At 35.9% G+C, this 72,089-nt stretch overlaps 1 protein-coding gene across 1 annotated transcript; it reads left to right on the top strand.

Annotated features, from left to right (window-relative positions):
• Nucleotides 1–17,255: 17,255 nt before the first annotated feature.
• On the top strand, nt 17,256–58,024 carry LOC145688480 (uncharacterized). The gene is made up of 2 exons (XM_081762770.1): nt 17,256–17,603; nt 57,566–58,024. The coding sequence occupies exons 1-2, from the start codon at nt 17,294–17,296 to the stop codon at nt 58,021–58,023; spliced, it is 768 nt and encodes a 255-aa protein (XP_081618896.1). The 5' UTR covers nt 17,256–17,293; the 3' UTR covers nt 58,024.
• The last annotated feature ends 14,065 nt before the right edge of the window (nt 58,025–72,089 follow it).

Here is a 72,089-nt window from a genome sequence, read left to right on the forward strand (position 1 = left end):
AATGTGTCAGAGGAGATACAATCTTATAGAATAATTTTCATCCCGTCTTCCCTGGTACCTGCGTCGTGCCATCTGTTATTTTGCCGTCAGATCGGTTACATCCAGCTGGTTCACAAGCAGATGAAACTTTTTGCCAGTTCGAGTGCTCTCCAGATAATATAATTCACGTTGTAATGTCTCACATGTCTACCGGAGCTACTTATTCAAGAAAAGATCATGTAGATTAATAAGTTTAACTGTGCACCACATTTTGAGAAATTGTTTGATGACTACCCCAAGGCTAAATGCAACTGCAACACGAAAACTTCAGTTTCAAAGGTACAGTCTTAGGGTGTTTGACGGTAATCCCTATAGTCAAGCATCTGAAATTGGAGATGAAAAGGCGAGAAGTCTAGTCTTGTCCTCTTGACTGTCTGCTTCTTGAAGTAACACTGATTGATGCAACTTGATGATCGAGTTGTCTCTAACTGATTATGAACTTATGTGCATTATTTCATTACGATTTAAACTAACTAAGTTAGACCAGCCAGATGTTTAGTCTCGGACATCAGATTCTATGTGAGGCTCGTCTTCTCTATTGAGAGGTATTTCAATAATATATTGAGATCCATATAATGACATGGCACTAGAAATGTAGGATGCGCCCAATCGATAGCCCGATGAATATCAAAGACCTCCAGAATCCATGCCTTACTATTTAGTTTACAGTTAAGTAATGATTCCAGTCCAGTTTTGAAAACGGAGCTCTTCAAACTTCACTAGCAGATCGACTTCACGCCAAGGAAATAAAAAAAAAACATTAAAAAGTAGATTAGTCTTGTCATAGAGAAGGACACTCGTATGTTATAGAAAGCTGAATGTTTTAGGACTAGGGCCATATATGAGAAGAAAAACATATAAATATATTGTTCCATATGATTAACAAATTAGATGTTACTTCAGGTGAAAGAGCTGCACCAAATGGGAAGGCTGATGAGGTTCAGGTAAGTCGTATTCCAGGTGTTATTTTTTGTTTAATTGTCAAAGCGATACTTCAATTTGATCCTGCGAAACTTCTATGAATCCTACTTTACACTTCATAAAATTTAAGTGCGATCAAATGTCTGATATTTTAGTTCCAATATTGTGTAGCTCACCTATAACTGTGTCAGGATCTCTTGTTGTAGTACGATCATCTAAGCACCAGATGTTTAATTCGGTGTTAGTGTTAGTAATTATGAATTGAATTGTCATGTCGAACAAAGTAGGACATAAAGGATCGCACTTTGTATCCCACGTTACGAAGGTATAATGTTGTTACCTAGAAATAGATTACTTCGTTCCACATAGCATTGATAAACATGTGATAAACCGCTGAAAAAATATTTTTAATTATGCATAGAAAAATCTCTCAGTTCAGCTCATTGAAATCGCTATGAAAGTCCAATTTCAGAAAAGCATTTTGTTGTGAATGAGGATTTTTCTATATATATATATATATATATATATATATATATATATATATATATAGATAGATAGATATATAGATAGATAGATAGATTTAAACTAAGATTAACTGACCTATAGAATGTCCAGAATTAGTACGAACCCATACAATATGATATCGGAATAGTTTTCCAACTAGAAGTAGCATTAGCCATATTAAAAATACACATTATTATTGAAAAGAATCAGTGAAATATGCCATATATCAACTTGCTTCTCACTCAGAATAAATTAGGTAGAACTACCTGAAATTATAATGTACGTCATTATATCGATTTTGATTCTTTTCACATTCGCCATGAAAGGGGAAAAGCAGGAAGAGCGAGGGAGAAGTGAAAGAAGCAAGACCCGTTCAATAAGTCAGAACTCAAATAACACTAACATCGAATATGAAATTTGTTTAATTCACTAGATGGGAGCGTGCCTTTAGCTAAATGGAAGAGTACTATTAATATAGGTAACGTAGTAGTTCTTGAATTTAAGGATCTTTTGATAAATGTCTTTAGGAAAATTATAATAGCATTCCATCAGCTGCACTTTTCATCATTCAACAAAATCCTTGAAGGGGAAGTCAATTAAAGAGATGTTCCATTGTCACATGCGTAAAGCCTTCGCCATAAAGAGACATTCCATTGCTCCATGTTTCTCGCGTTCCACTTTGCGAAGCGGATGAGTCAGCCAGCGACAGTGACAGAGACGGAAGTTCGTTCAATGGGCAGAGAAAGAAGCTTGCGGGAAGCCATTCGTCACGCTGGACTACGCGCTCCCATCAATTAGTCAAATTTGGCTCCAATAGCCAACACTCATCCGTCATGTGAGCTGTCCTCTTACAAGTAATTTGAAATTAAGTCGTAATATACTTATCGCTAAATATCACCAACATACTTTGGTTTCGAAATTGAAAGCTTTCCTATTCGACATGCACATAAGAAATGTCACGTACATATTGATAGCATGTCAAGATCACCTACGTTTTCTGTACCACAATATATACATTTTTTATGCAGTAACCTTTGTTTCAAGTTTTGCAAAATTAACAATAATTAATATGTTGTTCAATATAACTTTCCATTTCACATAAAACAGTTTAGAGCGGGATATTTAAATTGTCTGTACTATTTACTTGCCCGCCCCAAAAAAAGGGGCATCGTTCCTTCCAGGACAATTTTTGGAACATTATAAACCCACTTGTAAATTACGTTTTAACCTTCGAAGTTTGTGATGATGATCAAAACAAGCTAGATTGTAAATCTTACATATAAAATCAAATTTTACCTTACGGTTCGTCATTGAGAAAATGTCTAAAAAATGTTATGTATCATCCATTGGATTAAATTTATTGATATTTCCAACGTTGGAATGATATTTCCAACGTGTACATCAATTCACTTTTTAACAGTATATTCGAAACTTTTTGCGGTATATATTATATCACACAATGCTGAAGTTTTCACTTCGTTTTTCCGTGTCATATTTTAAACGCCTACCTTTATATCACATACCATATTTAGGTAACATAAAATATTGTCATTCTGTGAAGAATACTTAATATTGGGGCGTAAACTGAGAATTGAACCCTTGACTATAAGTTCTCCGTCTATCTAAATCTTAAGTTGATTTCTCACATAATATTGCGAGAGATAGAGACAAACATGGATTAAAGAGAATAAGAGACTGATAATTGAGTGATAAAGATGTTTTAATTTCATTACTCGTTCTTATAACGAGAATGAAGGCTGTGCTTGAGATACGAATCAGAAAATCTGAAACTATCAGATAAGGTAATATGAAAAGACACTTACATTATGATCCTTGATGTAGTTGTACGAAACCTCGAAGACTCCGCCTCTTCTGTAGCTTATGCAACTCCTGAGGCAAATGGCAAGTCTAGAACTGAAGAATAGACTTGAAGTGATTTCAAGTGAACGTTGGTGGTCTTTTTATATAAAATTGCGAAATGCAATTCGCATGCTTTTCATGTTTCCTTGTCTGGGATTTCCACGTGTATGTCTGATAAAATAAAATTTGTTTTGGGCTTATTTCAATAAGAGGACTAAATTCTGGAAACAACTCTGATTTAATTCATTCAATTCAGACAGTTAATATTTTATACTCAAGCCAGCTTTGAATTATTTACATAGATTTTTACAAAAGTTTAAGAATTTACAATAATTTAGGGTTTTAAAAATTTGGTATACGACTTTCCCCCGCTTTAATTTGTCTCCCTGTTGAAACGAAATAAACAAAAAAATTATTAGTTGCAATATTCAGGAGTCCACTGTTCACATAATAGTCCAAAATTAGAAATGAAATCACCAAACATGAAAAATGTACTATATACAAATAATTATTTTGCACTGTTGAAAATATTTGCAGCGTTCACTTAAAAAGAATATACTTCACTGTTTACACTGTATTATTGCAACTGAACACTGCCATTCCAAGCACTGTTTCACTAAGGTTTTTGAAGTTCGTAGCTCATAATATTAATTGGTGGAGTCTTGTAGTATAAGACTTTTAAATTTGGTTGAAATCCACATTTAATATATATATATATATATATATATATATATATATATATATAGCTGACGGTATTTATGCTTATTAGTGTCAAAACAAAAGTTGCACTTATACACTTGAACACTTCCACAGTCTTTTCATTGTTCTGGGTGTTCCATTTTTCCAGTAAATTTCATGTATCCATGTCTTTTCTCAATGAAGGAAAATTTCACAAGGTATGATGTCGATTCGTGCCTTTCCAAACTAGTGAATGGTATAAAGGATTTAATATGGAAGGTGTTTCTCATATTCTCAAAGCACAACTTCATTAAACCATAACATTCTGGTAATCAGAAAGAATTTTGGTTTCTTGAAAATTCGATGGTATAAATAGGTCAATACGTGGTGAATTTTTTTTAAAAATTGAGAGTCAGGAAAGGTAAGATTTTGATTCGAAAATGAATCTGAAAGATACCGTTGAATCTGATAACTAATCTTACTGCATGAAGCGTGAGAGTTGACAAAATTAATTTTAGGAAAAGAGATGACATTCTGCTACGTTCGTATGACTTAATTTACTAGAATAAGTTTTGCAGTTTCCTTTGATATAGGTAATAATAATGATAATGATGGAAATAAATAAAATAATACACAGAACTGATAAGGAAATAACTAGAGCTAAACATCTTTCCATGCCTTCTTGTTCTCTGAAATGAGAAAAAGAAAGACTAATAATTTTAGCTTCAAAAACTCTAGAATAACAAAGCTTAAATGCCTGATAGCATGGCTATGACCGCGATATGTTATTCTAATGTATTACTAATACCCGATATAATTGCTTTAGGCTATAAAATAGGCTTGAATATCAAGTAAATATACTGTTCATTACTTGAAGCACTCTTTTATGTGCATTCCATGTACTTAGGGTACTTGAAACGTAATATGCAATGCATTGCTATCAAAATTTGATTCTTATCTTTCTTTCCTATCATATGAGTAACATCGTACCAAGAGATTTACAGTTTGGCGTATGCTTTTTATTTTAATCTAAGCTTCATTAGATTGTGTTAAATGAATCTGTCGTTTTAAGTTACGAATCTGGAAAAAAAGTGAAATATCATGGCAATAAATGACATTACCAATATAATTGGAATTATAATTAGATATGTCGTATGCAAAGTTTCAAAATGTTTAAAGTATAAATCATTTTGGGGCAATTTTATATTTTGCAATTCCATATTTAAATCAGTTAGGGTCTTAAGTGAAGTTGATAAGTTTAGATGGGGTTGAGAAAAATTTATATGCACATTTTCATTTCAATATTAATAGTTTACGTGTTGATAAAACTGTGTTTTGAATAAGTACAGTTTCGAATTTATCATAAGCTAGAAATTGAGTTAGGTTTCATCCAAACTTTACAGGTATAGCATGTAAAATGTCATGTTACGTTCTCAAGTAATATCTCCTGGAACTAAAGATGTAAAAAGTAAAACTGCTGGTGTGTATTGATGGGCAAAATTAGCATTGGTGGGAATGATTTCAATATCGCAAAATGATAAATTTCGGTTAAAGTATAAATTTATTAAACATTTAGATTTATTATTTGTGTTAAGTGCAAAAATAAAGAAACTTTTTTTATTCACACTATTGACCGTCTATCTCCACAAAGTGGTTATCTGTTAAATAAGCTTCTTTTGGCAAGGAGTATTTAACACATTTATTTCTCATTAAAATGCATATGTTACTAATTTCAAATTGTTTAGAAATTTTATCTGGTGTCACTAATGGTGTTTTCAGCATTAAGTCAAGGTTTTTGGAATCAAAATTAAAATTTATTAGGAAAACAGAAGAAACTATATAAAACAATCCTACATCATGAAGAAAGAGTGTGTTTTTATGATGGGTGATTTTCAATTAGAGAGAGTACCTGAATTGCATTTAATATTGTATAAGTTACTTGATTTTGTGAAACGTCCGTTAACATATCTGCAACTTTTTTCCGTGATTCATGATAATTATCCATAGTTAAAAATCGTTTCTCATTTGTTATTATTCCACAAAGAAGTTCAGAAGTTTCAGTTTGCACCTGTAACAGAGCATGTTTAACAGCAAGAACTACTCCATGAACAATTTTGACTTTGTGATTAAAAGCTTTCCTAATATTATTTAGTTCGGGGCTCAGATAATCGTTGTGTCCTTGAATAATGTTCAAATAAATCTTTATCTTTTGAGTTTCGAAAAAGTTGATCGCAGAATGTTATTAGTCATAGCAGCCGAGTATTAGGATTGCATTTTAAATGCTCTGTACGGTTATCATATTATTATTTCTTTAAGCAGTATGGTATTCATTCACTCATTAGTCACTCAATTAATCCTCAAATAATAATAATAATAATAAATAAATAAATAGAACTGAGAGAAAACAATATGACCTATCTATAAAATTAGTGTTACTGAAGAATAATAAATTCTTTATTGCCTACGACTTAAATATATATATATATATATATATACAAATACTTTGCTCAGAAAAAGCAATACTGTTAGCATTCCTTACTTATGTACAATGTACATGTCAAATGTATAAATTGACTCAAATATCCAAATATAGAAAGAAAATTTACTCTTTTCTTTCCCATACCTTATTTTAGCCTAGGAACATTATAAAGGCGTAAGCCTAACGCATCTTCCACTATGTGGTTATGTTTTCGGTTCATCCTTGACATCTTTTTTAAGGTGCATTGCAAGAAGTGTATAGTGGCATAAACATAACCAAACTCTCTTCCATACTCCTGATAGTAGAGTTTTATGACATGAACTAAACCTGATAATTCCAGGTGCTAGTAAAATATACAAGCCTCAATGTGTAATTAATTTAATGATTCTAATTGTTTGTTGTTAATATTGCGTCTGTGAATTGTTTATGTGATGTGACATGCACAGCAGTAGAAAGAATTTTACTCAAGTGCATACCTACTTTTTTTCTGATTGAAGTGATTGTCCCACAACTTAATCGCTTTAAAACACAATCTCAGCACAAGTACTTGATCTAGTAGAAATGCACAGAAAGGGCTGCTGTTTAAAAGTAACTGTCACTCTTCCGAACTTTAGCAGATACTGACGAATATGTTCAGACTTCGAAGTTAATATGTAATTCTAGTTTCAGAGCGACATTAAGACAACAAATGATATAAAATCTGGCTACACGTCATACCATCTCGGAAGTATCTTCAGGTTTTATACTATTACTTTCGCTGAGGTTATTACTCGTAATGCCCGTGGTTATGGCGTAGAACCGCGCACTTGAAAGACTGACCCATATATCAGAGTTCATATACAAATCAGAATTTGATTCAGACGACGGAATCTGTCAATAGAATATTTACATTATGAGGAAATTCATTATGTAAGTTAAGCTGTCTTCTGCACATAAAGAGAATTCACAGACTAAATTGCACAATTCTTAATATTTTACGATGAATTTTCTAACATGAAATTATGTGTAGCATTTTTCCTGTTTGTTCATCTTCCTCTTGACAATTAATATTAAATTTGAAATCAAAATAAAATACAAATAAAAGTTTATAATTACCCGGTTAAAATATTATGTAACTAACTTTTAAAAATTTGGTACGTTTGATTATTATTTTTTCATTGATTTAAGGCAGTGTGTGCTTATTTAGGATGTATATGACATATCTATTACTCCAAGAATCATTATCGGAAGGAGCAATGGAAACCAGTAGAAACTTCGTTAATCCAACTGCGGAAATTACATATACACATATATTCGTACTTTTGGTTAAAATTTGGGATTTTTTATTACATATATAGTATAGAAATGAAGAGACGAAGTGGATAAACTAGGAACTGAAGAAACAAAAAAAAATGTTTTTTTTTGTTTTTTGTTTATTTTTTCAACTAGTACCCACTACGTATGTGCATGCATTGTATAGTCTATATAGTTTTGTGTGAGTGTTCTGAACTTGGACCACATAAATTTGCATGCTAATAGCCATTTTTACGTTTCTACGTAGAACCTTGTATTTATGAAAAATAAGACCTAAAAAAACCTAAAAACTAACCTAAAAACTTACTGTTAGTATAAAACACATTAATTATTGAAATAATTATACTTCAATGATGCTTTCATGAAATTAAAGTTAGTTTAATGCGAGCACAGATAAATGATGTTAGTTTAAATCTACTTAGTATGAACATTTATATTGTAAATTCAACATACAAAGAAGTTAATACAGAACGATACTTCTATTCAGGGTAGACTTTTCGATTTTCTCTTTTCCGCTTCTGTGTCCAGTAACTACGTTTGTTGCGATGTACACTCGTTGAGAACAAGCCACTTTTCTGTGGTCCACCACTTGAAGCTGTTTACCTAACTGACAAACTTCCTCGTATACAGAAAGGGATGAACGCAACAGTGGAGTTGTCAGAAATCTCGGAGCAGAAATTAAAATTAAAGAACAGTGGGAGCGTCTACTGAGGAAGTAAACTGCACACTTGAAGAGATATATGTTCACAAAACGGTTGTCCACTTACGACCACACTTTGTAGTTTGATGTTATTTATTGTCTTAAACTCAAACAGTATGCTAACTAGACTGATACAACCAGACAAGTTCATATTATGGATATGCCTCCTACTAAAGCAGTTGTTTTACACATTTCATTAAATGGATGTATATAAAAGCAGTGTGTTTAATGTCATAAAATGTTTCATTTCACAGGAAGGCGACAAACAAATAATGTTACTAAATTGTTAAAATATCTGTGTAAGTTATAGTAGGAAACAGTAATAAAGTATGAAGCAAGATAAAGTTACATTTGGTTTAGATGAAAAACAATAAATGGAGAAACATGTTTATGAGGAAAAACTTACCTGTAGGAGGAGCTCCAAATTTATTTTTAGTTAAATATCCTACAACTAAGCATTGATGCTAAGGGAGACGATGATAATTATATATATGATAAATTTAATCCCATTTTCCTTAATCCCATCTCGCCTAAGGACTTGCCTGTCACTGATTTATCCAAGATAGACAATAATAGCCGTTTTAGGTGATATTGTAATTCTCTTCTTCCCTAATCCTGCCTCGCTTAAGGCTGTGACGAGGAAGTTCATGTACTTATCAAAACATTTTATACTACATTAATAATCATCAGTACTACGAAATTGTGAAATAATAAGCATGTTCCAAAGTTGTTTATATGAAAACCTAAACCTAATCGCGACGCATCAGTTGAAAATCACTGAGCTGTCCCATAAATATGAAGGATTTATATTACAATTATAACATAAATATAATTAAAATTATTAGGGCTGTTTCTGAGTAAATCAAATTTTGTTTTCATTTTACAGTATATTACCATTATTAATGAATAAATATCTTGCAGTTTAAAAAAAAGGGCGGTGTATAGAATCTCAAGAAAGTCTTAAAATGTGGCATGTAGACATGTTTATATATCAATGGTCGGACAAAAAATAAATGACAGACGAAAAAAAAAATATTCTAAGCTTGTATGAGCATGAAACATGTAAATTGGTTGAAATTTCAAGTTTGACTTTTTTTCTTTCGATACCATTATCTCCTATTCTCGTTTAGAAGGAGTATGTGAGAAATTTGCAATATGCTGGTTGAGATGTAACAAATCATGTTTGTATGCTATGACGCAGATGATGAACAAACCGTCACAGTTTATAAAGGAAGTTTGCTTATGTATCATTACATTGAATTGCATGGGAATATTTTATCATCGTTTCCAGTTTACTCGAAAATTTGTAAAGTATGACATACAGGGTCTGGCAAAAAAAGTATTTGGATAGAGCACTAGGTGGGTTGCGTTGGAGATATGGCGGCGGAGAGGATATCGATTGATAGCGGTATAATTGAAATTTTCAGTGATCCCAATCAGGTGGCGCAGTGATGATCATGCATTTGTTGTGGATGAGTATATTGATAATGTTGGTGCTGTGATTACTACTCAGCGGGCACTTCGCACTCGACTAGGACTTGACCGGCATAATTCTGTTCCAGATAGGAAAAAAAAACTTCAAATTCGGCTATCAAGTTTTAGAACAACATTTTCTACACTGAGAAAAAATATCGACATCGGACCTTAACAACGTCGCAAATGTGGTACGTCTGAGAGTGTTCATCCAGCAATCTCCAAGGCAATTGCCCTTAAACCGGTCGATGAAGCGACTTTTTCTTTCAGCGCAGAATCTGTTACTCTAAAGTTTGATAATCAAACTTGAATAGCTATTTTTTCTTTTTATTTTCTTATCTGGAATAGAATCACGTCTGCCAAGTCCGAACAGAATGAAAGCTTAGAAGTAATCACAGAACCACCATTAGAAATATAATTCTCCACAACAAACACAGGATGCTCACCGTGCCACGCCATTGGAAGTACTGAAAATGTCACGTATACCGCTATTAATCGATACTCCCTCCCCCGCCGTATTCCCACCACAACTTACACAGCATCCTCTTCAAATACAGAAGGTATTTTTGCAAGGCCCTATGATACTATAACATATCCATGTACACATGCGTACGTGCTATTTACTATTTTTTTTCAGTTGCTTTCAAATAATAATAATAATAATAATAATAATAATAATAATAATAATAATAATAATAATAATAATAATAATAATAATCTGCAAAAAGTAATGTCAATTCGCAATGTGTGTAATAAAAAAAACGTGTTAAAGCAGCATTTGCATCTTTCAAAACAGCTTTATGCAAGACACTCTTGTATACAGGGTGGATCATTTATATTGATATGAACTTGTAACTTTTAAACAAATATAAAAAAAAGTATAATTTTGCACTATGAAAGCATTCGCAAAGGAACATTATTCGGCACACTTTGCTATACCATATATTTAACAGTGTTGTAAACTCACAAAGTTCACACACACACACACACACACACACACACACACACACACACATATATATATATATATATATATATATATATATATATATATATATATATATATATATATATATATATATATATATATATATATATAACATCACCATGTCAGATTATTACATATTTCAAATTTGCATGCTAAACAAAAAAAAAAAAAAACTTGCAATGCAACGATACAGTATTATTCACTGTTGCACATCAAGGACGTCATAGTATCACAAACATATATTGCTTTGTGCTCTGTACAGCACTAATAACGCAAATGAGGCAGACGAAGCAGTGCACTTCTACATTGCTTTACTCACTGTTTAATACTATGATCATTATACGACGAATTTCAAATGAACACGAATCAAGTTACAAGAGATTAAAATTTTGATTTTTCTTTCAAAAGTATTTACTTTGAAAAAAAAAATGTTTAGGCAAGTCTATCATCGAATCACATAGTTGGTTTTCAATATTGCAATGTAGTTTACAGTAAGTTGGTATAAACAAACTGTTCCGGAAAAGTTGTAAAAATCGTTAAAAACCCTTGCAACATTGCTTAAAATTGTGTAATTAAGAAAACTTATTGTAATTACACCTACTGAAATATATTGTTAGTATATCATAAAAGCAAACTAAATCAAACATTGTGTTTCTTAGAAATTTCCCGTAAATACGCCAATTTAAGCAATATATAAAATTTTACATTTTTTCATACCTTCGGAATGTTTTAATATAATGTGTCAAATTGCTTTAAACGGCATAATGATATTTATGTATATTGAAAAAAAATACGTAATTGAATGTGATACTTTTTCCAGTTTATTTCGAAATAGTCATTTGCAAAAGAAGTCCCACTTTCAATTCCTTTGTAACTTGGTTTGTAAACGTTCGAATTACGGATTACGATGACCGTAGTATCTGACATAAAGGTACTTTGGTTGTGCTTTACTCCGTATATCTCGCTGGTGTATTGTTGTTGCAGAACACTTTAAAACTTGGCCATGTTTATGATGTTTGCGATACTATAGCTTCCTTAGTTTGCAACATAGTATCGACAATATGTTATTGAATGTTTTTTCCTTTTCCTTGCAAATTTGATATATGTAACAACGTAAAAATCTAGAAGTCTTGGTTGGGTTGATAACAATATTAACCTGTTGGTGTCAAAGAGCATGCCAAACAATGTTCCCTGCTGATATTTCAACGTTCCTTGTTCTTTAGCTGAAACGTCTCGAGATAAAAAGTATATCCTGTATATGCAAATAATAAGTATTATTTTGAGAATCTTAATTGATATCAAATTTTAAACTAACTAGTACTGACGAATAATAAGAAGGATAATCAATTAAAGAGTATTAATCAAATCAATTTTGGTAAACGTATTTGATTGATTGCTAAATCATGCTGTAAACATATTCCAATTTTAACCAACTTGTTCGAAAGGATAACTACTAAAAATGACAGTACAGAGCCAGTGGAAATAGTATTCTTGATAGCCCGGAAATAAATTAGTTTCGTGAATGCAAATAATGTGTGGTTTTGTATCAAATGTCCATGAACATCGTAGATAGAGGACAACAAAATATACCCAACGGCCACACATATAAACGTTGATAGATTTGTAATGGCGATTACGGAAGCACTAGTAAAAGTGGATTAAAAAACTGAGACAAATAACTCCGTGACAACTGTAGATATTGTATAAAATTTAATCCAAATAATTCTTCAAGTGATGCTATATTGATCTAAAGTATGAAGAGATGACTTGTAAAATTTAATAACACGTCAATTTAGGCTAAATTCAAATACGTATAAAGATTCATTACCAGGGTTATTTGATATATATTGCATCATGCACTACAATTTCAAACTTTATCATTGTCAATCCAATGTTGGATGAAGGTCCATCCAAAACTTCTCCACAACCTTCTACCTTTGACTGTAATGTTCACGTTACTTCAGAATGTCTCTCAATTTAGTCACTCTCTCTTGTGAAATAATATTTCCTAGGTCTTTTCTCTTTTCTAGGTATTCAGTTATGACTAAATTTTGTCCATCGATCACAATTTCTTCTTGGAGTGTCTCTAGTTTGCTGCAACTTCATTGCTTTTATTTTCATAATAACATGTATGCCACTTCCAGTGATGTAATGATAGATTTTTTAGTAGGCATATGTTCAACTGTTTAAAAAAATACATAATGTGTACTCATCCCCCATATACTTTGTGTTCTTTCGTAAATTTAAGGTGTATATATGCTGGATTATGAAAAAAATACTTGATGAATGTACAATATATATTCCCATAGACACTCTATTACATCCTTGGCCACTTCTGTCGTATTTTTTTTCAATGTATTGTAACGGACCATTTTAGCACATGGTCCTTACAGTATATTAATACTTTAATGTAAATTCAGTTTCTCAACTCTTGCATTAGCTGCTTATCTGAAAGTTTGAAAGAGTTCGTTTATTTAGTAGATTGTATCATTTTGTCAAAGATTATTTATATCTAGATGTTCAGTTTGTTAGTATATATGCAGATTTGGAATAATGAATTGCATAATAAAATTCAACTTTCCATTTAAACATCTAACGAAATTATGTAACAAAATAACTTGATACATTTTTCTTCCTAATCTATTGCAAATTTAACCTAGAACTCTTTCTCATACATGGAATCTTAAATTTGTTTATAAAAATATGTTAAAACAGATCTGTAAAAAGAATAAGAAAATTATAATGACAGAACGGACTAACATGAAGGAAAATGATTAATGTATAAAGTTCCTGTCACAAAAATATTACTTATGCTTTGCGATGAAAAATATTGAATTATTTATTTACCAAATACACCATATTGTTTACAAGGATAGTGTTTAGTTAATTTGTTGCATAGAATAATAATTAAGCAATCAATTATTTATTTATTGTGGATTTATATTCCCTAGTATTCAAGTTGTTCGTTTGCTTGAAGTCCTATAAATATGATAAACATGTAGGAGTAAACGGTTAAGATCCCTGACAATATCTCATCACCTGAATACATCGTACTTCTCTGCCGTTTACTTAAATGCATTTCCAGATGAGTAATAAGCAGGTAAAAATAGGTAGTTGTTCTTGGCAGATGATCTATAGTCTTGAAGCGTATTGATGGTGGATGCGGCCGTATAGCATAGTACAAAGATAATCGCTAATGCATGTTCGTCAGGACACTATAATAGTCACGGTGAAACTAAATATTTGAGGCAACGCTGCAATATTTAAAAACATGGTGCAAATAGAGCCCTACTTCACGTCTGTGGTATATAATAAATTGTAAAATCTGATTGAGACATATAATATGAGGCGTTATAGTCATACGTATTTCCTTCTCGTCCATCATCCTGATTTTTTTATGTGATACTGATCAACTGTTAACTACCATTCCAGCTATACTCAATATTCATCAATATTCCCCGAAGAACATCAGGATATTACCAATCACTTCCACATTGCTACAAACCACGATCAGGGGACTTGGCAGCGTACCTATCGATATGCAGGCCAACATAATTTTTTAAATCTATTTGGAACCGTCTCGTGTTCCCTTGGTGATGTTCATAGGTGTGACCTAGCAATGTGAATGGGCGGCTACAATATTTCCTTTCCTTTCATATTATTTGTGTGTGATTCGTTCCAAATATTCTTCTATAATTATAATCAGTTTTTTGAACTTGTAAACGTGAAAATTCTTGTAATGTACTAACATTGCAATGACCCAAAATAATTATTCCGGAGCGTTCATTTGAGGCACACTTTATCGTGTCTTAGTCTTTAGTATCTTAATTTAGAAATATGGAATTTCATGGATACTTTGTTTCTCCTGTTGTGCCAGGTTGTCATCTATAACGATATGTCAAAGAAGTTATTTTATTTAAGTGCATGTGTATTGAACTTGTGATGTATACCCTTTAATATGATAAAAGGATTACAGTCGATTTTCTATTTTTCCTTTTTAAGTTGCGATGTACGACAAAGTTTTTAGCTGAAGTAAATTCCATGTCACCGTTAGCTCATGCCGTTTTTGTTCCACGTCAAGCTGTAGGTTCACATCTCAGAGCACGGACGCCATAATGAAAATCAAATCAAACTATGTCAGAGTCGCAAATAGCTAACGCCTAAAATGTGCATTATTGTTGAATGTTACTCTTTACGCTTATATATATATATATATATATATATATATATATATATATATATATATATATATATATATATATATATAATTGGAGGGAGAGTCAAAAATTATCTACACTTTTGTCATAACTTTTCTTGCATTGTGCACTTTGTCTTCTGTCCTCTCATATTTTATTGTTATACTGTTGTGGTAACGCTGAGAAAGTGTGAACGTAATTCCTCCATTTTTTTTCCTTCTGTTGCAGATATATCATGGCTGCTCCATTAGAAGTTTGTACCAAAGAGGAACAATGAGCAGTGATCCGGTTCAAAGGGTCAGATATTCATCGCAGACTACCATCACAATATGGGAGAAGTGCGCTACCACGTAAAACTGTTTTTGTGGCTCGAGAAGTTTTGAAAGTGGTCGAATAAGTGTAACGTATGAAGAGGGAGCAGGATGGCCATCAACGTCCACTACAGATGACAACATTCAGCAAGCTCAAGAGATGGTTCTGGCGAATAGGCGAATCACTATCGATGAGGTAGAAGCTGCTTTGAACATCAGTTATAGCTCTGTCCATCAATTCATCCACGACAAGCTTAGTTTTCATAAAGTCTGTGCACGGTGGATACCAAGAAAGCTTACTGATGAACACAAGCTCACTTGTGTTAGGGTCTGTCCACACTTACTCACTCGCTTCAACAACGAAGGTGATGCATTTTTTTTAGCAGAATCGTCTCCGGCGATGATACATGGGTTCATCACTATGAGCCAGAATCAAAGCGCCAGAGTATGCAGTGGGGATACCCTAGATCTCCGACGAAGAAAAAAAGTTGAAGACTGAGCCAACCGCAGGAAAGGTTATGTTAACTGTGTTTTGGGACTCACAGGGCTCATAATGGTAGAGTTCATGGAAAAGGTAAAGACGGTCAACAGTGCGAGTTATAGTGGAGTGTTGGAAAATAACCTGAAGCCGGTAATACGCAACAAACGCCGAGGTTTGATGTCGAAGAAAGTTTTGTTGTTGCATGACAACGGCCACACACGGCTAATCACACTATTTAAACATCAACAAGCTGAAATTTGTGTTATTGGAACACCCTCCCTACATCTCAGACCTAGCTTCATCCGACTTTCACTGGTTTAGACCATTCAAGGATGATTTGCCTTAGATTTAGACGTGCAAAATGCGGTGCAAAAATTGCTTCACGATCAACCGAAAACCTTTTACTTGGAAGGAATACGTAAGCTCGTTGATCGTTGGGCTAAGTGTATTGATAAGGAGGAAGATTACGTAGAAAAAAAAAATATGTGCATATTATAATCCTAGCTTCATGTAAATAATCTGTAGATTGAAAAGTGTAGATAATTTTTTGACTTGCCCTCGTATTTCGCACTAGAATGTATCTATCAGGGTCTACCTGCCAGCTTATGGCGGTATGATACTAACTTCGCAGATCTCACGAGAAATGTAGTCATTTTTTTTCTTTTCTTTCTTTCTTTTTTAATGTGGAGCTAACGAATGATGCAAATTTTAACATTTAATATCCGTCATAGATATATTTAGTTAACGCACAACGTTTTCCATTTATCCAACGTTACTATCTTTATGTTGTTTTATTTATGTACTTGCATACGATAACTTTAGTGCTATTATCTTTTAGATGTGTTTCATATTCAATTCACTATGCACTACTATCTTGATACTACCCTTCATTTTATGCTAATAAAGCTTTTGTTTTAAGCATAGACTGTAAGAAGTTGCAAACAACTTTAGAACGTTATTCTTGTCAATTTTACTTTCCACTCATATATACATACAGAATGAAAATAGTAAAGATAAATTCTTACGAATGTACAGTATATGAATGTGCACATAATGAAGCAGAAAATAATAACGGCCTTGTCCAATCTACGTTAAATAAGTTGATTTGCAACTACGTGTGTAGGCCTGTTCATGCAAATGCTACAAATAGAAATAATGTCACTTTTATTGTTGTTGCCAGATGACTTGCTTTTACGAAGTGGCTGTATGCATACTGTAATATCCCTTCATTTTCAGTATAATATTTTCCTTGTAGTATGTTTATGAATAGACAATATCATTGCAACAATATGCCACTTTGTATGTTTTTTATATGCACTTGTCGGTAGGCTTCTTCAATTCTAATTCTTTTTTTTTCAGGGTTGGCATACATGACAGAAGTTCGCGGGCCTCGTTTTACAATTGAGCCTCCATCAGTTGTCACATTCTCTAATTCAACGGGTGCGAGAATAGATTGTACTGCCCAGGGATCACCAACACCAAGGGTCGAGTGGTGGCTTGGTGACGGTTCTTCCGTGCTTCCAGTCGTCGGATCGCGTCACGTTTTAAAAAATGGGAGCCTTTATTTTCCGCCTTTCCGTGGGGAAGCCTTCCGGCCTGACGTCCATGCTGCCACTTACCGATGCACAGCGGCGAATACTGCAGGACGCATTTTATCTCTGGACGTTCATGTACGAGCAGGTAAGTTGAATTAACAACTCACGTACTTAGTTTGTTCTTTTCTGCCAATCAATGTGGAGGTTAAATATATATTTATATACACAATATATCCATTACTATTCGTTTTTATACGATGCATAAATTTAAAGAAATGAATCTGATAGACTTATGTGTTAAAATAGCGTGAATATGGAGCGTACATATGAATATTTCGAGTATTACCCCAATTTATCCTAGTTAGCTGCTGAGAGTTAAATTATTATACTCAATATACCGAAATATAATATTTTAACACAAAATGCACCTCTTAGATGACTTCTTTTCGTAACAAAAGTCAATTGTTTTAAACGATTAGATGAAAATCTAAGAGATCACAATCGAGTCCTTGTTGATTCTGTTATTTTATCACTGATGCAATCTTTATGCTTTTTCGCATTGATTGATATTTGCAATATTGAATTATTCATAATTTATATGGAACTATGCAGTACTCCTTACGTTCTCTATGAACTGTTGTAATGTGCATTTCCCATAAACAGCAAAAATGTCTTCATGGGCCTGTGCAACATGTGCATCTTTATGGGAAAGAAATTGTAAAATGTAGCTCAGTTTTGTGGAAGCTTCTAACTAACTAACTAACTAACTCTATGGCCTATGGAACCCGGAGGTTCAATGCCGCGTTCACAAAAGCTCTATACTGACTTCTATCCTCAGCTAACTGCATCCAGTTTCTACTTTGTATTCCAAACTCTGCGAGATCCATCTTAATATTGTCCTCCCATCTGCGCTTAGGTCTTCCTAATAGTCGTTTTCCGATTGGTCTTCCAGTCAAGATTTTGAAAGCGTTTCTACTTTCTTCCATTCTAGCTTCCATTCTAACAATGTTGGGTGAACCATATAAATTATGTAGTTCCTCGTTATGAAGTTTCCGCCATTCCCCATTCCCGTTCTTCTTGGGTCCGAATATTCGTCTCAGGATTTTGTTCTCAAATACTTTCAGTCTATGCTCTTCCGTCAGAGTAAGGGACCATGTTTCGCAGCCATACAAAACAACAGGCATGATTACCGTTTTGCATATTTTAAGCTTCAAATTCCTCGACAGAATTCGCGACGACAAGAGATTTTGAAGCGAATAGTAACACGAATTCCCTGCTTTTAGTCGACATTTAATTTCTTCGGGAATATGATTTTCCTCTGTTAATATTCATCCTATATATTTGAAACTATCCACTTTATAAAAAGTATTATTTAATATTTTAACGCATCCATAATTTGCTATATTCCGGTCCCGACGCACTTTCATGTATTTAGTTTTATCTGCATTTACTTCTAAACCCATGTCCAGGCAAGCGTTTAATAAGATCTCTGCATTTCTTTCTATTGTTCTCCTATCATCCCCTATTAAATTTACATCATCAGCATATGCCATAACTTGGTGAATACCGTTCAACTCTAGGCCCTGGTTGCTATCTTTGATTTTCCTTATAGCGTATTCCACAGCAAAGTTAAATAATAATGGCGACAACGCATCTCCTTGTTTCAGGCTATTTTCGACGTGAAAGCTCGTGGACAAAAATTTTCCTACCCAGACTTTACTTTGGGATTCATTGAAACATATCTTAATTAATCTAATTAGCTTTCTCGGTATTCCAAGTTCTGTAAGAACGTTGTATAATGTTTCTCTCCTAACCGAGTCGTACGCCTTTCTAATATCAATAAATATTTGATGTACCGGGGTATTGTATTCCCACTTTTTTTCGAGTATTTCGCGAATGGTAAATATTTGGTCGATAGTTGATCGATTCCGTCTAAATCCGCATTGATATTCTCCAATAATTTCATCTGCATATGGGGTCAGTCTTGCTAATAGAATATTTGAAAGGATTTTATAGGATGTTGACAGAAGAGAAATGCCTCGATAATTATTACAGTCAGTTTTGTCGCCTTTCTTGTGAATTGAAACAATGATTGATTCTTTCCACTCTTGTGGCAATTCTTCCTTTTTCCAGATAAGGAGAATGAGTTTGTGTATCTTGCTCCACAATTTTTTTGCCTCCAGCTAGAATTAACTCATCCGGAATTTCATTTACACCCGGAGATTTGTGTTTCTTTAATTTCTTTATAACAGTTTCTACTTCTATTCGGTAGGGTTCTGGAATATACGGTTCTGCGGTGTGTATCTCCTTTTCTCCACGCACACTAGTTTTCGGTTGCGTGTTAAGCAAATCGTCAAAGAAATTTTTCCATCTATTTAAGATGCTATTCTTGTCAGTGAGAACTGTACCGTCAGATTTCTTTAATATATAAGCCCGAGGTTGATAGCCTTGCATAAATTCGTTGATTCCCTTATACATGACCCGGATGTTTTTTATTTTTACTATTATCTTCAAGTTCCTTAATTTTAGCTTTCAGAAAATCGCGTTTCTTTGTTCCAAAAGTTTTGGAAGTTTCCCGCCTGATATCTGCGAAATTTTGTGTAGTTATTTCATTCGGATTTTGTAGCCAACGTAATTTTGCCTGTTTTCTCTTCTCTGCTAGTTTTATACAATTCTGGTCGAACCATGGTTTGTTCCTACGTATTTCCGCATGTCCCAATTTTTCTTTTGCTGAAATTTTAATGCTATCTCTAATTTCAATCCAGGTATCCTCAACACTAGTGCACTCCGAATCTTCTAAAGCCGAGAATCTATTCGAGACTTCAATCTGGTATTTCTCTCTTACTTGGCTCTCTTCTAATTTCTTTAAATTGAATCTCTCCGTTTTCGGACAATGAATATTACCTTTATTCAATGATAACCTCTCTCGTATTATCGCTGCTACCAGGTAGTGGTCAGTGTCACAATCAGCCCCTCTAAACGACCGGACATCAATTATGCTAGATTGCCTTCTTCTATCTACGAAAACGTGATCAATTTGATTATGTGTTTTCCCGTCTGGTGATGTCCAAGTGTATTTATGAATGTCGCGATGTGGGAATTTTGTACTCTTCACGATTAGGTTTTTGGATGTTGCAAAATTCACGAGTCTAACACCGTTGTCATTACTTTCCTTATGCAGACTTTCGTTCCCTATAATCGGTTTGAAAATATCCTCTCGACCTGCCTTCGCATTAAAATCCCCTAATAGAATTTTCATATGATATCGCGGGAGTTGGTCAAATATCCGTTCCACTTCTTCGTAAAAATGGTCTTTTATATCGTCATCCTTATCTTTGGTTGGGGCATGTACATTTAAAACAATAATATCACACCACCGTCCCTTAAGAGTAATAAAAGAAAGTCTGTCAGTGACAAATTCAACCCGTTTAATTGCTGGTAATATACGTTTATGAACGAAAAACCCTGTTCCTAACTGGTGATTTTTATTTCCTTCTCCGTAAAAGAACGTAAACTTTCCGGAATTCTCAGATCCATTTCCTTCCCACCTAACTTCCTGAACTCCTTTGTCCATCCTGTATTTCTCTAACTCACTCGTTACGGATTTTAACGCGCCTGCCCTATAAAGACTCCTAATATTCCATGTTCCAAATCTCATGTCCATTTTCTTTTGCTGAAGTCGTGCCAAGTTATCAGTCCTTGTCCGAGGCTTTTGGGAATATTTCTCAACAAGTGCTTTTTTTTTTTACAGGATGAGGTTGTTAGCCCTACCCAAACCCCCAAGCTGGAGGACCACTCCTAGTCGGCTGTCCGCGACTGCTTATTCAGTATATTCACAGCTAACCTCAATATCTAGAGGCCTTCTCCTCGATCCGCAACCTGAGGACGCGCCATGTCGTGGTGACAGGAACCCACGTTTGTGGAAGCTTCACATAATTTAATAATGGTATCGCTGTTACTCATACTGTGGTAGTTTATTCACTAATGTCGTCTCGCGTAAAATGTTCAGTACGTTTTTCTTAATTATCTGGAATTTTTGCTATTCAATGTTGTAGACACTTGCGTTCCAAAATTAAAATATTGCAAATGGCCGAACATATTCTCATTTACATTATGTAGTGTACTTCAATGGACGTGTTCTACTAGAAATGTTCATACTTAACAAGAAAATATAAATTTAGATTCAGTGGTGTTGTACAAATGACTTCAGTTATATTTTAGGGTGTTCTGGCATAAGCTGCTTCATTGCGAATTTCGCATAAAACAGGTGCATTACTCTTCCGGTACTGTCAAATATACTTCTGTGAGCTTTTATTGTTGAATTTGTGTTGAAACGTACCCAAGTTTGTTATCAAAATTGGCACATTTAATGATAAACGAAATAACATTACCTTCATTTTACAATGTTATTATTATCACAGTTTTTATTATCTTTAAAGTGTTACGCGTATTCTCTATTTTATAGAAAGGTAAGAAATTGTAATGGTGCTCGACCAGAGGTAAATGCCTGATTTAGAATTTGGCTTATAGCTGTATTGGTTGCATCATACTAACTACTCAAAATTAACTTTTTACCTTTTTACTACGTGTTCATGTTACTCAGCCTGTAACGAACCTAGAGTGTGTAGTTGCTTGTCATCTGTCTTGATTAAGAACAAATAACATAAAGACACATCAAGACCAGATAAAGTAACTATTTGATTTGGTTCTAGTTCTGGAACAATCAAGTTTAATGTCCCCAATAGTAAGGCTTCAAATCTCCAGACAGAAGAAAACTGAATGCTAATACACAAAATTAAATAAAAAAAATTACCAGTCCTATTCCACAAATTTAAATCAATATTTAAATATAATGGGCATATATATTCAGTCGAATTGAAATGCAAAGAAATTTCGGTTGTTTAATTTATTACAAAAAAAAACGTAAATAGCGTTGAAGACGAGAATAATGTAACAAACAAGCTTCAATATTTACTTAATAGCAAGATAAATTCCATACCAATTATTACTAGAAATTTGAAGAAACAAGTATAACCAATTTACTTGTTAACAAAATTTATATAAATATAATAAGTGAAGTTTCTAATTTTTCAGGCTTTAATTAACATCAAGACAAATATTTCTGGCAATTTCAACGGTTGCTCGATAAAGGCATAATAAAAAGATCAAAATTGTCCAAGTCAATTCAACAGTATATAACCACGACTGTAAATCGATATCCAATCTGTATCCTAAAGCTAATTAAACAAATACGCAAATAGTGAAAGCAAGAACAAATCTTAATTTAAATGAAAATAACAAAATCTAGAAACAGTTAAGCATTAAACTTCAAAATCTAAGACTATATTCGATTTTATCTGAATAAATTGCAAAACCGGGATCACGTTTATTTTTTTTTCTTTTTTTTTAAATAAATTTATACAGTTTACTTTCCAAACAAATTAAATAACTAGCATCAAAATCTAATTTTATCCACTACTTTTGTTAATCGGTAAGACCATTAGTTGCGTTAACTAAACCAGGTAAAATAAGGGATCGGGTGCTATTAACCCTTTCCGGTACCCGGCTTTTTGGGCTATTTTTCTAGACTTTCAGTCAAGCAGCTACTGCATCGTCACTATTTATCCTAGGATCATGGTTCATACCTCATTCTCTTCAGAATCGAGCTGGCTTTTAAATAGTACCACTTGCATGCTCATACCGTATACCAGGAGCGGGAAAAATGATGTCAAATGGAAACTTCCGGAGGAAAATTTTTTCTCGCACTTTGGGCCCCTCTGGAGCGGCCCTGTGCGAACGTAGCCATCTAAAACAATCTGATAAATAGTACTTGGTATACTAAATGTGTGTGCTGAATTTCAAGTTTCTATCTTGAATACTAAGGGCGGGAGAAATTTTATCAGGAATTTCCATCATGCCCCAAATTACCGTAAAACACCATGATCTCAGGTAAAAATTTTCCTGAGACATCCCTAATTACCCTAGGGTCATTTTTCGCCCATCATTCTCTTCAGCTTAGAACTGCCTTTCAGGCGGTATGACTCACGTGTCTCCGTCATGTATCTAAGGCGAGAAAATCCCGTGAAAGGGATTTTTTGTTAAAATTTCCCTTTTTAAAAGTTTAGCCCCTCTGTACCCCCTGTTTTAACACAGAAGTACGAAAAAATCTGGTAAATACTCTCCGGTAAACTGAATGTTTTTGCACAGTTTAAATCTTCTAGGTGCAAAAATAAGCCCGCAAAAAATAATACCGGAAATGTCCAAAATTCCCCTATACAGAAGTATATTTTGATAAAAATTCCCTGACACTTCCCTAATTACCCTAGGGTCATGTGTCGCACATCATTCTCTTTAAAATAGAATTGCCTTTCAGGCGGTACCATTCACTTGTCTCTATCGTGTATCTAAGGCGGGAAAATCGCGAAGAAAGGGATTTTTTGGTAAAAATTTTCAACTTTTTGCCCCTCTGGATCCCCCTGTTTTAACGCAGAAATCTGAAAAAAAATCTGGCAAATACTACTCGGTGGACTGAATGTTTGTGCAAAATTTCAATCTTCTACGTGCAAAAATAAGCCCGCAAAAAATAATGAACATAGACCGGCTCCGCAATATTAAAAGAAAATATATATTTTAGAATTATGACGTCATCACCTCCTATGTCTCGACTCAGGAAGGTGTGAAACCATACGTAAGGTCTTCTACAATGCCTCTGGACTTGAACAAAAAAAAAACGGACGAAAAAGCTCAAATAGGAGAGTTATAACGCAATGTACCATGAAACACCCCGTATGGTACAAATTATACCATGGGATCCCCAAAGGGTTAAACACTACAACTATTTCCGTACTTACAAATTAAATGCAGTCACCAGTCGTGCTTGGTTCGGCCTTACTTTCCTCTATAATACACAAACAATTCAATCCCAAATTAGTAGGTTACTTCTACAACGGTTGGAAAGAAAACTTCGATACTTGTTATTCAAGCAAAAGACAGCGAAGGAAAAATAATATGTTAAACACTTGGAAAGACGTTCCTATTCCTTCTTCCAACGAAACCCGCATTCAAAAGGAAGACTTTCCCCGTTACGTAAGGCTACAAACATAGCTACTCTTCTTTCCTTTGCATTCCAAGTCTCCAGAAGGGATTCGACGCGGCAACTACCCGAGTACCTAACGCCAGAAGCCACGTAAGCTAAGCAATCGCGCGCAAAATAACAACACCATTACGTCACACGTCACAACCTTGAAACTGCTATTAACGGACAGCTCTTCTTTTTAACATCTTTCTTTCTTTCTTTTTTTTAAAAAAAAGAAGTAAATCTAATAAAATATTAAATCAATATTTTAAGGTATTCAATGAGATTTTCACACAGTAATAATGTAGTTATTATTTTTTTGTCCATTTTTAAATTATAATATTTTCATTCTATCTCTCTCAGTGCAACACATATAGGGTGATCCAAAAATAATGATGAAAATCTTCACAGTTCCAAACTTAACGTAGCATTTTTTTTTAGATTACTGCAAGCCATAGCATGCCTTATTGCACATTGAGAGAAGGGTTTGTTTTGTCTGTTTCTGTATTTTCCTACTAAATCTTATATACATAAAAATATATATTTGGTAGAAATGCAGACATTAGGTTTAAACCAATTAATGCCGAAACAGCTTACAAGATATTAAATAATTTACAAGAAAAGAGTATTTCTATTAGTATTTTCTTGCTGATAAGTTTTCTTAATGTTAATGTGATATAATTTCTCAACGTCAAATTATTGCCGTAATGTACAAAAAATGTTTATGGTTATAGAAGAGTAGGGATAGACCGTGTGACTTAGATGTTCATGTAGAAAATGCACACGAGGATCATAAAGGGTGTAGTATTCTTCGAAATGAGTTTGAAAAAGCTACCCGAATAAGGAATGGAAAACCAACATAGATAGATAATATATCAATTGACTTTATTATGAATATGGGACACAAGGGCTTGAAAGAATTGTTCCGACTGTGCAATGAAATGTATTAAAGAAAAGAGTGGCAAAAACGCTTCCTGAAAGTGCTCATAATACCGATGGTTATGAAATCAAACACAAATGGATGTGTAGATCATAGAACTCGCCTCATATCGCATGCAGCAAAAATTTTCTTCGAGTACTGAACAAAAGGGTGTATGGGAGAACAAATTAAAAAGTTGAGGAAGACTATTTCGAATTCAGGAGAGGTAATGACACAAGAGAAACAATTGAATTAATAAGGGTAATCAGTGGAATATTTATTAAAAAAAAAAAAAAAACATGGGAAGAGGTGCATGATGTATTCATTGATCTAGAAAAGGCTTTTGACCGTGAGAATTGGGACTTGTTGTTGGAAGTTTTTTTTTAAAAAAAAAGCTGGGTTAGAATGGGAATATTGAAGATTTGCAAGATATGAACCAAAAAGTAAGTGTCAGAATAGGGGAGGAAATGGCAGAGGGGGGTGCAATTCAAAGGAGAGTTCGACAAGGATGCTGTCTCTCTCCCACATTACTTAATATCTATCTAGAAAGTAAAGTGAAAACGAGCCTGCTTAATGAAGATGTCATTTTGGTAGGAGGTGGAATGTTTAGACGTATACTAGTTGCAGATAATATGACGCCTATGCTGAATGTGAAAATAAAATCAATATCATGTTGGAAAACTTGAAGAGCTGTTGAGAGTATGCCATGAAAATAAGTGTTAGAAAGACAAAAACTTTGGTGATTGGAACTAAGCAATCGTTATCAAATATGGAAATAGAAGGGGAGAAAATATTTTTCGATATCTGGTTGTATTAGTGGTGCCGATATGAAGTGCGAACGTGAAGTAAAGACAAGGATAAGTGGTGAAATAAGCCTTTAGGAGGAAGGAAACTCTATTTTGTGGGACCTTGAATAAAGAGTTGAGAATAATAATAATAAAAAAAAATCTTAAAATGCATATGTGGCAGAAATATGGGCATTACGTAAAAGTGATGATAAGCGACTGGAAGCTTTCGAATTCTGGGTGTGCAAAAGAAACATAAAATTATCTGGGTTGACCCGAAAACGAATGTGAAGGTGAAGAGATGATGCGCTAGAAAAAAAAATAGCTATTATTGAAAAGAGGAAGATAATTTCGTTGGAGCATTGTTAAGAAAGAATTTCATCATGAGGAGCATGCTAGAATATATGGTGGCAGGAAACAGAGGGGGAGAAGGAGGCTATAATAAGTTAGCTAAAGACCGTGGAACATGTAAGCTTCTCCGTTGCGACAAGTGACCTTACAATAATGGCAGAATAGCTATGGCGGTGATGCTGATTAAATAAATTGTATACGCAAATATCGATGCTTACACAATAGACTGGGTCGAGAAAAATGAAAATGCAAGAATCGAATAACAATAGCAAACAACAGTTTGAACTTATTTTACGTAAAGAATTGGGAAAATTTCAGCGAAATCGTTAGTATATTTTTTCAAACAAATGGGGCCAAAGAGAGGGAAAACTTGAAGAAATAGACATAATGTAATATTTTAATAATATATTGAATATGTAGAATCATTCCCCCATAGAGTGCAAATAGAATCACAGATTGCATATAGAATTTTTCACTTCAGCCAGTTTAAAACTTCTATTGCTGCAGTGTGTTCGAATATTCGTTAATAATTGCATTATGTAGGTAAGGGATGCAAAATCGATAGCTCAAATTAGAATTGAAAGGTAAAAGGGGAGATTAAGTGAGAATAGCTCTGTTGAAGGATGTGAAACACAATATATATCTACATTATTTGACCCCTTGAAAAACGTTTTGTGGTTCTTGGTACTATTTGAGGAACTATACACGTGAGTGAGTCTGCACAGAGATACGACTCGTGCAGTTGGTAACAGTTAAAACTTATATTGAGCTCATAGTGTTGATTTGAGTCCTCCGAACAGCATTTGGGAACAATCCACAGCATCATGTGGGATCCGAGCCACATAAGCTCCCACCGGGAACATAAGCGGCGCCAGGATTTCGGTAATGTGGGTGCAGGCTGGGAAGAGACAACACATCCCAACATTGTTGCCAGAACTCTGTAAGCTGCCAGCCCCACCAACGTGATTTGCGTATCAAAATGTAAATATAGTAATTTATATATACATATTAATATAATTTAAAGCCAAATTAAATAATAATTTATATTGTGTTAGGATTAATTCAGATATATAAATATGTATTCATGAAACTATTCATAATCAGAAAAGGTATCATATTAGAATCTAAACGTTAACCAAAACATTTCTATCTAAGAAATACTCCTCTTTACAAAATTTCAACTTTCGCATCACAAACCGGGAAAATACTAGAACCCAAGAGTTCAATAAGCTTTCAGCTAACATAGTTGCTAACCTAAATTAGGGGACAAGCCCAAAAGGAAGCAGGTTTATAGCGTATTTTCTATACGGAACATAAATAAGGGAAATTAAATGAAGTTAGAACCATTGACCAGCAACTATTGTTACTTCCAAACTCAACTATATTGTTTGCGGGTACACACTTTGATGCTACATTTTTGTTACAATAGGTGTTAGATTTTCAATCTGACCTCCATTTTCACCTTTCTGAGAAGAACCGTTAAGTAAAGCTTGGCTGGTAGGCGAGCCTGACAGAAAAAAAGAAAACATAGCGTTTATGTCAGGAGTACCAGATTTAAAGTGTATATTATTAAGGAGTAATATTTAATATTAAAATGTTCTTGGAAAATCCGACACCAGTTAAGAAAAATGTTTTACGCGACCCCGCATCGATATTTCGTTTCCAACATGCTTCCCATTCTGCCAAAATAAGATTTTTCTCAGCCTCTTCTGAATGACGGCATGTGGTGTCTCTGGAGGGTGGAACGAGCAGACGACTCACTACCAAGACGGATTTCTTTGTTTATCTAGCATTTGAAAGCACGACAGCTCCATTTTTTTTTAAAATAAAACAATTATGTATCATGTTGTATTTAGGGTTATTGTTTGACCTATATAAAGGTTTAATCTCAATTTATTCAATTTTTGATGATGTTAATAACAGTGCAGACAAATTCTTTCTCAACCCGCCGTAGTTTAGAATTCGGCCACCAGAGGCGGTACTCATCAGGGGCAAAAAAGTTTCTGCTTCTGCTTTTCCTAACTGTATCTAAGCTATCTACTACAAATAAACAAACTGTCAAGACTATGATTTGAAATAATGAAAATAAAATTTGGGAAAAAAGGAACATACTGGTGGGTGAGAATAAATTCCAAGTTTATGGGTGAATAATGAAAATGGAATGACAATACGTAAATTTTAAATTATTTACAAAATTTGTACATATGACGCCGTCTCAAATCACAAAGGGAAAATGTCAACAACCTCCATAAAAATGAACATAGGGAGAGTCAACAACTCTTGAGAGACAACCTGCGGAAGCAAAATAAAGAAACATAGGGAGAGTTGGTTGGCATGTAGCCACCGCGAACCGTGCCTTTTTTTTTTTTTTACTCAGTTGTCATGCTCAGTTTGTGTTCGCTCTAGCAGTTTAAGCAAGGTGCGGTCATTATTTCAATAAAATTGCAAGTGTATTAGTTTTCAGTGAGTTATGATATTAGTGAAAAATGAAGTAATCATTACTTTTTATTGATTATAGCCAAAGTAAAAAAAAAAACAAAAAAACAAAAACGGTTGTTTGATACTCGTTAATGAAATATCCAGTAAAAGCGACAACATTTACGAATTATGTTGTGAGTGTATAGTTGACATCATAATAGTCAGTTACCGGAATCTAAGTTGTGATTGTTCAACGTTGTTAATCCATGTAGGACAGGGCGACAACTGAACCAAACTTAACGGACAACATTCTAAACCAGTTAATACTCTATCGAGGCAAGAAGGACTTTGTTTAAGAAAACCTTGATAGAGGAAAGAAGCTAAAGCATTAATTCAACTGAATGAAAGGTCAACAAACTCTCAGTCTAGACGGAAGAAAATGACATCTCTTAGAGTACAAATTCAAGGAAAGAGGCCCAAAAGACAGTAGGAGAGCACCACAGTAAAGGGGATTGTCCCGAAGTGAACAAGACTACAAATAGTGATAACTGTCAAGTATCAGTGACTGTGAAACTTAAAAAAAAAAGTGCTCACATATGACAATCGATCGATCTGGGTGATTTGTTTTTATAAATATTAGTTTTGTCTGTGTACATAAAAGATGTATAATACTGGTGTTAGTGATGTTAGTGTTAAATAAAGCCGATATTCGTAATCCGATCTTGGAGCTGTGATCTTTTAGATGTCCATGCACCTGGAGGCAGAGGTGAGTACTTTTTTATCTTTGCGTATTTCTTTTTCAGATGTGCCGCTTGGCCGGGTCCAGGGGAGGCTGTGAACACTCTCTCTCAGTCGTCATTTAAGTTTTTGTCTGATGATAGAAGACCCTTTGCCAAGGAGATGGCAGAGGAAATTGAGTTCTAAAGGCCATAACCAGAGGAAGTCGTCAAAAAGGCAAGACGACTATAACTATGAACTCCCGTGGGAGGGCTGTGAAAGAAGATTAAAATGAACTATATAAAGAATATCATTTCGATTTAACTGTTTCAAATTTCTTACGAAATCCAATTATATTTTTTATATATTGTTTAAGCAGATTATCCTCTATCTGTTAAGGGAATTACAAGTGTCAATATTTCCTCCACCCAGCTCTCATGTGCTGGAAATTTGAGAGTATATTTTTTGGGGTGACTTTGAGTGACTACGCGACCATAGCCATCCAGCTTTGAACATGAGAGAGCCCTTTAAATGCGGCTTATCCGGAGTGATGCGTGGCAATTTGTTCCGCATCTTGAGGCAAAATATGGTCAAACAGTATTAAAATTTTCGACAAATATTATCGTTGAATTTAAGAAAAAGATACTCATTAATATATCATATTTCACATCAAGATGCGAATAACATTTGGAATCAATTGAAAAGCAAATGCTTTTTAATTAATCAACTTTTGCTTTGCGGTCAATAAACAAAACACAATAAACAACAGACGAGTTTCTTCTACGCAATATCCTACAGTTGCCAGCCTTGCCTTCTTGCACAAGCGGCCTACTGCGGTAGTCAGCGTTTTGTTAGGTTTCTGAATTAACAAATATTTGTCGCCAGCGTTGGTTGGGGTCACGGAGATCAAGAAATACAGTTTTGGAAAGTACAACAACATATCAAGACGCCAGAGTAGTCCCAAGAAGAGTTGCTACCTGATTCATTGCATTAAAAGTAGATTCTGAAATGTGGCAATGGAAAGATCCCGAACTGATAGGTGACACATCCATAAAACACATTTTTGATTAAACAGATCAGCCTACCGTTCCCGAACATAACTTCGAGAGAGAGAGAGAGAGAGAGAGAGAGAGAGAGAGAGAGAGAGAGAGAGAGTTATAGATTGGACTAAAACTACGAACTCAATACAGGCTTGAGTAGTAAGCAATAGTATCTCTAAGAAAACACATATTTTGCTTTACGAAAAGAGATGCAATACTGTAGAGACTAAGGCGTCTGCCTACCAACTGGTCGACCCAGGTTCGAATCATGTTACAAGAGAAAACTTTATGTAATTCTATATTCGTTCCAATGCGTTCCGGAGTTTTACCCAACTACTTTAATATGAAAACATTCGACAACTTAGGGAAGTAAAAGTAAAAGAGTTATGTGTTGACTACATAAGCTTCGAAATGTGAAATAGTCGTGTTCGTCTTGCCGATGTATGACACAACAGTGGGCTTCAGTGACCAGGTCAGAGAAAACAAGTTACTCAAAGAAGTGAAAGTAATGAGAGAATTAGCTGGAATTGAACAAAACTGATGTTGTCAAAGTACTACGGTTACTCATGAACTGGTGATAAGTAATTACAAAATAAAATTGATACCAGAATATTAACCAACTCAAACTAATCTTGAACAGAGAATTCAACGCTTTGCATGAAACATAGTTGAGTTGATTTTGAGTTTACCTCCCTTTCAGCAGCGAGGCTAAATGAGACAGATTCTACTGATTAACGTGTAATTTGAACCATACGAGCTCCTGCAGGGAATCGGACGCGGACCCCCACACCAAAGGCGTATAAGCTAACCGTTTACTCACAAAGGAGCTCTGCATGAAATATAAAACGAACATCAAGAACTCATTAAATACGTTTGGAAAAATTCTCAGATTAACCCATTGCTCGTTCGGACTGTTAAATCTTTCTTTGTTGGATCTTCACATGAAGCATTCTTGCTATTCTCACAATGATTTGCTTTGTTTTTTGGTATGATTCAACACAGTTTCAACAACTAAAGCTCGCCAGAATTATGTTTGACCTTACCTGAAAAAATATTTTTCCACATTTATATGCAATTTACTAATATGAAGTCACATATGTCAGAATCCTCTAAAAGTGTAAGTTAGATCACTTTTTTTTTACGACAACCTTCAATTTATATTTGTTTTAGATCACTTTTTTTTTTACGACAACCTTCAATTTATATTTGTATTTAGAAAACTTTGAAAACTGTTAGTAAAACCAGTCCATTGGGGTAGACTAAGTAAATTATGTACGAAACTGTTCATTTGGAAAATTTTAATTTTAAAAGTTAATTTTCTACAACAGCTTTTCTCAACCTTTTCCTTACTGTCGCCTATTTTATTGTCTACAATACATGTGAATATCTCCTTGCAATATATATGGTCCTGGATTTGAAACCTGAGCCGGACGCCTGATTTAAGATTTTGCAAAGGGGAAGGGTGCAGAGGGAAGGAAGAAGAATGTATGTACCACGGCAAATGAAAGAAATACCGAGCAACAATTTCTCATTTTATCTTTCCTTTTCGAGTCACCCTTCTGTCAAATATTTTCGTTTGAATATATTTTATAAACACACACGTCAGTCTCCAGAAGTTTTTGGGCTCTGTCAAAAAAAAAAAAGTGTCCTTGGAGTTTAGGCAACTTCTTGTAAGTCGAATGTCACTTCCCAGGTATGGAGTGGCTGGTCTACAGCATCGAATAGTAAAATAACGTTATGTGATTTGGAAAATATTCCTTTTCCATTTTGGCACGATATGATATTAGCGAATTAAATTTTAGAGTAATGAGTTGTATTGACTGAAATTAGCGCCATTTGACATCTGAAGCTAGTAGATATGCAATATTTGTAGGATTTTTTAATAATCAGAGGTCAGGCATTGCACCGTGGAAATGTGTGAACCGTCTGGATAGCTGCAAAAAAAAAAAAAAAAATCATTTCAGTACAGGCCCAAACGCATGAAAAAAGTTATTTATATAAAAAAATAGACTTCAGAAAGAGCAGTAGCTATGATATAGTTTAGTATATTACATTCTAGAACTTCCAGTGTCTAAAGACGAAACATTTTCCCTAAGCCGATATGTGCGAAACATTTAAAAATGCATATATGTTTCAGAAAATTTCAAACATTTCAGAGCCTGAAATCATATTGATATTTAGATTATATTATAGCGATTTTTTTTTTGCGAAATTCGGCAATACTCGCGATAAAGCGAATAAAAGAGAAACAGTGGAATTCTTACTAATTATTACTAATAACAACTATAAAACACATTTCCGAAATTGTTTAACATAAAAATCGTTGCAATTTGTCGAAAACGTGTACAACACTAAATTAAGATCATAAAATCCGTAAGCTTGCATGATTTAATGCCACTTTCTTGGATTTTCAACGCCTCAAGAAAGGCCATCCGGGACCCTTATGCTCACTTTATTGTCGTAAAAACGAAAAAAAATGAAAAAGAAATTAGAGTTAGCTCAAACAGGAAAATTTGGGTCTACTACTGCAGAGTTAATTAAAAAGGGTAGTGCTTCACACCATGCTGAAGTTGAAATGAAGTTGAAAACCTGCTTGTCAAAAGTATTGATGAAGCTGAAAATTGCACGCAAGCAAGTGACAACAATTCTGCAGACAGTACGAAAAGCTCTTTGAGTTATTTGATCCAGAAACTGTTTAAGCCATAAAGATGTATAACATAGATGAACAAAGCTGAACTGTTGTTTAAATCGTTGACTGTGCTTTGTGGTGAAAATACTCATGATCTGTTGGTTGCTTACGGTGAATTAAAAGTAAGGTTATTGAATTTCTCAAGAGTGAGGATAAAGAAGTTGACATTGTATCATTGTTAAACAGTTTAAAAGTTAACCGCAGGTCTCTTGCTGTCAGCTCGTTACGTTCAATATAAATGCGCCAGTCTCAAGTGTTGATGCCGAGAGTTTCTTTTCCAAGTATAATATCATGGTTACAGACATAAGAACAAACTTAAAAGAAAAAAAAATTGGTAATGTCTTGCTGCATATTATCCTTTAACTAGGAATCAGGTTAGAGGAAGTGCTTAATATTTTGCATTAATTTCTATATTTCAGTGAATTCATTAGCTAGAATGTGTACGTAATCAAGGCGTATCATCATTTTTGTATTAGATAACCGTACTACCAAAAATGTACTGTTTACAAGTAACATATATTTTTAAAAAATGTTGCTATATTTTTTTTTTTAATAAATGCCATATAAATGCAAAAATTGCGATGCTACAAAATATAAAAATTGTTGTAAAAAAGTTTTGTCTCTAACAATGTCTAAAATGCCACTCAGGGAAAGCCACATAAAAAAGATGATATTCTGGCAAAAGTCGAGAAAGACTAGCGTCTAGGAAATGACATCGCCAGTGATCAAAACATTTATCATGAGACAGTTTTAAATATATGTCTGCGTGGATATAAAAAGTCATATCCACAACGGTACCGCATCCATAATTAATATATACATCCACATCTCCGTATCATCTCTATCCGCATCCTTACCTACATACAATGAAATAAAAAAATATAAAATGTATATTCTATAATATTCACTATTTCAAAATAGTTCCTACTATAGCAGTTATAAACATATTTTATATAACATCGTGAATCTTATATTCACAGCATTCAGTACTATAAAGCTAACCAAGAAGGTTTTGTCGCTTTTTTACCTACCACCTTCAACGTCGATATCACATCTAAGACGTACCTGGAAGATCAAAAATAGTCCACATCAGCATCGACTATCATCTGCCCACGTTCTGGAAGGCCACGGATTCCATCCTGGTAGAACTTGCCGGGCCGTGAAGCGAAGAAGGAATCAAGTATATTTTTCACCTCTACTAGGGATTTGAACGCCGTCGTCGAAGGTGATTGTACAAGGAATGCAACAAGTGATAATCAGACGGTTCAGTGTCCGAGGACTATGGCGGATGCAATAGTGTTTCACATCCAAGGCGGAGAATAGTGTCCCGGGTCATCCTAGCGACATGGGGCTTAGCGTTGTCCTGTAACAGGAGGACCCCTTGCGATTCAGAAGTGCTGGCTCCAGATTTTTTTTTTTTTTTAACAAGGCTCAACTGCTGACAGTACACAGTTGCATTGATGCTCTGACCAGCTGACACGTGGTGCGTCTTCGAGTGTTTCGTCACCGTTCTTAAACTTGATAACCACCACTGCATTGTCCACGCTGTCGAAATATCCTCACTAAAGACCTGGCGTACCTTCCACCCCGCTGCAGCGGCGTTTGACCCCAAATTGAACTCGTACAGAATACACACACTTATAGCACATTGTTGTGGTCTCATGTTTACTCTGTCCTTACGCTAGTTCATGGTGGTAACTGAACTGTCGCAACCAAGTAGCATGTCGGATATATCCACACCAACACTGACCTTCGCCTTATCTCCATTCGCGTTCAACTCACGGTGTGAGGGCCAATTGAACACATACCTCCACAAAAAGCGACAGAACTTTCTTGGTTACCTCTATAAACATATCTATTTTAATCAGTTACCCTAAATAAAAAATAATAAAATTAATGGAAACAAACAAACAAACAAAAACAAGGAAATATATTCCCATTTGCATAAGAACTTCTCTAATTCAAATTTATGACAAGAAAATTGTCAGGCTGGTAATGCAACATACGTCAATTAATTTTAGATGAAATCATTTTTATTTGACTTTCTCAAGACCCAAGTGCTCTTGCTGGAACGCACAGCGGAATAAAGGTAATGTTTAAAAGAGAGAAAAAAAAACTCTAGAAGGAAAAAACAAGCCACCTCACTATACCTCCATAAAACCAGATTAGGATGTCATATATATCATTGCTTTTAAAAGCAGGGGAAAAAAGAAAATAACTCATTTTTGTTCTAGTGGTTACTTGTTCCGAAAGAATAACTGCACTTTATTGCAAAATGTAAATAATTAATAACGTTTAGAAGAATGATCACTAAAATTCTCGTCTTTTCAGGAATATACATATTTTTTTCAGCATCCGTATAGAAACTAAAATATATTTATACAATCTATAATGATGTGAATACCAGCAAATAAGTGGACACCCATATCCGTCCATATCTCTAGTGATAAAACATTTGGAGAAAACTAGCTACAAAAATAAGCTCGACGTTAGAGTATCACATGATCTTACTCAGAAATATTTACTCGATAAAATTTATATCTTCAAATCTCTACTGAAACATTACGAACTCGAGACATTTTTAAAGCTACTACTCATGGATGTTGAAAAGTGAATAAACTACAATAATATGCACAAAGTGTGACATAGTTGCTAACGCTCTCGCCTTCGGTGCGAGATGTCCCGGGTTCGATTCCCGGTGTGGGCACTCAGTCGAAAAATTGTAAGACGCCATCGTGAATGAGGTTTTCCTGGGATTTCCTCATTCACATCAGGTAAATGCTGGGATGGTACCTAATTTATAGGCCCCAGACTGCTTTCTTCCTTCCCCAATCTTATTTTCCTTCTCTTTCCTCGGATAATGTGCTCGCTGTGGGTCGTCATCAATCATACCTGACGGGCTAAATGACCTTAGATGCCGAAAGTCCAGAAATCTTAATCCTAGATCCTGCAATGATATGCAAAAATTATCGCGGTCGAAGTAGGGAGAAGTTCCACAGTCTGTAGTGAATCCCAGATTGACGTACATGAAGGTTATGCTGTGAGTTCGGTGTATTTCAAATTCCTGTCACCGGGTAGAACCATACACTTGAACCATTATTGTCGACCACGACTCAAGAAAAATGACAAGAAAGGGTCAACAGAAAGGGAGCTGTATACCACACTATAAACACCAAACCGTATATCTTTCTGGAGCAGTCAAAATTTGCTAGAACTTAGCTGGGATATATTAATATATCCACGATATATACCCGTACCTGCCGACACCGTCAGACTATAAAATGCTTCGGTCTGTGCGAAATTCTCTGAATTGTTATAAGTTAGTTTCAAAGAAATCCGAAAAAAAATGTGTCACATCTTTATGTTTACTAGAAACAAAAGAAGTTCTTTATCAACACAATCATGGTGTTAGCAGAACAATGGCAGAAGATCATTGAATAAAATGACGCACATATGATTTGATATTGTTATTAGTTAAACATAAATAAATGCCTTCTCAGCTTTGACCTTCAAATACTCAATAGGTTTTAGAAAACATATTACAAAAATTTAACTTGCGCATACTTGATAATACTCTTATATTTTTCTACAACACATACGGCCATATTTGCAACTACGCTAAGTTAATTAATTGATTGAGACTTAATACAACTTCCCAGCACTGTCTTATATAAGAAGTAACTTTAAAATGTAATACGAAGCAGTATGCGCATTTTAATTAGAGTTAGGAACCTTTCTACTGCGAAAGTAGATATTATTCTCGGTAATTATAATAAGAGCAACGCAAGCATTTGTTTTTATTTTTTTTAATTTTTTTTTACTCATTTCTACTAAAGTTATGATTTTGTCATTTTAAAATGCGCGACAAGAAACAAATGAACTATCATATTTGTTAAGACAATATTGTGAAATGATTTCATGTTACGACTCAGAGGATTATAGTTCGCTAATTAGAGTTTAGCGTCCATTTCAGCAGCGGACCTATTTGAAACATGGACACACAGCTGACGTGAGGTATAAGCCATATGAGCTCCTAAGGAACCCTGATCTCTCGCGCTCGAGTGTAGAATAATAGAATACTGAGGATACTTAATACCCTATTCTTAGCTATTATATTTTACATTTACAATTCCGTAACATTGTTTCCTAATCGATATAAAAAAAGAGAGTTGGCAAAAGGCCATTCAAAAAAAAAAAATGTCCCGAGTAGGTTTGGGAGCAAAACATAATCTACTCCACGATTTGAAACCATGAACACATGATTAACCAACTATTCACCCAAACCGGTCGACCATTTTTTTTTTCGTACGCCACTTCAGATTTGCTTCGCGCAAAGTGGCGTTTTATTCCAAAATAGGTTTTGTTTATAGTAAGATACGACTGAGTTGCGGTAAATAATTAGAAATTCCATCTCTTCCAATGCATGAATGTATTTCTCGCACAAGTCACATTTCCTTTTACGTCAAAATAACTGATATAGAAATAGTTGAATCTCTGAAATTATAAGATTTGTAATTAATAATAATAATAATAATAATAATAATAATAATAATAATATAATTGCGATAAGAATTACCTAAACAATAAAATTAATAAGCGCAACTAGTGATTATATCCTCATAAAGCCTTAGTGGCTTGTCTAGACTTTATATAAAATGATTGTATCTAGATAGCAGTTCCTCTGTAAACTAAATCAACTGATTATGTGGATAAGTGGTTAGCGCATTGCATTTTGCAAGCAGTGGGCCTAGGTTCGAATCCCAGCAGGCTAAAACTTCTTAATAGGTTGTAATTCCAATTTAATTCACATTTTGTTGTGATAAGCAAGATTATCTACTGTGGATAAAGATAGAATTGTTCGAATTGCGACGAATGATAAGAATGAGACAGACCCGTTGGAAGACCATGGGTGGAAACAAAGCATTACACAATTACTTACTTCAATTGTTTCACATTTTACATTTTCAGTTTGTTTCAACCATTTTCTAACTCATGTATGATAAGTGTCATTTTTTCTTCTCATATGCAGTATGAAGTGAAGTAATGCATTATAGCCACGATAAGTTATAGTGTCTTTGATATTTGATATTCATTGGACAACACATTCCAAACAATAGAGCTTAATCCTAAAGTTGATACTATTTTTTCTTGCATGTATTGCACATCCAAAGCCTAATTCTGTAACCCACAGGATTGCCAACTGCTCGGAAAGTTACGTGTCCGTTGGGTTGCATCTGTCTAGGCGTTTGTGATACCAGCAAAAGTGCTGGACCCAAACTAATGGAACTATAGCGGTAAAATATTCAACTACTTGTTGTGGCTCATTGCACAAATAATTTACTGAAGATCGAGTGTCTAAAATCAAAATTATCTTTAAAACAAATTTCAACAACCCTATGCATGTTTTGTGCATTATTAGGAGTGTATATTTTTCAGAAATGCAAGTTAAGGAATATATGCAGCATATATATGTATATATATATATATATATATATATATATATATATATATATATATATATATATATATATATATATATATATATATATATATATATATATATATATATATATATATATTTGTAGAGGTTCAAAATTATATTTGTTTAGCAATAGAGGATAAGGATGTATTTACTGATTAAAAAAAAACACTAAGGACAGTCAAAAATTTCCCAAAATGCTGTTATAGTTTCTGCATTTGTGACGTAATCACAATAAAACTTGTACAGTACAGTCCTTAGGTTGCCTAACTATGCAATTGACAAGTGTTAACATGTCTTAACAGGTAGTGTACGTGTAGTGTACATGAACGGAGGAGTGTGTAGTAATCAGTCAACGCAATTTCACAGATTGAGCAACGAGCAAACATCAAGTTCATGTGGAACTTCGCGAAAATCTGATCCAAAGACTTTGATAAACTTAAAAACAGTTTAGCACTATTGGATGTATGGCTCTTTGCAAAGCTAAAGATGGGTCTTTTCCGTTTCGCAACATAGAATAGATCAAAAGTAACGCAAAAAAAAAGAAAGAAAAAACTAGGCCTTTTGTCGGTGTTTCCGCAAATTGCAGGAGCACTGGAACAAGCATTTGTGTGTTCCGAAAGTGCGAACTTTGAAGGCAATTAAGTAAATGTGAACTTATATTGTAGTAATAAAGAGCTACAACAGAATTCTGGAAACTTATATATAGAGAGTCCCTCGTATATATATAGAGTTTATTTTCAGGTCTCATAGTAATATAGACTTTATATTGTATATGTTCCAAAAAATAAATACTTATTGTAGCAGTTCAGCTTCCGATAACAAACCCCAGCTTAGAGAGAGACGATCCATATTCTGTCCGTGGTTTTATCGGCGTGTTTATTTATATTATTTTATCAGGAACCATTGTTTCACTGGCTGTACAACCAACACCAACGTAATACTAGCTTACACTCATCTTCTATATTATACAATTGAAAGTGACTATGTTTGTGACTCTTAATCTCTCGAACCACTCGACCGATCTCCATTAAATTTCCAACGTAGATGAGGTTCTAGTCTGGGAGTGCTTTTAGCTATTTACTTTGACCGTACAACTTATTGGGGAGGGAGAAGGGGGACATAAAAATAAATAAAACTTAATAACTCTTGAACTACCCGACCGATCTTCATCAAATTTTCAATGTAGATGAGATTCGAGACTGAGATGATTTTTGTCATTTCACTTTGACAAAGCAACGTATGGGATATACAAAACTCAATAAATAAAAAAATAAATAAAAGCGAATATATTCGTGAATTAATTACGTTTGAACCACACGATCGATCTCAATCAAATTTTCAAAATACATGAAGTTCAAAAGTTTCGTTTTGACAGTAGATCTTAGGGAGAAGGAGGGGGGAAGGGAAATATATGAAAACGAATAAAACTTAATAACTCTTGAACCATCCGACCGATCTTGATCAAACTTTCAACATGTGTCTATTTCTTCGCATTGACATCTTGGATGCTCTATTTGTCCCGTTTTGCGTAACGCGTGACTTACAAGTAACACCGCCAAAGTGTAACACTTTGATTTTGATTAAATTTGACAGGTAGATACTACACGTGAAATAAACGAATAAGGGTATTTTTATTTTCTACAGAAAAATGGTTTTAGGGGGCAAAAGCACCCACCACAATTTTGAAAGTAGACACCCGGAAAGCGAAAACAAGTGGACCGAAGTGAACGAAATTGTGCACAGATATTGTAGATGTAAAATGAGGGAATACGGGTTTCGTATTTTCCTGGAAGAAACGGTTGAGTGGGGCATGAACCTCTCCAAACCTTTGATCATGAAATATCAAAAGTGGTAATAACAACATATCAGAAGTGCCGAAAGAACATGAAGAATAACAACGAATCTTGGTGTAGTGACAATACGGAAAAAATAAACAAATAGTTTGTTTTTTTTTTTTTTTAATTTTCTGCGGAAAAAATGTTTTAGGTGTAAAAGTCCCCACCCAAAATTTTGAAATTTGACGCCCGAAAGGCAAGAAGAAGTGGACCGAAGTAAATGAAATTGTGCACAGATATTGTAGAGGTAAGATGAGGGAATACGTGTTTCGTATTTTCTGAAAATAAACAAGAAAGACTGTTCCGTGGACCGAGGCGTTGGGTGATGGAAGGAGTGCACCGAAGCGAACGAAATTGTCTGTAGATATTGTATATTCAGAAAAGGGCTTACGTGTTTCACAAGTGTTCCCGTCCGATTTCTTCAAATTTGGCGGATCAACATTAAGCACAAACAGTATAGCGTATTTTATAGTATTTTAGGAGGTGCCTTTAACCCTTACAATGTTTTCACACATAAACAAAAACACGTGTCGATTTATTTCATCCTTGCTGTTAATGTTCCAAATATGAAGCAAATCGGATAGGGACATTTGAGAAACACGAAAGACCTTATTTTACATATAATTTCTACACACAATTTCATTTGCTGCGGTCCATTCCTTGATGCAATATTACGGTAATATATTTTTTTTTTCGGAGTGGCTCTTGGCCCCAACACTGTTTATCCGCACAAATTAAAACACGTTTCGTTTACTGTCTTGCAAATTGTCCCTACACTAAATTTCGTTGCAATTCTCCATATCCTCTAGGAACTTCTGACGTATATTTATTTGCACTTTTGATATTTTGTAAACAACGGTTTAGAAGGTCTGTGGCCCACTCAAGCTTTTTTAAAGGGAAATACGATATATATATATATTCCCTCGTTTTACGTCTACAATACATGTACACACATTCATTCACTTTGGTTAACTTCTCTCCTTTCGGTCGTCACATTTCAATTTTTTTGGGTGGGGGCTTTTGCCCCTTAAAATCGCTTTTCCTCAGAAAGTACAAAAAAAAAAAAAGAATTCGTTTATATTTTGCGCATTGTCACTACACAAAATTTCCTTGATATTCTTCATGTCTTTTAGGCGCTTCTGATATATTGTTATGATCACTTTTGATATTTCATGGTCAAAGGTTTGCAGGGGTCCGTGGCCCATTCAACCGTTTCTCCCAGGAAAATACGAACCCCGTATTCCCTCATTTTCCGTCTACAATATGTCTGCACAATTTGATTCACTTTGGTGCGCTTCATATTAAATTTCTGTCGTCAACTTTCAAAATTTTGGGTGGGGGCTTTGGCTCCTAAAACAGTTTCTATCCGCAGAAAAAAACACACTTGTCCGTTTGTTTTATTTCTAGTATCTACCTGCGAAATTTTATCAAAATCAGAATGTTATACTTGGGAAGTATCATTTGTTAATATAGTCCTGACTGGTAGGAATCAGCAGTAAGATAAAGTCTAGTAGAGTTTGAAATACTGCCAGTCAGCGCGATCCAGCTAAGAGTCGGGATCAGCGCAAGAGCTAGTGTGCATTGCTAGATTAATCTCACAACTATTGCCTTAATGTTTGCTTTGGGAAAGGATGTGCATTGCGGGCCAAGCATGCGCAGCTTTTGCCATTGGTGTCCAAACTAGCGAGCCGGACTTCATGAGCTCGGCACTCTCGCTCAGCCGGGCTCTGGTTGAATAATTTAGCACGAGCCTGAGTGAGCCCGAACCTCAATGAAATAAGCAAGAGCGAGTACGACTGAGCGTGAACCCAGTCGAGAGAAATTAATGTGAGACCGAGTGAGGACGAGACCAGTTATGAGAAGTGATCCCCAGCCACAGTGAGCGGAAGCTCAGTTGAAAGAAGTGAGCGTGAGTCCGAGTAAACGTGAGCCTACTTAGAATTAGTGAGCGCGAGCCCATTCGAGAGAATTGGGTGAGAGCCCGTGTGAGCGCGAGCCCAGTTTGGGGAAGTGATGGCGAGTCCAGTTGTGAGAAGTGATCGCGAGCTCGAGCCATGTTGATGGAAATGAGTGCGAGCCTGATTGAGTGCGAGCTCAGTTGAAAGAGGTAAGCGTGAGACCAAGTGAGCGTGAGCCCAGTTAAGAATAGTGAGTGCAAGCTCGTGTGAGTACAAGCCCGAGTGAGTGCAAGCCCGAGTGATTACGAGCTCAGTCGAGAGAGCTGAGTGCGAGCCCAAGTGATTGTGAGCGCGAGTGATTGCGACAACAGTCGAGGCAAATGGTTGGAAGCGCGCGCCCAATTGAGGTAAAAGACCACGGGCTAAAGTGAGAGCGAGCCCATTTGAAAGAAATGAGCTCGAGCGCGAGCAAGCTTAGTGCAAAATGTTCATCTATGGTTTTGTCCATGGGCTGTTTTCGCTTACGCCGTAATTGCACGCGCTGTTTTGGTTCTTTAGTGGTTTTTGTTCATTCGCTGTTTCGTCCACGCGGTATTTTAATGCGCTGTTTTGTCCTTGCGCAGTTTTGTCCATGCGGTGTTTTTCTTCACGCCGTATTTGCATGCGCTCTATTTGTCCTTGCTTGTTTTTGTTCATGCGCTGTTTTTGTCCGGTCGGTATTTGCATGCACTGTTTTTCTCCTTGCGTGTTTTTTGCCCATGTGCTGTTTTTGTCCACGCGGTATTAGCATGCTCTGCTTTCGTCTTTGCGCGGTTTTTGCCCATGCGCTGTTTCGACCATATACCGTATCTCCGGTGTCCTCCAAGATCACTGGATCTCACCCCATGGATTTATTTCTTCGTTTGGAGTTTTATAAAGGACTGAGTCTGGGTGTCTCTACTGTCTCCTGACCTGCATAGAGTAGAGAGACAGGATTCGAGGAACTGTTACTGCCATCACTCTATACACGGTTATTGAGTCAAAGGTGAAACTAGTCTGCAGATTAGATGTGTGTCGTGTGGACACTGACTCTTATCACATAACTAGAGACGTTACCCTTTCATTTATCATGAAATGCGTTATTGCTAGTTAAATTAAAGTGTAATTAGTCTATATGCCTTTTAAGACTGTTATACTAATTTTACTCGTTTGAAATGAACCCTGGAACACAGTTTCTGTCTCAAAGATTTTATCATGTTACATTAAAAAAAACGGGCGTATCCTAAGGGCGTATTGGAGATCAAAATTTACGTCTTTAATAGAGTATCTGATAAGTATTCAAAATTACACTTTCATTCAAATGTGAAGTATAAGTGGGAACAAAAGTTTTCCATAAACCTCTTCCTCCCGTGCAAAGAACATGCATTATGTATATAAGAAAATTACTCTTTTCCGAAGAAACCAATCGTATCAGGGAATGGGAATTTATAAAGGCTTAACAAACGATAGGCATTTATTGGATCCCCTTTAAGCCATCACAGGAGAGTTAGGTGACATAATGAAACGGGCACAAGATAAATTGATCGGGGCTGTGGGGATTGACTAAAATTTTTACATGATTCCCACTCCTTCGGGATGCGAGAAAGCGGGCCGACTTAGTCCTAGTTTTATAAAAGAATATATCTAGAACCAATTTGTAGAGCATTGTGAGCGTAATATACTGTATGTAGGGTCTATGTATGCATGTATCTTTAAAATATTTGATTTTTTTTTTTTTTTTTTGTACGAAGAACGAGCGTTCTGTTAGTAAGTTTATAAATGAAGAAACTACCATATAGCATATTATCCTCATATATATATATATATATATATATACAGGGGTGTAGCCAAGGGGGGCCCATCGGGGCCTGGCCTCCCCCAAATGGTTTCCTGCCCCCCCCCCAAATGACCAGCTTTTAAAACATCATAGTAAAATTATATCGCTTCATTCATTTAAAAGTAACAAAGTTTATTGACAATTAATAATTTATGGTAAAATAGTATGGAGAAATATTATTTTTCCATACCGATCGAAAAATAGTATAGTATCTCTTCATTATACCGATCGACAAATAGGATGTTTTTTTGTGACAGCAGATTACACAATTTACTGCGATTTATATTTGACAGTTTGAAGACAAACATTTTAACAAGGTACTAAAAATACAGCCATAAAACAAAGGTACTAAACTGATTTGTAAGTACAGTATATTTTTATATGCTTTAACAAGTGTTTTAAAAGACATAGAGGATGAAAAATTTGGTGAGAAACAATGTTTTTATTCAATTTGGATTTCATTCGCTCTCTCTTTTATTTCTACTCAGTGTAATAAAATAATTATGTTTTTTTAGTCACGAATAATAAATAAATATTTGTCAGGAAACCGTAAAGAAATTAAGTGAAATTTCAAAGAAAATCAATCTTGTGTAGATAGGTTCTGTATACAAGGTCTTAAATTTAAATATAAAGGTAACCAAGAAAAATTTTGTTGCTTTTTCACCCACCACCTTCGAGCATCGATATGTCACCTAACCTGGAAGATCAAAAATAGTCCCCATTACGATCGACTACCTTATGAAAACGTTCTGGAAGGCCATGGAATCCATCGCGGTAGAATTTGGTGGGCCGTGATACGAAGAAAGTATCAGGTGCATTTTGAACTTTTACTAGGGATTTGAACTAGCGTCTTCTAAGGTGATTGTCCAAAGAATGGAACAGGTGATGATCGGACGGTGCAATACCCGGAGAATATAGTGGTTGCAATGTTGTTTCCCATACTAGGCGAAAAATGGTGTCCTGAGTCATCCTAGCCACGTGGGACTTAGCGTTGTCCCGTAAACGAGGACCCATTTGCAATTCAGAAGTGATGGCTCCAGGGTTTTCAGTTTTGGTTCAGCACAGCTCAACTGCTGACACTTCATAGTTGCACTGACACTCTGACCAGCTGGTAGTGGTTCCCGATACACGATGCACCAAACACACAGAAGGACTTTCTTCTGGTATAGTGCTGGTTTCAGCTGTTTGGAAATCGGTTCATGGGATGCTAACCAATGATGACGGCGCCGTGGAGCTTCGTATAGGACACACTTTTTACCACATGTCAACGCCCTGTCCAGAAATAGCTCCGAAACAGTAAATAAACACAGGCAACTGCCGCGTTGCTTTCTGACCCGGAGTCAAAATATGAGAGACCCATCGACCCAACTTGTAGTGCTTCACAAGTTGATGGATGTGCTGCCGAATGGTTTCTCCACACACTGAGTTGTAGTCCCGGTTCCTCTTCGTACATGTGTTGGTATTCTGGCACGTGGTGTTTTCGGGTGTTTCGTCATCGTCCTTAAACTTGTTAAACCATCGCTGCAATGTCCGCGTCGTCACGACACCCTCACCAAAGGTCTGGGATATCTTCTGTCCCGCTACAGCGGCGTTTGACCTCCATTTGAACTCGTTCAGCATACATGCTCGTATGACGCTCTGTGGATGTCCCATGTTCCCTCTGTCTTACGCAAGTTCACGGCGTGTCTGAATTGCCACAACCAGGTAGTGTGTTGGATATACCCACACCAACAACTGACGTTCGCCTTATCTCCACTCGCATTCAACTCACGGTGTGAGGTCCAATTGAACACAGACCTCCACGAAAAGGGACAGAACTTTCTTGGTTACCTTGAAAGTTATGCACAAAAGTATAGCGTTTGGTCCCGGGCAGTAACTCTTGATTAAGCATAATAAAAATTATCTTGAATATAATTTATGGATAATAATAATAATAATAATAATAATAATAATAATAATAATAATAATAATAATAATAATAATAATAATAATAATCTAAAATAGTGTTTTTAGTTTTCCAGAAGGAAACCAAAATTTTCCTTTCTTTCAGGCCTCAAAAACACTAGCAGCAATACATTTTTTTTTGGCTTTGTAAATTGTAATTGCCCCCCCCGTAAAAACGACGGGCCCCCCTATACAAACCTGCTGGCTACACCCCTGTATATATATATATATATATATAAGTAAATTAACATGCAGTCCACAACACATCTACCACATGTATTCCTACATAGTATAGAAGATAATTATGGCGAGAAAGAGAAAATAACATATTATGTATACATATAGATATTGGTTTCTGTAGCTCAAAAAGTTTGATGAATCTGTCACTTTTAATGGATGATGTTTGTACCGGAGATATAAAATGTGAGGATGTCATGTATATTCTGCATATGGTTAACATTAGTTAATAACTTCCACTGAACGCTTCCACTGGATGTTCTGTCCACGAATACAAGCTTTTCAGTTCAAAATGTTCAGCAGAGCACGTTACGTGAAAAACACAAAGGACGCAATTAACGTCACAGCAGCCTATATGTTTTAAGTGCATTTTAACACGAGTAAATGAGTCGACCATATGCTAATGTTTCTGTCTGCTTTCTTGCGTTGTGCACTTTATCTCTGAATTAAAAATATACATTTGTTGCAACAAATGTCCTGGATTTGCTGGCTGTTTTGATAAGCCGGTAGAATAATGTTTGCACGGGAGAAATGATAATGATATAGGTCTCGTCACCTGGAAAAAGTTATTTGACAGATACTTTATTTTAACAGCATTTTTGCACTAATCATCGACTTATTTAATTTGTTATTGCAATTTACCTCGTTGTGTTATAAAATAAATTTTGCTGAATAATTTTGTTCTGTGAAAAGTACATAGCTTGCAGTTTAACCTTTCCAAACACTTCCAACTTTCCCTACGTATTTACACTTTGGGGGCTAATTTGACCCCCTTTTATCTTTATAGAATAAAATCAAAAGATGGAGGGCCTACTTAGATATGATACTTTAGATTGCTTTTCTAACTCTGTTAACTAGTTTTCATTTTTGTACAAGGGATTACATCTTCACTTTACTGTAATAATTATTTAAGACCGAAACGATAACTTTTATTAAGGCAATCTGTTTATCTTAGAACATTTTACGTTTCTTATTTTCGACAAAGTGTGCATATCAGTTATGAATTTTGTGACTACAAAACATAACAAATAACTCCAAAATTGTTTTTAAAGACTCAGAATAAAATACAGTTTTGTACAAGTTTATATTTTTAAAACTACGAAATCTCTTAAATATTATACATCAGTTTGTTCAGGAATCCAGAAATTTGAATGCTACTTGGACATTTGTTTCAGGTTACACAGTTTTCATACAATGAGCAAGCGTGAATTAAACAAACGTACTCCGAATTATTTCTTAAAAACATACTATAAATAATAATTTTGTACACGGGCATATTTTTCAAATAACGAAATCTTTTAAATATTATACATAAGTTTGCTCAGAAAACAAACAATATGAATGTTTGCTTGGAAATGTGTTTGAAGTTACACACATTTTTCACACAATGAGCGAGTGCAAATTGGGCAAACGTACTTTTGGTATTTGAAGCACACCGTCAAGGTTTTCTTATCTTTTGAATGTGGATACATCGAACACTTTTTCCTTTTTCTTTTTTCCTGATTGGTCACTTTGCTGCGAAGACACTGTCACATCGCATCTTTCTAAGGCATCACAAACGCCCTTCCTGAAACTACTGGCGCGCATTTGCATGAAAGGTTTCACCATTTCGGCTACAAGATCTTTCAAGAAAAGTCTTCGACGATGAGTAACGTTTACATTGTAACCAGGGTTGATGTTTGTATATGGAATAAATGCATTCAATGGTTCAACGTCTAACATATTGAAAAACAATACCATCGGCTATCGCTTAGTCTAACGCTTTGTTGTATACGTTATTACAAATTTATCCATTGGATCAACACCTCCTTTCGTTTTATTGTAGAATGTAATGATTTCGGGCTTTTGTTTCTCACTTTCTGAATCAATCGTAGGACTATGATGCATTGATGACAAAATAACCACATTTCTATTTTATTTATTTATTTATTTATTTATTTATTTATTTATTTTTGAACATAACTAACCATTGTCACATCATGAATAAACGCAAATTGAGAGGAATGTTTTGCACGTGATTTACTTGGTAACATGATGGGAGGCACCTCCTTTCTGTGTTTCCTCGAGAAATGTTACTGACTAGCAACTGCTGAGCCAGAACCAAACTTGTAAAGTAATTATCAGTTGTTACATTTTGATCTGGATGAAATTTCAGAATGCTACTAGTCACTTCCATGGCAATACTATTGGACAAATTAGTTTGTGGCGCTAAGCCTGGTTTTCTGCCTGTGTACACAATTTCCTTGTAAGCGTATCCTGATTTAGAAGTACATACCCAAAATATTTTAATGCCGTACTTCTTAGGCTTTTGTGGCATGTATTGAATGAATTGACATCTACCTACACAGTACACTAGAAGTTGAGCTCTATTCAAATATATGACTCTTAGTGTTGTAACTTGAAAAATAGACGGTCTACTAATTTGACAAGGTTCTAACTGCTTCTTACTCTAATATAGTATTCAGTTTGACAAGGTTCTAGCTGCAACTTGAGAAGTTGCAAGCTACAGAAGCAGTGGTAGAAGTGAGACGGTATGCGGTGGTATGTCATACCGCCTATGGTTGTTAAGTGATGAAGGCATACCGTCTCTGTTTTTTCAATTATTAAAACATACTGTCACTGGAAAGTAAATGCTAAATACCTTTAATAAATCCATTTTTATACACAGTAATTGACGAATAGCTTTGCATGTAAAAATAATTTATTTCTTATCTAGAAATAATTTCTAACTTGACAACACAAACATTTTTGTTATCCTCTTCCTACCTTTTGTTTTTAAAATGAAGTGCATTTAAAGAAGTTCACCAAGTTTATATTTTAATTTGCGATATTGAATAGTTTCTATTTTATGTATGTATGTGTGTCTTTTTGCCTTAATGTATATAAATGCAATGTTTTGAGCATGGGCAGATTTAGAGGTTGTCTGCTGTGGGGAGGACCTTTCGTCGTCCCCATAGATAACTATCTAAACGTGTTAAGTCTGGTGACCTAGGAGGCCAGGGCAGAGGTCCACCTCTACCTACCCAGCGACCACGAAACATTGCATTCACATGATTCCTCGCTGTCAGTTCAAAATGTGCTGGGCAAACATCTTGTTGTGGCCAAATGTGTGTCCTGATGTGTAACGGGACGTCTTCGAGAAGAATGGGCAATAGTTCTTGCAGCAATGTACGGTAAACACCCGTAAGCCGCGCTTCAAAAAATGAGGTCCAGTTATCTTCCGCCGATGATTCCACGCCACACATTCACAGACCATCTCAGTTGATGATCAATCTCTTGCATCCACTGTGGGTTTACGGCTGCCCAATAATACATGTTATGACGATTTACCTGACCATCACTTTTAAATGTAGCCTCATCAGACCATAATAACATTTTCTCAAAGAATCGAGCATTGTCATGCACTTAAGCTTGAGACCACATGTAAAAGTCGAGCCTGCTTTGAAAATCAGTGCCATGTATAGCTCTTGATGCAAGGAAATGTAGTATGGATGAAATGTGCTAGTCTTCAAAATCCTTGACACCGTAGTTTCGCTGACACCAGAATCACGAGCAACTTGCCTGATACTCGTGTGAGGACTAACATGGAAGGCTGCAAGTACATCAGCAGACTTATTATCTCGAACAGTCCGAGCTATGCGTTCATTCTTGTGACTGCTAGAAGGATGAACATTTCCGCTTCTGTGTAGACGTTCGGCAAGGTTGTAAAACACATTGTGGTAGTCAGCGCCACCACATCGTCCCAGGCTTCTGAAACGTCTCTGGATGGTTCCCAGATTTCTCGCCAGGTGGCAGCGCAGGATCCGGCCAAGGAAGCTGTATACATCAGAGTGAGAAGAGCCTTTCTTCTTCACGTGGGACCCGAGCAGAGAACATCAACAGTGGTAGCAGCGGAAGGGTCGGAACCAGTACAAGGGGGCACCGGAGACCAGGATCTGGGAATATCAAGTGCATGGAGTGAAACCAAGTGCGACGAGAATTATAGACTCAGTTATTTTTTTGTGAAGTGCAATGGACAGCTGGACGTCATGATAAGTATCCTATCTACCTCATTATACCTGCACAGTCTGTATCCGATACTCATAAATATTTTTATAAAATATATATCAAATATTTAAACCTTGATTCTCATTTAAAAATAATATTGGATACCACCTCACCACTCCACGCGCCATCTGCGCAACTAAGGAATATGCACCCTCACATTTGCTCGAGCGTAAATGCGACGGTGACATACAGATTATGAGACTCATGGAGTGTTTCCAGTTTCATTAGGAATGGTGGTTATTTTTTTTAGACAAGTGTATACTTACGCCTGGTTTCGCGCGGAGTTTGCAGTACCTTGTTTGCGGGCCACGTTCTTTATTTTTTTGTTATGGTGAAAGATAAATTGTTCATTTTAATACCTGTAAGCCCACATCAATTTCCTAGTGGTACATGTATGGTCCACGTGGTTTGGGATCCGTAGTTTACATAGGCTCTGTCCCACTTTGTTAAAAAAAAGCATAGCTGTTGGGAAGACTGATCATTTCCGTGCCCAAGTGATATATTTATTTTATTGTAAATCAGTACTGTACAGGTATGTCTTGTAATTTCAAATATTCTCTCTTTGTGTTATTTTGTACGTATGTTATAGTTAAATCTCATGCATGCAATGTTTAGATGTGGTTGCATTGTCTTATCACTAGTGTCAATGGGTGTTTAATTTCATGTACTTGCGCAGTGGACATATAAAAGGCAAAATGGAACCGGTAGACATTGAAGCTATTTTAAGGAGTATTAGGGAAGAAATTAATAGTTGTCGTAAAGATTTCAAGGACACTCTTAGTAAAGAATTAAGTAACATCAGAACGGAATTATCTGAGCGTGTGGGTGAAATCAATGAATCCGTGTCGAAAGTGCAAGGCGAATTAAAGCAAGAGGTAGCACAATTAAGTACTAAGGTAGTAGATTTAAGTTCAGAACAGGAACGAATTACTCGTGAAGTATCTAGTATTAAAGTTACGGGAAGCAAACAGGCGCGTATTAATGCAGAACTGCAAAGTAAGATAGAAGATTTAAGCAAACGTTCTAGCAGTGAAATGATAGACGTAGTTAGTAGGATAGATAACCTTTGTACTGAGCATGACCAACATCGTACCGCGATGAGAAAGGAAGTAGCTGAAGTCTCCAAGAAACTAGAGAGTCAGAAAAGTGAAGTTATACAATACGTTAGTGCTAGCGTTCAGGACGTTGAGTCTCAGCTGGATAGCCTTTTGTTAGAGGTTAGAGACGTACGAAGAGATTTTATGACTAAAGTTGATGAATCCGTGGTAGAGATTGAATCTAGAACGAGCGAACGCGTTTCAGCTTTAGAGAACCAACTTTCACAATTATTAGCTAAAACAGATCAAGTTGCTAGAGAGAACGCAGCCGCTCACAATGATTACCCGCATGTTCTTTCGCGCCAACAGTTACCACAGAACCGAGTATTTGAACGTACTTTACATTCTTCGATTGGTGATGCTGTTGTTACGTTAAGTTCGAACACCGCTTCACAACCACAATCTCATTGTACAGTAAATTTTGGAAATGCGCCGAGTTGTGAAGTTAGGGAACGCGCTCATGAAGTTTATAATAATTCATCAGACAATGAAGGTGATAACAATAGGCCGGCACACACACCACGTTTGAAATTAGCTGATATTAAGTTGTTGTCTAAATTTAACGGATCACCTTCAGACGTGCTTCCTTCCTTGTTTTTACAGCGTTTTGAGCGGGAAATGAAATTGTTAGGTGTTCATCACTCGGATTATCTTGATGTTGTAGAATTTGTACTCGAAGAAGACGCCTTAAAATGGTTCACTCTTAATAGGAACAAGTTCCGTGATTTTTGTGACTTTAGTGACACACTCGTTAATCACTATCAGAACTCGTATGTAGTAGCTAATAAACTTACGATGTTACGCACGGAGAAATTCTCACCATCTAAGCACGGTTCAGTGGAGTCATTTATTGTTAATCGTTTCCAGCAAATGAAGGCCCTTTCACCTAATATATCTGAAGTCGAAATAATCACGTCTTTAATTCCACTGTTACCTTCGCGTTTCCAGAATTACCTTGCGGCCACCCACCACTCAAAATTCTCTGACTTTCTTGCTTGTGTTCAGCGACTGGAATCGATTCCGAATTTGTTTAGTGACGGGAATCAGGCAAATCAAAGGAACAATTATTCACGTGGAAACATCAATCAGTCATACAGGCCTGGCCCCCAGGAACGTAGATCCGCTAATATTAGGTATTCTGACCGTGCCCAACCACGCGACAATGTTAGGTACCCAGAGTCTGATAGCTTGTGCGACCGTTCTAGGAACCGGTTCGATCGTAACAGTCATTCCCGTGATCATGACTACAACCGTTCAGGTAATGCTCGAGGAAGGCCTCGTGGTTCACGGCAATTTAATGTACGTCGGGACGATAGGTCTGGTTATAGTTCTTCGAATGCGCAAACTACACAAGTGAATCGAATCGAAGCTGACTCTAACGAATCTAACGATTCTTTAAACTGATTTCACACTCTAGTAAGAGGGGTACTAGAGTTGAAGCTTGCAATAATAGTGTCAATCCCTCAGAAACTGAATCTTTCTCTGTACAAGACACAGCATATCAAGTTAGATCTGTCCATCTGCCATCTAACAATTGTTCATTAGCTAATGATTCCGTAGGGCTAGACAGTGCTCATGATTCAATTATCAGTGACAGTGACGGGCACGTTCTAGAATTTATGAAACGTAACTGTTCGGCACGCATTAGAATTCAGTTGCTTGACAATGAATACGTGGCTCTATTAGATAGTGGTTCTGATGTAAGCATTATTGATGAAACAGTGTGGAAGAAAGTAAGTAGATTAGTGTCGTCACCACATTTAGAACCTACTAATAACGTCACTTTGATAGATTTTACCGGTAGGCGACGAACATTAGTAAAAGGGAAAGCTTTGTTGCCACTAAAATTAGGCCAAGTTGAATTGTACGCGTATTTTCTAGTCGTAGCTAACTTGTCTGAGAAAGTAATTATGGGTTTGGATATTATGACGCAGTTAAAGTCTGTTCTTAATTTTGCGGATGAAACAGTGCAATTTTCTGTAGATGACTTCAAGGAAATCTGTCGTTTCTTACCGGTGATCGACACGAGACAAGATAAGAGTATCCCTCCCGCTTCACTCAGCAATGGTGATGCTGCATCATCTCCTGACGAAAATAGTTCCTTCGAGCCTAGAGAAACAATTATTGACGATTTTGAATGTTTCGAGGAAGTCTTGAATGATGAGAATGAACTCTTGTGTAGGGACATAAATATAGATAACGGAAACAATTATGGCATGACTTTTAGTACTAGTAACGAACATGTTTATAATGGTAGGGGAATCGATTTTAGCAAGTTTCCTCAGTACTTCGCGACAGATGAAGAAATTTTTAACGCTGCAGCGAAAGCTACAGCTCTCAGTGACGAACAGAGGAAGCATCTTTTGTCAATTTTGATGTCACATCGTCAAGTATTTGCTAACTTTCCTGGTTTATGCAGAGATTTTGAGTATGATTTGCAAGTGAATGCAAATTCCCCTGTTGTTAGGTCACCGTATCCCATTGCTATCAAATACCGAGAAGCCGTGAGAAAGGAAATAAGTAAACTTAAGTCTTTGGGTATTGTCGAGTCAAGTACTTCTTGCCACCTTAATCCGCTTCATGTAGTCCCTAAGAAAGTTAATAAAGAATCAAATGAAGTTTCTGTGAGAATCGTGGTTGATCTCAGATCTATTAATGCTCTTACACCACTACAACATGTGCGTTCTGAGAAGACCGAAGAATTACTAGCGCGTTTCCATGGTAACGATTGCTTTAGTTCCGTCGATTTTTCGAATTCGTATCTGCAAATTCCCTTAGTAGAATCTTCACGCCCATTCACCGCATTTTTGTTCGAGGGGGAACTACTCCAATATACATCTTTACCTTTCGGTCAGCGTAACGGGTCCAGTGCCCTCAACAGTTGCTTGCAAAAAGTATTAAAATCTGATCTACTGCCCCATATAGTGAGATACATCGACGATTTATGCCTTGTGAGTAAAGACGCGGAAGAGCATTTACGTAAATTGGACGTGTTGCTAGAAAGAATAAAGTTGTCAGGCATGACACTGAACTTGTCAAAATGTAGCTTTTTTGTGACAGAAACAAAATTTTTAGGATTTATAATTTCAACAAAGGGTTTCAGTAAAGATCCCGAGAGTGTGCAGGCCATTGTCAATTTGCCCTCTCCCGTAAGCATAAAGGATCTCAGACATATTTTAGGTATCTTTTCATGGCATCGGAAGTTTATTAACAACTTTTCCACTATTGCCGCACCGCTATTCGATTTATTGAAAGCCGGACGTAAGTGGCAATGGACACAGGAGCACGATAGTGCGCTTTCGACTCTAAAGAAAGAAGTCATCAAAGACGTGATGCTATCTTTCCCTGACTTTTCGAAAGTCTTCTATTTGCAGAGTGATGCAAATCCACGGGCAATTGGAGCCGTACTTTACCAATATGAGGGGGAAGAAAAGCGCGTGATTGAATATTTAAGCCGTACTCTGTCTGATTGTGAAACTCGTTACACTATAACGGAACTCGAATGCCTTAGTATAGTATACGCTGTGAAGAAATGGGAATCTTATCTCGAGGGTCAACCATTTGTTATTAGGTGTGATCATAAGAGTCTCGTCTATCTGCAAAAGATACGTCATTGGAATAATAGATTGCTACGTTGGTCTCTGCAACTACAGCGCTTTGATTACAAGATTGAATATATACCTGGGCCCGAGAATAAGAACCCTGATGCATTAACTCGTGTTTTAACGACGCCTGAGCACAAAATTGTACGTACTCATGCATTGCAGACTTTGCGAACCGACGTGAAAGATATTTCAGTAGAGGATTTGGTGGAACAACAACGGTTAGATGAAGAATTTTCTTTAGTTCTTTCTTATCTAGAAAAGGACCGTAATGATGATAGTCAAAGTAACAATGCTGACGTTAGTTATCCTCCTAGTAGTAGAAAGTGGAAAGATTTATATCGTGTAGAGAACGGAATATTGCAGATTCGTGATTTCCATTTCCCCAATCGTTGGCGTATATGTGTGCCCTCGAAGTACATTCCGAAGATACTTGACAAGTATCACAATGAAATGGGTCACTTTGGTAGGGACAAGTGCCTGTCGTTAATTTCTAGAGCTTTTCACTGGCCCTACATGAATAAAGACATACGTAACCATATAAGGGACTGCCAAGTCTGCATGAGGACCAAATCACATAAAACACCTATTTATTCACCTATGCAATCTGTCACTGCGACACGGAAAGGTGAACTATTATCATGTGATTTATATGGACCTCTCCCTAGGGGACCTAAGAGAGAAAAGTTTATATTAACTGTTCTCGATGTTTACACACGGAATCTTCAAGCATACTGCCTCACGGTCGCCACGAGCGCTTCAATTATTAAATGTCTTGAAAATTATTTCGATCATTTAGGAGTGCCTTCTTCAGTAGTCACCAACAATGGTGCACAATTTACATCTAAACGATTCAAGGAAGCTATGGCCAAGTATGGCGTTAAAATAAAGCACTGCACCCCCTTCCATCCGAAATCTAGCCTCGTTGAACGTGAGCATTCCAACATTTCGCGATTGTTCCGTCTTTTTTGTTCAGAAAAGCACGCAGACTGGCCGTTGTTCGTGTCTCAAATTGTTAGATTACTCAATCACTCTATTTCTGCTTCATTAGGTCTTTCAACGATTGAACTACATCTTAACATTGATCCCGCCAGTAGCATAGAAAAGCAATTTGCTGTACATTTGACCAAGAAAACAGGGGAAGACGAGTTGCAGGATTGGAAGAAGAAACTTGTAATGGCAGACCTGCGTAGAAAGAACTTATTGAAACGCAGAAATGATAAAATCAACCAAGGCGAAAGCAAAAGACGTTCGATACAGACTCATGATTTAGTGTTCTTGAAACAACACCCCATTAGTAGCTCGGTTGATAAACGGATCTCAAAGTTTGTTGATTTGTACCGGGGACCATACATTTGCACTAGACCGGTAGGGCAGAAGGTATTTGAACTTCGGGATCCTCTATCCGGTAAATCGATTGGGGTTCATTCCATTGAAAATTTAAAATTGTGGCTGCCAACTCCGCAAACAAAGGAAACTTGGTACAAAATTGCTCTCCGTCATCTCAACGACGATGATGCCTGTAAATTAAAAGAGAAATTTACGATACAGAATGACACCGGAACAGACGCGCCTTCCTGTTCTCCTACACCCTAGATTTCCCCAAACATCCAGCTTTCCGAGCAGAGATGTGATAAAAAAAAAGAACGTAGTTGTTTTTGTTAAAACACACAAGTGCCTCTTTGAACTAAAAAGTGCCCTTCCTAAGTGCATATTCTGTGTAAATAGAAGTACTGTGTAATAACCAGTTCAGGGACGCTTCCCTGAATTGCCTAGTTGAACTGGAATTATTTTTTTACAGTGTATACTGTGGGTGGATGAAAGTACTGTATATTAATAAGTTTTGAAGCCTTCACTATTATTTTGAACTGAAATTACCATCAAGTGTATATATTGTGTGGTTCTGTATTTCATTGTTCTTCAGTTGCTGATGAACTGGACTTATTGTGAATGTGCAAGTGCTTCTCAGACCTTGAGTAAAAAAAAAAAAAATAAATAAAATAAAAATAAATGCACGCATCAAAATTAATCAAGAGCATAACATGATCTCGCTATGTGTTACAGCACCATTAGGCATCAGATTTCTAATCCTTGTTTACTTTCATGCGCATTTCAGCTGGAATTCCCTGCCTTCGTGAGTTCGTCACCAAAAGTCTCACCGGAGCACCACATGTGGTGGTCAGCGCCACCACATCGTCCCAGGCTTCTGAAACGTCTCTGGATGGTTCCCAGATTTCTCGCCAGGTGGCAGCGCAGGATCCGGCCAAGGAAGCTGTATACATCAGAGTGAGAAGAGCCTTTCTTCTTCACGTGGGACCCGAGCAGAGAACATCAACAGTGGTAGCAGCGGAAGGGTCGGAACCAGTACAAGGGGGCACCGGAGACCAGGATCTGGGAATATCAAGTGCATGGAGTGAAACCAAGTGCGACGAGAATTATAGACTCAGTTATTTTTTTGTGAAGTGCAATGGACAGCTGGACGTCATGATAAGTATCCTATCTACCTCATTATACCTGCACAGTCTGTATCCGATACTCATAAATATTTTTATAAAATATATATCAAATATTTAAACCTTGATTCTCATTTAAAAATAATATTGGATACCACCTCACCACTCCACGCGCCATCTGCGCAACTAAGGAATATGCACCCTCACATTTGCTCGAGCGTAAATGCGACGGTGACAACATGTCTTGAACGATGTTTCCGATCGGGATATCTAACAGCATACACACGAGCAGCAGCAGAACTATTTCGTTGGCACTCACCCAACACCATGAGCATATCAAATGCTTTTTCGTTTGTGAAAGGCATTTCAACTTACATGCGACGTTTTGTCAATGCGAAGTAATTGACATAAATGCACACGTCCACTAGGCATGTACGTTAACAAATCCAGACTTTCCACACAATCCCTTCGACGACGCAACGTCTTTCAATAGACAACGGTGAATGAGACCAAGATTGGACTGGCGTATTCATGTTATTAATGGAAGCACACTAGAACTGGCAGAAGAGCTGGGCACACCTCCACCTGTGCGACATCACTTGCGTTGAACCAGGCAGTGCGAAAAGCTTACGGGCAGTTAAATGGAACTTGCTTCTTTGTGGTACTATTACGTGCCCTCCCCCATTTTTTTGTTGAAGTGGGCAGCTTCACTAGTACGTTTTATTTCTTCATGACGAACCAGAAATTCAGGGTTTCGATATTGTTATGGTCGCCATGTTGAAAGTGGTTAGTGGATTCCAAAATCATGTTCGAATTATTTTAATATTTGAGAGACCTTTGCAACGAGGTATTACCCGACCCCTTTCCATTTGAAATTTTCGAGTTTTGACATTACTTTGGACTCCCTTTATTGGGTCACGCAGTTTCTGCTTTTGTTATACCCTGAGTCACGATGTGGTATATCATTGGAAAGCGTGCGTGGGTTTTCTCAGGGTTCTCCCGTTTCCTCCCACTTTCTTTATTCCACCATTTCATTCATTGCTCATCATCATCATCTCCTTTAGCCTAACCGGCATAACCGTAGGACGTAAAACTCAAATATTTAATTTCATTTTTTCGTTTTTTTTAATAAACAATTGGCACACGGGAAACGGTAGGTAGTATGGACAAATGTTTCGTAGGACAATCTTATATTTTCCTCACCTTTTAGAATGTGCATTCGAAACATATATTTCCCATTTGAAAATCGCAAGAACGGGGCATGTGCTTCCATTACACCACGAATGGGGACTTTTGGTATATAATTTATATGGATTCTTTGGACCCACATTTGTGATGCTTATATATATATATATATATATATATATATATATATATATATATCAACTTGATATCATGTACCGTTCCCGAGAAAAAGGTAATGTCTAATATCTGAGTAGCCTTGGAACATCCTATATATCAGAGTTGTCCAAGTGGCGGCCCGCCAAACCATTTTCTGCAGCCCACAAAGCTCTCACAACATACGACTGTTATTACTGATAATATTTTCATTTATGTTGATTCTTTTAATGTTTCCACTCTTCTTTCGAAATAAGGCATCCATTTAGCGCTTCTGTACAACAAAAAGGCCCGGACATCCAAGGCAACACTGGAGTCAGTAATGTAGCTATAGGCAAGGCATCGTTGCTGAAAGAACGATTACTTCAATTAACCAAACCAAACCAACCATACCAATTCACCATGCAAATTGTGAAGAACCGCTTCAGAAGCTGCCTTGGAGATTCTTCTCTTTTACATCTTCTGCGGCTCGCAACAACAGGATTGGATGTAGATATCCCAGCCCTTGTAAACTCTCCTAGTCATCCTCATTTATCACATAGAATGTAATATTTCAAATACATTTTTATATTTTTCTTTTGTATAATAATAATAATAATAATAATAATAATAATAATAATAATAATAATAATAATAATAATAATAATAATTATTATTATTATTATTATTATTATTATTATTATTATTATTATTATTAGCTGCGGCCCTTCACCTTGTTAGCAAAGACGATTATGGCCCTCAGGCTCATTATAATTGGACACCACTACTATATATGGTAGCCTTGGAACATCCCTTGGAGACTCACTTTAATATTCGGCCACCTCATGTTGTTGTCATTTATTTCAGAGGACGCATTAACGTAAATACATAGGAATTTGTAAGCGATGACAGGGAACAACTATCATGTCTCGTGTACTGTTTCGTAATGTGTAAAAGTTATAAATGCAAACTATGCCTAACTAACTGCTATGTTTCTACAAACTGCCTTCATATCATGCCACTTTAATATTCGGCCACTAAAGTGACTTGATGATCTTACTGCTGTATCTCCAGTTTACAGAACAATATGATTAGGGGAAGGAACGTCGTACGTATAACTCATTTCTCTTCGTGTTAGAAAGTGTGAGTGGGAATTGGCTTTGCAGCATAACACTTCTAATGGGGCGAAAAAGTTGTAACACAACATTTGAGCAGCGCCACCTGGTCATTTTTCGTCATAAAAGGGGAATCCCAATATGTATATTGCCCATCTCTTGAATATACCACGAAGTACAGTCGGTGATATCTTGCGACGTTATAAGAACGAAGACAGGATAGAATCCGTGAAGCAGAAGGTTGCCCTAGCAAGCTAAATGAACGAGACAAACGTGTGAGTGTGAGAAAACTTAATAAAATTAGTTGCACCGAAGATTGCAGCGGAATTGTTGCAAGTGTGTAGAAAGGATGTACACCCAGAGATTGTTTGGAAAGTACTGAGAAACGAAGGATACCACGGAAATATAGCTAGAAAGAAACCATTTGTCAACAAAGTGAGCAGAGAGAAACGGCTTCAGTTCGCTAAAATCTACGTGCAAAATGAACCAAGATGATTGAAAGATGTTATTTTTTCTGAAGAGAGTAAATTTAACATTTTAAAGTTAAAAACCAGGGTTCTAGTGTGGAAAAAGGCTAACGAAGAACTAAGGAAACTGAATTTACTAGTAACAGTCAAATATGGTGGCGGTAACATAATGGTTTGGTGGTGCTTATCTGCTGTCGATGTGGATGAACTCAGAGAAGACGGTAGTACTAACGGCACCACTTAGAGAAGACAAAAAAAAAACACTTATAGAATTAAGACGAGACGAGATCTTTACATAAAAAATACAATATGGCAAAACCTTATTTTCGTCTCGTTTCATCTCGTAGACAACACCATTAAAAGCTTGAAAAAAATAAAAAAATATACATATTAAAAAAACTAACATAGATCTGATTTTACAATATGAAATGTCTTGCAGGTAACCAGATTAAGCTAGGCCTTTGAATGCAGAATATCAAGGCTTTGCTGAAACGACACCGAGGCTGATTTTCTATTCAGTACTGTGCCAAAGTTATATTTTCACAAGTGTTCTATGTGAGCACCTCGGGTAATACAACACACATTGAACTGATAGTCCATCTCCTGCCAAAGCTTTTGTAACACGTTGCGGTTAATATCCGCAATTCATTTCATGCTCACTGCTGGCTCCCAGCGAGAGAAAGTTGCAACACTGCTTTGAAATTAAACTTGGAAATTTTGTGTTCCAAAGCGTATGTGTTACAATATAATATACTTATTAGATTTCATAGAATGAATTTATCTAATCGGGTCCATTCTTTGGCGTGTCCTAAACATCATAATGAATCATCAGTGGATATATTACACACTTTATGTGTAATACGTCCTTGTTGAAATCAATATATATATATATATATATATATATATATATATATATATATATATATATATATATACCAAACTTGGAACCAATTTCGGAACCACTTGTATAAAATAATAGAAGGGTATCCGTTGGTATGGATTCTGAGAAGGATATCAAATTTCAACTTTTATTGTTCAAAACAACTGCATGAATGAGGAGGGGGGCAAATTCATTCTTCCGTTGTGGCCAATTCAGTGATTATGGAACCCATACATCTTCCTACATCGGAGCCACGAATGAATTGATTAACGCGTTGAGTATGCTATAGAATGTTTGAAATGGATCGTATATCTATATTATAAAATTGAAAGTGACTATGATTGTGACTCTTAATCTCTTGAACCGCCAGACCGATCTCGATCAAATTATCAACTTAGATGCGGTTCTGACTTGGAAGTTTTTTTTCTTTTTTTTAGCTATCTACTTTGACGCTACAACTTAGGGGGAGGAGAAAGGGGACATATAAAAATAAATAAAACTTAATAACTCTTGAACCACCCAACTGATCTCGATCAAACTTTCAACATAAATAAGGTTCGGGTGTGAGATGTTCCTTTCATTTCACTTTTACAGTGTAACGAAGGAGAGGGGGAGGGGAGATATATATGTCGAAAAAGTAAACATAAAACTGACTGTATTTGTGACTTCATCAAGCTTAAACCACCCGACCCATCTTCACCAAATTTTCAACATAGATGAGGTTCAGATATGAGTTTTTTTTTTTTTTTTCATATCACATAAATTGTTGAAATTAGTGGAGGGAGAAGAGAGACGCTTGGGCTTTGGACATTTTTTATTTAACTTGGACGGTGCAACGTAGGTGAGGGGGAGGCGGAGGCGGAGATATATATGTAAAAAAATGAAAATGAAAGTGACTGCCTATGTGACTTCACTCTTGAACCACCTGACCGATCTCGATCAAATTTTCAACATTGATGAGGTTCGGGCCTGGGATGGTATTCGTCTATTCGCTTTGACGATGGGAGGAGGTAGGAGAGGGATATGTATATAAATAAATGAAACTTAAAAACTCTTGAACCACCGGACCGATCTCGATCAAATTTTCAACCTAGATGAAGTTTGAACATGAGATGATGTTTTGTCATCACATTTGACGTTGCAACTTAAAGGAGGGGAAATACATTTACAAATGATGAAAAATGGCCGATATCAGTATCGAACCTTGAGCTTTTGAGGTCGCTGACATGAGCAGTGACACCTCTGATGCTATTTAAATCCAAATTTAGTTCCGCAAAATTGTGGGAGGGAAGGGATATATATAAAGGAAAAATGACCAATATCAAGGACTGGTCAAAAAGTGACTGTCTAACGAAACATATTACTATTTTTTTCTTAATTTAACCCAGCGAAGTGGGTAGTTGATGCTAGTTCCTGTATAATATACTCTGACACTTCTTGTTTACACTTAATTTCCATAGCAATATAGTTTTTATTCGATGATACACGTGAACATTTATATGCAAATATATCGACTACCGGCTCTAGCGCTTGATATTTTTCGTTTCATTCACTGATTATAGGGGATGATTCGAAAACTAAGAGAATGGTAATATTAAAAAAAAAATCAAAAGATAATACCGTTCCGTTTCTTTCGATTCCTTATTTGCGTGAGCACTTGTATTTGCACAAGCATGTGTTTTAAAGGAGAGGAAGAAAATCGCCAGTGATTGTTGGGATTTGAAGCAATTTTATTATCTCAAAACCAAAATTCAATTTCGATTTTTACAGCAAATGTTCGATTTCAAGAACAGAAGTGAAAGAAATAAATAAAGAAAATACAACATAGATCGGGCCCAGATTTCAAAACCGAAAATAAAGTTTCGGATTTCAAAATAGAAAACTAAAAATGTTACGAAGTGTGAGCAGCACTAATCTAAACCTTCTTAAGACTACAGCACTTCCCTTAAAAATGAAACCAGTGTTTTCTATATTATTTTAATGTTAATAGATTTATGTGCCGCTCAGAAACCCAAAACTCAATACCGATATTTAGTAAACGTTAATAACTTCTTTAATAGTATATGTGCACACGTAAAAACACTAAAACATAATAAGTGCGGACTACCGTACTACAATTTCTGTCCTATTTTGTTAACACTAACAGCCTACAACGCAAGTCACTATTTATGAAATAACCTACTAATGAAATGTGAATAAAAAAATCGAATCATTCGTTTCTGAGAAAGTGGTCCGCAAGAACAAAAAAAAGTATCACCGCTAGACTCTCTCTCTCTCTCTCTCTCTCCCTCTCTCTCTCTCTCTCTCTCTCTCTCTCTCTATATATATATATATATATATATATATATATATTAGGGATGGCCAAAATTTTCCGGAATCCAGATTCCGGAAATTTTGTTTTCCGGAATAGGAAATTTTACTTTCCGGAATTCGGAAAAATTCCGGAATTCAGAAAAATCCGGAATTCGGAAAAATTCCGGAATTCAGAAAAATTCCGGAATTCAGAAAAAAATCCGGAATTAGGAAAAATTCCGGATTTCGGAAAAAAAAAATCCGAAATTCGGAAAAAGAAATCCGGAATTTAGAAAAAAATCAAAATTTTTCCGAAATCCGGAATTTTTCCGATTTTACTTTCCGGATTCCGGAAAGTAAAAATTCTGGAATTGGCCATCCCTAGCTAGTAGCTGTTAAAAGAGAAAGACAATAATGAATATATATACTGTATTAGTTTCTTGTAGTTGGATATGTCTTTATCACTTACGTAGACAATTCCTACTGCAGTTATTTACTGCTTTATGAGGAAGGTCTTATTTTCACACACAAAAAAGTCGCCGGTATGTCTCAAACATTATCGCGTTCCCACCTGCAGCTGCTCCAAAGCACTGCAAACTACTTTTTAACCAGGCGAAAGGCAGTGAAGGAAAAGAAATCTCAACAAATATTCTAATAACATTCGCTTATTGTCAACATACCTACAGTGAGCCCAGAAAGTGTTCGTACACCGTGCATACTTTATATTGAAAACAGCTAGCATGAGAACGGGAGGTGGAATATATATATATATATATATATATATATATATATATATATATATATATATATATATATATATATATATATATATATATATATATATATATAAAACCAGAATTAAGACTACACATTCATACATTTTATTTCTATATACAAGAGAAAGGCCAAACAAACACAATCACTGTTTTGTTCAGAAGAAAAGAAAGAATTCCTTTTTTGTAAACGCAAAAAGTCACCGTACAGTTATGCTTGAATTAATGCTTATAAAGTGTATTACGTTATTTAATATTTTGTGGGATTACCCTGTGCGTTAATGATTGTCTGTAGTCTTCCTGGCATTGATTTCACCTGTAGTATTTCGTAGTTTTGTAGCTTCGGGACTGATTATGTCCCATTCTTCTTGAATAGCTTTTCTTAGGCCTTCTTTAATAGAGACAGGGCCGGCGCCAGGAGGGATCAAGCCGTGCTACCGCCCAGAGCGGCAAATCTAATGGGCGGCAAAATTTGAAAAAGAAAAGTATATTATCAAAATATGATGCTTCGTAATAGGCCCACATGGAAATATAAAATTTTGTTAACCTGAGAATGTAATTGAACTTACTTCACTCACATTCAAGAAAATACTCTCTCAGGAAATTCAGAGCATTCCTCCACGTTTTCAATTATCAAACTACTAGCCACAGGTATCTCGTTCAATATTTCCCTTGCAGCGGTGTAGATAGGGTTTTGAGCTAGAGTGCATAAGATTATCACGGTCTCTTTTTATATTTTTTTTTCTATTCAATAATGTTCTAACGCTCCGCTCCAAGTATGCAAAAGGTACACTCCCACTTGAGACAGGCCGTTCTAGCCTGTAACATCTAGAGACATTTAGGTTCTAATAGCGAGTTTTTGACCAATTTGTTCATTCCGAATATAGTAAATCGTACAGCGTATTATTTCTTGAGAAATGTTTCATTTTTTGTATAGCTAAAAAAAAAGTTTATGACTTTTTTTTCTGCGTCAGTTCAACGTTAGGCCATACTAAAGGAACATATTAGTAGTCTCACTTTAAAATCATTATCCACCCCAAGGTGGGAGAGCCGAATTGATGCTCTGACTCAGTTATCAAATATAGGAAGTTTATGATGCCTTACTTCAAATAAGTAATGACAATAGAACCGATAGAATGGTCGTCCACGATGCTCTGTGTATAGCAAACCAGCTGAGTTACTTTTGTTTCCTTTACTCATTCGTTGTCTGATATGACTTTAAAGCATTGATTCTCATGTGTTGGATGCAGTAGGATTTCTTGAAAATATATCTGGGTACTTTGAGAGGAGCAGAAATTATGCAAAGTTTAAATCTTACTTAGTTGATGCGATGGACTTGGCATCAGCATTAGGTACGGGCGACCCACTGATACGTAATACAGTGCAAGCTCGAAGTCGAAAGAAGAGACAGTTTCAGTACGAGGCAGAGGATGAAGCTACTGAAAACATCCACAAACACGATACAAGATCGATTTTTATTACAAAGTTCTAGAAGTGATTGTGTTAGCTTTTAAGAGAAAGATTTGAGCAACTTAAACATCACAGCGAGTATTTCAATTTTCTTTGCGATATAAGTAATCGTAAAGATATAGCCTACCACCTGAACTTTTTGTCTGAAAAGTGTACTAAACTTACCACCATTTTAACACACGAAGAATTGAAAGATATTAACCCCAGTGATTTGAAAGACAAACTGAAAGTGTTATCCACTATAATTAAGCCTGTGAAAGTTCACAAAAAAAAATGAAAATGAAAATTAATTAAGGAACATGACTTTGCTCTCAATGTTAGTATTACACGTAGAATTTTGTTAATCTTGCCTGTAACAGTCGCAAGTGGAGAAAGAAGTTTTTGGAAACTTAAGTTTATTAGAAACTATCTACACTCTTCTATGTCTGAAACACGCTTGAGTGGTCTAGCGACGATATCAATAGAACACAAATTGGCTAAAACATTGGGCTACGCGATGTGATAAAGGAATTTGCTCATATCAAAGGAAGAAAAGTTTCTTTCAATTACGGTATGTTAAATTTATGTATGTCTATTGTGTTTTAGTACATTATAAGGCTTAGGCCAATCACTTACATTTACCATAATATCTGATTTACTGTATTATCTTCTTGCTCCATACACTATTGAAAACGCCTCTTGATATAAAATAAGCCTAAAAATTAAAATTCTTAGTCATGACTAAAGTATATTTTTAAAATTTTATTTTCTGTATGCGCTGCTCTATTACAGACATACAGCGAAATCGAGCATACTGAATATTGTGTCAGTATAGAGTCTTTTAAATATTACGTGAGCATTCCAGAAAGGTAGTTCACTTTTTTTTTTGTTTACTTTTCAATTTTATACATGTTTTTAAATGACACTTGAACGTTGTCTGTCAAAATAAGGTTTGCGGATTAAAGGGGCGGCATGTGAAAGCACCGCCCAAGGCGGCAAAATTGCTAGCGCCGGCCCTGAGTAGAGAAGCTGTGCCTTCTGATTGTTGTCTCCAGAACAGACCATAGATGTTCTATGGGGTTCATGTCTGGGGATTGGGGAGGTGTGCGAAGCTGTTTCAAGGTATTATAGAGTAGCCACAATCGAGTATTTTCCGCTGTATGTTTGGAGTCGTTGTCTTGCTGAACAATAAATTGTTTTCAAGAACCATCTTCTGCGCACTAGTATGGAGATTTTTCTTTAATATGTTAATATACACTTTGTGGATCATCACTCCATCGATAAGGTGGAGACGACCCACTCCTGAGGCACTCATACAACCCCAGACGAGCACGGACCCTCCTCCGTGTCTTACTTTAGGGACGAGATTTTGAGCATTCATCTCTGTATTCACCTTGCGCCATACCATACGCCTCCCATTGGACTCGATAAAGTTAAATTTACTTTCGTCCGAAAATATGACCCTATCCCAGAAAGAAGCCTGATCCCTTATCTTTATACTCTTTTTCAAACTTTAGTCTCTTTATACGATTTGTCTTGTTCACCCAGAACATTTTCCTGGCTATCCGACCATGATACCCTGCAAATATTCCGCACTGTACTGGCTGATACTTTAACACCGCGTGTTTCCAGATCCGTTGCCAATTGCACATCACTATTTTTTGGAACCTTTTTTCTTTCCCTAATAATGTAACGTTTATCTTGTTCACTCAACACTCTTGTTCTTCCAGTTCTTCTTCTTCTTCTTCTTCTTCTTCTTCTTCTTCTTCTTTTTGTTTTTTTGTTTCGCACAGTGATAGAAACATTATACATCGCAATTACTGTTTGTACTGTTGAACGAGGCCTGCCTGCAAGGTTTGCTATCTTTCTTAAAGACTTACCCTTCTTATGCAACTAAATAATTACTTTTCTTGTCTCCTCATTTGTTTCTGTTCGGTTGCTTCCCACTTTGACAGCCCACCATGCAGTTTTTTCACTCCTATTCACAACAAAACTCGTCATGCTATACAGAGGTGTATACTCAGGTGAATACTAGTGAACCCCAGTTGTGGTATCTTCGTTTCGCATTCGTACGTCAGGTGTACGATCACTTTTTGCGTCTACTCAATACACTTTCTACGGAATTTATTTACTTTCTGACCATTAAACTTGTCTTTGTGGTTCTTTATTGATATATTCATAAAGCTTAGTTTTCATTATTCATATTGTGTGTGTTATTACACTTCTTAAATTTTCTTTTTCTTTTTCACAGGCATTCTCGTTTCAATAGCATAGGTGTACGAACACTTTCTGCGCTCACTGTATGTACAGTAAATACAAATTTATAATTTTTGACTTTACGAAGTATACAATGTAATTGTTCAATAATTAACATAAGCAGGCATTCATTAATTTATATTAATATAATAATTAATAAAACTAATAAGCGGGTGATTGATGACTCAGTGGTAGAGTTTTCATCTGTGGTATTCTAACCCAGGACATGTGGGTTTTCGATCGCTAATTTTGTGTTCGAAAATTTTCCCGGTGGAAGGCCTACCTTTCTTATATTTGTTCCATCATCACTCATTAACGAATTTAGTTTATCAAAACTCTATAGCCATATATTCATTCTGTCTGTCAGTGAAACAAACAGTCTCAAGAACTATCTGATGGATTACCAACCAATTTTGGCCATGATGTACAGAGTCAATAGTTAAGAATCGAGTTCCCTGATGAATGTAATATTCAAACCGGAAGCGGTACAAATCAACCATTTCCGGTTTTAACGTTAATCATTATATAGTAAATATGGTAATAGATAGCGAGAAGCGATTTCCAGTAATCGACATATATAAAATTCATGTAGATAGAATGTTACCCAATTTGTGCATCTGCTGAAAATAATGAGCTTAGGTATTTAGAGAGCATTTTCCGCTTTAGAAAATGTGTGCTTGGTAAAGAATGTAGAGAATTAGCTGAGTCAGGCATGTAGCTAGAATATGGTAATGGGAAGTGTGGGGGGGGGGTCTGTCACGAAATACTGTGGTTATTTACCAGGGGCTCAATCATTCTAAACTATTTTATTGGCAACATATATTGGTTCGTTTAGCCAAGATTTCTAATGGGGGGATGATATGAAATACTGTGGTTACACACCAGAGGCTCGATCAATCTAAATATTTTACTGACAACATACCCATATTGATTGGTTAGGACAATAAAATGAGGATATATTAGTAAGTATTTTAATAAGAAACTATGAAGAAATCTCGAGTAAAAGAATATAAAAAAGTATGGAAAAAGATATAGTCTTCCGAGGTCATTCGAACGGTGTCGAGAATCTTGCGTCTGGGAAATTTGCGCCCTACCTCAAGAACAGGGAAAATTGCGCTTGCGATGTACCTCCACCGGGAAGTTTGAGCCCTGCGAAATAAAAGAACCTATTGGAGCTTACTCATTTGCTCGGAGGGGCTGACATTACAGCATAAACAATCCTCCCCCCCACAACCATGCCATTTGTGATTTATTTTCATTGTGGCTATATAAGGGGAGAATAAACTTCAATATAAGCCAAAAGAATACAACGGATCAACGCAATCACTGCTTCTTCCAGAGATGATTTTGGGGGAACCCTGGCCTCCCCAGAGCTCTCAGAGTGCCCCCTCGGAGGAGACCAAAATAATACGTCTATAATATAATAATAAATAGATTAGTACCAGCAGTGACCCCCCTCCGGAATACTAAGTGTGCCCCCCGGAACATTTTTTTCTGAAAGAACGACTGAACGAATTTGTGGGTTTGAATTCCAGCAAGTAAACACACTGTACATAGTTTCCTTGATAATATTACTGAACTGATTTTACATTCACTTTACATTTTCTTTTCTATATTTTGTGTCCTGAAAAGCCAAACAACTCGCAAGGATTGTGAACAGAGATATCTGGGTAGAGCCAAACAGCCTTTTGTAGATTAAATTATACTCTTTGGTTATATTAATAAATAATTATATATCAGTCATCTATACTTTTATTGTAAATTTTGTAGTATAATGAAAAATTGTATTTGTATGTATTGCCCTTTAGTGAACTAAAATTGCATTTTTTTCATTTGTTCGGAATATTATAACGGATGGAGTAACTCACTGAGACGATGAGAGGCAAGCCTAGTTCAAGTGTGAGTGGAAGTTACTTTACACAATACAAAAATAAGTTGAATTGTAGGGCGCTAACATGCGAGTGCAAATATATAGCCGGCGCATTTTCCCCTCTTTTTGGGGTAGGGCGCAAACATCCCATTGCAAATATATTGCGAGCGCATTTTTCCTATTTTTGTGGTAGGGTGCAAATTTCCTGGGCGCGAAATTCTCTCATTCAAGGAAATATAATGTCCGTGAAGTTGACAAGCCACTTATGTCGGACTCCAATTTCGCCTTTAAACGTCGCTAGTGCTACGTTAGTGTTCGATAGTGACGCAAATCGTTAGTACTCCACAGATAACGTGTGCTTTTTAAATAATGAGTATAGGTCTTCTAACTGCATGCCAACACGCCCACTTCTAAGAATCATCTCAAAAATGAGGTTAACCGTCAGAGCAAGTAAGTGCTCATTAGTGCCATTAACATTAATGCCTCCATCGTACGGCCCTTTGAGTAATAATAATACCACGCTCTTTACTAGTCTCAATGCGTCCCCATATTCTCGCGAACATTCTGACGTGCCCAAGTTAGTTCCTTTCTTTGCAACTATTGTGTATCTGTTATTGTTTATTGTTTATTGCAGAGTAGTCCTTACATTAATATGCCATTGTCCTTGATAATCATTGCGTATTTACAAGCAGTTTGTTATTACTGTTAGAAGATATCAAAAAACAACAGATAAAATCTACTACCTAACGGTTCACATTTTTCTTTTACAGTACATAAACGATTATTAAACAATAATAATAATAATAATAATAATAATAATAATAATAATAATAATAATAAGACTATTCCAGCATAAAAGTTATCAATTGCATCACACTGGCAACAAGCGACGCATATTTTAACTTCATACAAATTCTTTTCTCACAATTTTCTGGAAAACTACGTATGATAAGATCTTCATTATGTCAAGTTGTTTATCTCAGTGTGATATATGTCTTACCTCTAGACAATATCACAGTAAAACAAATATTAAATATTAGAAGTACATCGTACTTTTGGACATGTCATTAACCATGGGCAGATTGAGTAGTGTATAGTGTAGGATGTAAGTTTCAGCTTAACTTGCATCAGACATTCTTAGGATTACAAAAAGGAAATTTGTTCGTTTGCGTTTGAACAAAATTCTTAGGATTACAAAAATATTTTTTTTCCGAAATCCGGAATTTTTCCGAATTCCGGAACTTTCCGATTTTACTTTCCGGATTCCGGAAAGTAAAAATTCCGGAATTGGCCATCCCTAATATATATATATATATATATCAGAGTTGGCGTGGGTCAATGAAAACTTGACCCACGGCCCACTGACCCACCACCCACCGTGACCCAAGACACACTGACCCACCACCCACCATGAACCACTCTGACCCACGACCCACGGTGACCCAATCTGACCCACCACTCACAGTGACCCACTCTGACCCACCACCCACCATGAACCACTCTCATCCACTTTGACCTACTCTGACTCACCAAAATCCATCGTCATCAACTCTGAACACGATCCATGGCCTCTTCTGAACTGACTAAAGAGTTTGTAATAAAACAAGACTGTGAAATTGTCACTAATCGGAGTTTGAATTTCTAGTCAATCGCTCAAGCACCACTCTCTTACAATAACGGTGGATCTGACCTTTACGATATAAAATGGTAAAGTGTTTGTCAGTGAGGAAATTGAAACAATTCCAAGTGGGGGGAAATTAGTGTGTGC

The sequence above is a fragment of the Thermobia domestica genome, chromosome 6, assembly GCF_964235325.1.
Source record: "Thermobia domestica chromosome 6, izTheDome1.hap1.1, whole genome shotgun sequence".
Classification (NCBI taxonomy): domain Eukaryota; kingdom Metazoa; phylum Arthropoda; class Insecta; order Zygentoma; family Lepismatidae; genus Thermobia; species Thermobia domestica.

Bases quoted from the DNA above. Each gene is read 5' to 3' on its own strand.
- LOC145688480 (XM_081762770.1), top strand. From the start codon at position 17,294: ATGACAGAAGTTCGCGGGCCTCGTTTTACAATTGAGCCTCCATCAGTT. The intron at 17,604-57,565 runs GTAAGTTGAATT...TGCGCATTTCAG, and splicing joins GGACGTTCATGTACGAGCAG to CTGGAATTCCCTGCCTTCGT.